This window comes from Lathyrus oleraceus, chromosome 4 (assembly GCF_024323335.1).
Source record: "Lathyrus oleraceus cultivar Zhongwan6 chromosome 4, CAAS_Psat_ZW6_1.0, whole genome shotgun sequence".
Classification (NCBI taxonomy): domain Eukaryota; kingdom Viridiplantae; phylum Streptophyta; class Magnoliopsida; order Fabales; family Fabaceae; genus Lathyrus; species Lathyrus oleraceus.
The window spans coordinates 147,731,744-147,803,832 of NC_066582.1; the positions used below are offsets into that span (position 1 = coordinate 147,731,744).

Here is a 72,089-nt window from a genome sequence, read left to right on the forward strand (position 1 = left end):
TTGGTTCGGATGCTGATGTAAGCCCAGTGATTGGCATTCAGGCTCCATGTTTGCCTGTGTGTTTGTTTGTTTGTTTGGCGTGCGTGAGCCGAACTACGGCAGCTCTGATTCTCGTTCCAGACGAGATACGTAGGCATAGGATGCGACGTCCTATCGAGCTCTCTTTCTCTTAACCCCATCTGTGTTGTCTTCGGTGCGTGTGTGCGTGTGGTGTTTTAGCAACCTTTTCTTTTCTTAGAGCGTGGATCCCGTCGAGTACGACGGACGTGAGGGGTGCTAATACCTTCCCCTTGCGTAACCGACTCCCTTACCCTTTCTCTTTGGTCGCGAGACCATGCTTTTTCCAGGTTTCTCTGAGCGTTTCCTTTCCCTATCTTGGGATAAATAACGCGCAGTGGCGGCTCTGTGTTGTTTTTTGTTTCAGCCCGCCGGTTGTTTTTCGCGGATGCGACAGCCACCTGTATCTTTCCACTTCGAATGCCGCGTTCCACGTGCTCACCTGTTAATATAAGTTCAGTGAAACCCGATGAGGAACTTCTCAATAGATGGCTGTAGAATGGGCCGGTCAGTGTGCTCATGAACATGTCCACTAATTCTCGATCAGTCATGGGGGGTTTGACTCTGCCAGCCAAATCTCTCCATTTTTGAGCATATTCTTTGAAGCCTTCTTTAGATCCCATAGTCATATTCTGTAACTGTAGCCGAGTAGACGCTAGTTCAGAATTATACTGGTAGTGCTTGTAGAAAGCTGTTGCCAAATCAGTCTAGGTGCGGATGTTAGAGCTCTCAAGCAGATAATACAATTCCAACTGTGTGCCAGACAGACTCTCTTGGAAGAAATGGATCCATAGTTTCCTATCAGTGGTATACAACTAAATCTTTCTCACGTAAGCTCTCAGATGCATCTGAGGACAAGATGTCCCATCGTATTTAGTGAACGTGGGGATCTTGAATTTGCGAGGAATGACCACATCAGAGACCAGACCCAAGCCTTCGAAATCCAGACCGGGCACTTTCTGACCCTCCATAGCTAGCATGCGTTCTTCCAGCAACTTATACTTATCATCTTTTGGAGAGTACGATTCATTTTCATAATCTTCATCGTCGTCTTCATGGTCGAAAGGATCAGCATTCTCATCTTCCGAATCATTTTCTGTCTCCTCTTCCTGATCCTTCGGAATTCTAATCTTGATTCCTGTAACCTGTCCTTTAAGCCTTCTTCCCGGGTTAATGTAACTCACAGGTTTCTTGTCTTTCTTCTCGAGCAATAAAGCCTTTAGTTCCTCCTGCCCCTTGGATAAGTTCAAGATCATCTCCTGGAGTTGAGCATTCTGAGCCTGGAGATCTTTGACAGCTTGTTCGAGGTCCATTTTTCTGTTTGGAGGAGAACCGTGAGAACATTGATCACTTTAGAGTACCTGTTATGTCATGCTATGCAATGTATGAAATGTTTTCAAGGACTTTTGGAATTTAACTTTGCGTAAACTACCAAAAAAGGAAACTTTTTTTTTTTTTTACAAAACAGAGCAAAGTTAAATCCCTAAGTCCTCGAAATGGTTAGTACAATGCCATGATGTTATGATGTTAAATAAATAACAAGCACAAATAAGTCACACAACAATCATTCTTAGGTTTTAAGGCTTGCATGAGTTCCATAGGTAAATACCCTCCCCACTGAAGTTTGGTTGGTTCCACCTGTCCTAGAATAGTAACCGGGTTCTAGAAGGATCTCCAATCATTGACCTTCCTTTAAGTCCACTTCAGTGCAACACCAAGTGGTTGACCGAAGCTTCCCTAAAGTCCAATCTCAAAGAGTGTAGTATCGAGTCTCAACCAACCCCAGTCGGAACCGAAGTCAGTTATCTCACTACTTTCGAGGTCCATTTTTCTGTTTGGAGGAGAACCGTGAGAACATTGATCACTTTAGAGTACCTGTTATGTCATGCTATGCAATGTATGAAATGTTTTCAAGGACTTTTGGAATTTAACTTTGCGTAAACTACCAAAAAAGGAAACTTTTTTTTTTTTTTTTTTTTTTTTTTTTTTTTTTTACAAAACAGAGCAAAGTTAAATCCCTAAGTCCTCGAAATGGTTAGTACAATGCCATGATGTTATGATGTTAAATAAATAACAAGCACAAATAAGTCACACAACAATCATTCTTAGGTTTTAAGGCTTGCATGAGTTCCATAGGTAAATACCCTCCCCACTGAAGTTTGGTTGGTTCCACCTGTCCTAGAATAGTAACCGGGTTCTAGAAGGATCTCCAATCATTGACCTTCCTTTAAGTCCACTTCAGTGCAACACCAAGTGGTTGACCGAAGCTTCCCTAAAGTCCAATCTCAAAGAGTGTAGTATCGAGTCTCAACCAACCCCAGTCGGAACCGAAGTCAATTATCTCACTACTTTCTAATGGCTAGGATGAGTCAATTAGGGTTCTAAAGGTCTGGTTAATGCTTCGATGACACCACGCGGAAGTTAAGGAAGACTCATCCTGATATGGCAGTAAAGATTACCGTTGAAGCTAGAATGCCCGCCAGTCAAGCAGAAGTTAAGGAAGACTCATCCTGATATGGCAGTAAAGATAAAAGAAGAAGTGCAAAAGCAGATTGATGATGGTTTCCTTGTTACTGTTGAGTATTCGCAGTGGGTAGACAATATTGTGGTTGTTCTTAAGAAGGATGGAAAAATCCGTATGTGCGTTGATTATAGAGATTTGAATAAAGCCAGTCCGAAAGACGATTTTCCTCTGCCGCACATTGATATGTTGGTAGATGATCAATCACCATTTGCATTAAGTTTTCGTCATTGATATGTTGGCGATCGCGAGTTATCGTCAGGCGACTGGGGTTCAAACTGGAGATTGGGGTTCATTATTTTGGCAAAAAGGAGTGCTGAGGCATTTTCTGGGGTTCAAATGCAGAGATCTGAGGATCGTTTGCGCAGAGAAAATTTTCGGGGTTCAAGAAAATGAAAAATAGAGAAAATTTCGGGGTTCAAGAAAAGCTTAAAAAGGAGAGAGTAATAATCCCGCGTGGATGTGTGGTGTTCAGACCATGGTTATCCCTGCGTTACCATTTATTTTGGTATCCAGGTCGACGTTTTTCGAGTTTGTTTCTTCGCCGATGCTGACAGGCGCTGTTAATTATATCCCATCAGAGTGCAAATTGTTCGTCTGTTCTTGGTATTCAATCACTCTTCATCCTGATCATCCGAAAGCCGAGGCTATTTCGTATCGACAGGTTCACAGTGGATTGAATAGGGGCAGCTGTAACACCTCAAAATTTGCCCTCCTCTCTTGGGACTAGCATTAACATTGTACATATCATTTTAGGTCATTAGGCATTGCATATCATGTGGTTACATTGTGCAAGCTATCTTCCCAAGTCTTGATCAGAAGATGAAGAAGTCAAAGTGCAAGCCTAGGGTTTTATTGACTGATCATGGGCCATCTGAGGATTGGGCTGTGAATTAGGGTTTTGTGATTTTCAAAGGATATTGGTCTTCATCTTGATTGAAGTGATACATCATCATCATCATGGTTGGATTTCATCAAGTGTTGGAGCTTATTCCTTGAGATTAGGGTTTTGACCACTGGTCAACCCTAATCAGTTGCATTGGGCCAATCAGGGGATAATCAGGAGATGGGGTCTATGGTGGATATGGGGTTCATTATGTGGTTATATTGTGCTTATTGAGGCTAGGGTTTCACCCTTGAGCCATTTCAGTTGGAGATTGGGGCTTAATTTGATCTATGCATTGCCAAATTCATCTGTCAGTGGAAAAGTCAACTGTGGTCAACTGTACATGATCTGATGAATTTGGAGGTGGAAATGAGTTGGATACACTTCATTCATGTTGGAACAAGTGTTATTTGACATCTCAAAGCTTAAGAATGGAGAAAATCAAGTCAGGACAAAAACTGCCAAAAATAGAAAGTGACTTGTAATAGAAGTTTCCAAAAATGGAAAGTTTTTGACCTCAAGACCACGTGTCCAAGGAAGCTTCAAATGAAAAATTGTTCAACATGAAAGTTGTAGATCTTGTTCTCACCTTTCCAAAAAGTCCAAGAACTTGAAAATCCCATGTATGGTTGGAAAATTGGGGCTCAGTGAAATTCAAAAATGACCCATAATCAGGAGGCCATAATTTCCACATGGTTTGTCCAAATTGCAAGTTCTTTATATGCACAAACTCCATTTGACATGTACTTTCATGGTGCATAATTGGATTTTCTCAAAAGTGGTCAATGCAAAAAGTCAAATTTCAACTGGACAGTTAAAATGGACCAAGGGCAAAATTGTCCAACTTGTGAAATAATTGGAATTTTTGAGTGGGGATTTTTGCTACGCTTCATGAATGGTATTTGAAACTTGTTGGAATCATCATTACATGCCTAGGCCTTGTGGTTTGGAATTTGACTTGTAAAATGAAATTGCAAAATTGGACACATAACCATTCACATGTGATTTTCCAAAATACACATCCAATGAGAGTGAGACATGTTGCAACAGCTCATGACAGTCATTTAGAGAGTGTATGAGCTGTCCATGAGGTGGCAATGAGCTGGCTTTGGAAAGTACCATTTTGCCCTTACTTGAAAATTAGCCATTTCACTTAATCAATTCAATTTGGCTAATGAGTGTGATTAAGCTTGGATTAAGGTGTCATATAAATTCCTAATCACTTCCAAATCATAACAGAAAAATTCACACATCCCAAAACCAGATCTGAAAACTCTTCATTCTCTCAATTCCCTCAAGAACACAAAACCTTCAAATCCAAAGAACTTCATCAATTCTTGATCAATTCTCGAATTTCTTTTTGTGCTGATCTCTATTCATCTTCTACCTCAACTGTTTTGGAGAAAGAGCATCAAAATCCTCATAATTCGCAGCTGTCCAAAAGTGCATCATCAATGGCAAATCGATTTTTCATGCACTAGAAGTGAAACCAGTTGGATCTAAGCTTTGCATCTCACTTCCACAAGCTCATGTTACAACTGTTTGAAGCTAACACACGCAGAGCTCATCAATTCAACACTGCCATTGCCAGGTTTTGCATTTTTCGAATCTCTAGATATGCTTAATGTTTATATGCGTTTGAAAGTTCATGCTACGTAGAGTTTAGTGATATGATTGGTTTGTGAAATGATGAACTGTAGCGTGCGAAATCTGGATTTGAAATTATGAACCAAAACCCTAACCTCATCGATTTGGAAAATAGAGGAACATTTAGGTTAAAATAGGTTGATATTCGGATTGTGTGTTCTTAGACGAGTTCAACGGTTATCCATTTGTTCATTTTTGTTAAGATTGATGGATCATGTGTTCTTCGTGTGCCTGGGTTGGAGAAGACGAAATTCTGGGAAATTTGAGTGTTAGATCTTTAGTTTCATTTGAAAATTCAAATTTGGCGTTTCCCTCCCCCGCGCCAATTAATTACCAGAATGCCATTACTAATTCATTTTAATTAATTTAATTGTTAAAAAATTCATAACACCTTAGAAAATTCACCAAAAATCATAGAAAATTCAGAAAAATATGAGAATTGTTTCTTTGACTTCCTTGTTGACTGTAGATGTTTTTTGACCTATTGGTCAAAGTTGTGCATGGTGGAAATTGTGTTTGACTTAGGGTTCTTTCACATGTATGTAAATTTGATACACTTTGCCATTTTGTTCATGAAATTTTCATAGTTGCAAATAAATTCTTGAAATTTTTTGTGATGATTGTGGACTGGTTGATGCTTATTTACATGTAAATTTCATGAATTTTTGATTCCTGGTCATTGAGATACAAATTTTTGAACTTAGGTGTGACAATGTGTGTCACACCTCATTATGTCAACTTGCTGGATTTTTTTTAGTGACTTATACTTGTTGGATTAATGTGAAACTTTGCATGATGATTGATTAACATGTTAGGATGCTATGTGATTTTTTGTGGAATTTTATGTGGAATTTTCAAATTGATTGCTATTTTTCATCTCTGTTGGTCAAATGTGCAAGCTTGTGTGACATAGGTTGGTAGATTTAATGTGAAATGCTCATATGGTATTGAATGATCATGAAATTTGGTATGCTTGTAATAGACACATGATAGAACATCCCTGTTTTGGTCCTACTCATTTCTTTATTGTTTTTGTTGAGTTATGAATTTTTGAAGTGGAAGCATATGTTGATGTTGTGATTTGGAGCATGTAATTGTGTCTGTTTTTGTTGATTTTCATTGACATGGTTCCATTTGTCCAATTAAGCTAAAATTTGACATGCTAGACCTTGAACATGTGCTGTTTAGGTATAATTTATTTGGGGATTTTTGGAACTGTTTTGATATGGAATTGAATGCAATAGTTCTGTTTGGATGTTTGGTGCTTCATTTGAACTAGTTTGAATTGTTTTGTGCATGGAATGAATATAATGAATGATATGGACATGGGATTAATTGTGTTGGCTTTTGTTTGACATTAATTTGAGTTTGGTTAGAGATACCTTGCTGTTTAGGAATTTTTCTTACCTTTGGACCCTAGGCTTGGCCTAGTGGTCTAGTTTCTAACATTTGATTGGTTTTTCAGGATGAAAAGGTGCAATGTTTATGGAGAATGATCCAAGTCAATTCAATTGATGTTGTTTGATGTTTGTACACTAACATAACTTTGTTTTGTAGGTTGTGAAGTTTGGGCTTGAGCTCATAGCTTGCCTTTGTTGTGCATTAGTTTGTATAGTCTGACTGATTAATACTTGCTGTTTATTTTGGTATGTCTGAGTACTAACTGTGTTTGACTGTTTCCAGGTACTTTTAGTTGCTCAGTTCCTTGTGAACTTTTGCTTTGCTTTGCTTAAGCAACTTGCATTGAGGTATAACTTCCTAACTTCATGTAGTCTGGAGACCCGGTCTGTTATTTGACCGGGCAAACTGTCTGAAGTCCTCCTTAAGAGGCAATGATTGTGGTTGTTTATTTTTCGTGCCAAGCAAGTGAAAGTCCTTTAAATAAGGCAATTGGTGGAAGGTAGGGGTATGCAGTCTACCCCCCACTATTCTGTGAGTCTTCTCCTTGCTCCCATTACATGGTTGTAGCATTGAGATTACAAGCCCAAGATCCGTGCAGTGCACGTTGTGTCAGAGTCTCTGAGTATAGAAGGGTTCCCCCATTCTGGACCCATGCTCATTTGTCAGAAGCTCTCCCTGGTCAGGGATAAGAGCTGTGAGGTCTGATCCTCACTTCATCCTTTCATCTGCTTCACCTTAGCCTCGTAATGGCAAGGTTAAGAGCAAACACAGCCCGTACAGATGACTTGCTGAGGCAGTCAAACCTATTGTGTGAGCCACTTGTTTGGTTATAGTGCGTGCTATGTGGATATCTGTTTGAGATGCTTGTTCTCATTTGATGTATGCTTGAATTATTTTGTATGCTTGTATGCTTGCTTCTTTCCTGGATAGGAGTAGTTTGCTTATGCAAGTAGGATAGAAAACTGAACTTAGGGTAACGATGCATGACAACACTAGGCTCGAGTCCAGCTCCCTAGTAGTGTGTCTTCCCCTGGTTTCTGGCTAGTAATTCAGTCCCTTTCAGGGGAACTACATCGCCCTGATCCTCGTGCCAGACGAGGTATGTAGGCAGGTGGTCGTGCGAGACCACTCCGGGCAACCTTTTTCTTTTTTGCGTGCGTTTACTTGTTATCTGATTGCGTGTTTTGGCTCGGATGCCGACGTAAGTCCAGTGATTGGCGGTCGGGCTCCACGTTTGCCCTGTTGCGTGTGTTTTGGTTCGGATGCTGACGTAATTCCATCGAGTGGTTGTCGGGCTCCATGTTTGCCACCCTTGCTTGTTTGTGTTGTTTTGTGTTGTTTGGCGTACGTAAGTCGAACTACAGTGGCTCTGATTCTTGTTCCAGACAAGATATGTAGGCATAGGGTGCGATACCCTATCGAGCTCGTTCCTCTTAACCCCACCTGCGTTCCCTGTGTGTGTGTGATGTTTTAGCAACCTTTTCTTTATTTTAGAACGTGGATCCCGTCGAGTACGACGGACGTGAGGGGTGCTAATACCTTCCCCTTGCGTAACCGACTCCCTTACCCTTTCTCTTTGGTCGCAAGACCATTTCCTTTCCAGGTTTCTCTGAGCGTTTCCTTTCCCTATTTAGGGATAAATAACGCGCAGTGGCGGCTCTGTGTGTGTTTTTATTTGAGTCTCGCCGGTTGATTTTTCGCAGGATGCGACAGCTAGTGACTCTGCTGGGGAAAGCGAGATGTAGACCTGTGCTGGTCCATCTTCCCTAAGCGAGTCTCTCCTAGCGTTCTAGGATTAGTTTGGGTTGCTTATTGCATTTATTATTCTAACCAGTGTGTATCTATATTTGCATTAATGTCTGCATGCATCATACTATCATGTTGTTGCCGTCCTCTGTGCAGGTGATTCCTCTGTGTGGGGTGGGTGTTCTGAGTGGGGCTAAAACCCAGGCCCGAGTATACACCTAGGACTAGTGTGGTCTCATGTCGCCTCTTTCATGTTAAGTCAACATGTGCCTGGCGGCGTGATGTACCACAAGCCGGACGAGGCTCATTTGATAGTGCTCTTCTCTGTGGATATTCCGCTTTGTTTGAGTCACTTCATCTGAGCTGTTGACTCTGGTGACCGATCATTTCCTGGATCTTTGGTTTAGACGATCTCAGGAGAGCTACAATGGCACACCCGAAAGGGCAAACCCATTGAGTATCTCTGCCCGATTGTCGAGACTATTATCCGCCTTAGGATGACCTGTTTAGAATTTACCTGTGAGGGGAGGGTGGTTCTTTCAGATGCATGTTCAGATGGTGAGTCAGATGGTGACTTTTTGTTCCGTGGATCAGAGTCATTTTTATAAGTCGGATTTATGGTCATTTATTGCCGTGACGCCGGAGTGCTGTCCGTAATTTATCAGTGGGGATCCGTTTATTTCGGGATTCCCCAGGCCGATTCAGATGGTGGTGGTGTGTCTGCTCAGAGACCAGTGATGAGGATGATGTATCTGTCTTCCGTTTATTTCGGAACCCGTGGGTCAGATTGGTGGTACATTCCTCAGATGGTTATGATCAGTCCAGAGACCAGATTCAGTGCAGAGGATCAGATGGCTTGGAGGATGGCAACGCGTTGCATTCATTCATCAGCATCATTACATTTTGCATTAATTGCATCTAACACATGTTTATCCATATGCAGGGACATTTTCGACTGATATCCTGGTTGAGAGACTTTCTGCTCAGATATGAGGACCGGTCTGAAAGACAACATTGCCTACGGTTTCTTCGATCCAGAGATTGGTGTGCTGAAGGAGATGGTAGCATTGATTACACCCGACCATGTGGGGATGTTCAGAGAGGCATACGGTAGTATCCTGAAGATGGTTTTCAGACTCACTGACAGTGATAAGAGTGCCATTCATACTCTTCTCCAGTTCTATGACCCGGGGCTGAGGTGCTTTGTGTTTCCAGACTATCTGTTGGGACCTCTGATGGAGGATTATGTTAGCATCCTGGGTATTCAGATCCGAGATCAGATTCCTTTTCATGTCACCAGAGCAGAGCCAGATGTCCTTGGGATTTCACGTGCTCTTTATTTGAGTCCGGAAATGGTCAAGGAAGGATTGAAGGAAAAAGGAAAGTCACCCGGTTTTCATTTGAGTTTCTTGGAGGCTAAGACCAAGGAACATGCTGTTATGGGTAACTGGAAGACGGTTTGTGCATTGATTGTTGTGAGCATTTATGGGGTTATTCTGTTTCCTAATCAGAAGAACTTTGTGGACCATAATGCTATCAGGATATTCCTGCAGGGAAACCCTATTCCTACTCTGATCGGAGATGTTTACTACTCAGTGCATAACAGGAATGAGAAGAGACGTGGTGGTTTGATCAGATGCTGTTCTCAGTTGCTCTTTAAGTGGTTCATGGGGTATTTGCCTTCTCGAGGTGCCTTTGCTCAGATTGATCCTTCGGTCAAGTGGTCCTTCAGGTTGATGGGTCTGCGGGCTGATGATATTGCTTGGACTCATAATGGTTTGGCTGGTCGAGACTTTATATGCAGTTGCGGGAGTTTACCTAATGTGCCTTTGGTGGGAGTTCAGGGTTGCATTAATTACAACCCGACGCTTCTAAGGAGACAGATGGGGTTTGCTATAGAAGGTCCTCCTCTTGAGCGAGAGATTCAGGAGTCCCTCTATTTCCCGATCGAGGGTAACCAGACCAAGCTGAGGCAGGTATTGGATGGGTGGCGAGATATTCAGAAGAAGGGTAAGGTTCCTTATGGTAAAGTCAACAGTCGGTATTTTCCACTATTCGAAGATTGGTTGCGGAAAAGAATCGAGGTTACATTTCTACCATTTCCTGGAGGTGATCCTGTGTGTCCTATGATTGAGGGTCCCAGTTCTTCTGTCAGCATGGAAGAATTCCTCGAGATGAAGAGGGCCAGAGATCAGTTACTTGCAGAGAAAGTTGAGTTGGAGAGGAGTGTTGCTTGGTTTCAGGCATCTAATCAAGAGATCAAAGTGAAGATGGAAGATCAAGACAAGCGACATGCCTTGGAAGCCAAACGCTTTGAGATGGATACGGCCTACTATGGGAAGATCAGCCAAGCTTTAGCATCATCCAACAGGGAGCACGACATCACCAAGGAGAAGCTGTTCAGAGCGTCACAGGTCATTGAGGATGAGAAGAGGAGGCAAATCCTTGTCCGAGATCAGAGGGATGCTAGAGCTCGAGTTCTAGCTGCAGAGTGGGAAGCGGAGAAAGCAAAGATCAGGGCTGAGAGAGATCACTACATGGCTGAGAGAGATCACTACTTCAGGCAAATGAAGATTCATCAGAAAGAAGTCGGGAGATTGCAGCAGGAGAACACAGAGCTCAGGTTCGCCGTAGAGTTCGCAAGGATGGAAGATGAGATAGGGCCATCTGTGGGACCCTCATCCAGTTAGATCTTTCATTTGTGTGGATTACCGTCAGGCCTGTTGACGGAATTCACTTGCTTGTATTTCTTTCCCTGATTCTGGAGGATTGTATCTGATTTTATCTGATTTGATGTATGACTATGGCACTGTTTGTGCACTTTTGGCTATGTGATGGTTATTTTTCAGTCAGTGATTGATCTTCAAGCTTTATTTGCTTTACCATATGCACTCGCACAAGCACACACATGGTTGGAGGTATCATGCTAAATCATATCTTCGATCTGCACGATGAAATCAAACGCTAAATATAAGAATCTTGCTGCCGGATTATTATTTGTCTCGATGATGCCAGGATCAAGAGACGAAGTGTCCCTCATGTGGATGGACATTGCATTCATGCATAATAACTTGTTTTTTGTTTTGCAGGTGTCAGTTTCTAACATGTTTTGATTGACGCAGGAAGGATGAATCCGCCCAACGCCGATATCCTCGAATTGAAAGAGATGGTGAGGGATTTGTTCAGTGTTGTGCAAGGGCTTGCCTTGGGGCAGAAAGCCATGACTGAGAGATTGGAAAAGATTGAGAAGTGGCTAATGGTGGAGAAAGTTCTGGGAAAGGCTCCGCCATTCGAAGTAATAAATCCCTCTGTCGCTATACAGAAACCCCCTAGCAGCGGTCAGCTTAAGAAGGAGGTTGAGCCAAATGGTGTGCCGGCGAAGAAGGAACGTGGTAAGGATCGCTATCACCCTTATGCTGCCACTGCAACCATTCCTGTTGGTGGTTCGTCTGCACCACCAAGACATCCGTCACCTCGCCCGGGAGCGCAGAGAGCTGGGGATCAGGTAAGAGGAAAGGGGGTTGATCGTCAATTTGATAGGCCACCCATACCGTATGCTCTTCTGTTGAGGAAGTTGAAAGATCTCGGAATGGTACAATTGAGGACCTTAGCTCCATTAGAACCTGATCAGAGGCCAACTAATTATGATGAAAATGCCAAGTGCGAATTCCATTCGGGGGCGTCTGGGCATAACCTTGAGGGTTGTAGAGCTTTTAAGCATACTGTCCAAGACCTGGTGGATTCCAAGGCCATTAATTTTGCACAATTTCCCAATGTTAATGCTAATCACATGCCCGCGCATGGTGAGGTGGAGATGAATGCAATTTCTGGGGATAGGAAGACGATTGGGTTGGTGAATGGGGATCGGTTAAAAGTGCCGAGGCCTGTGGCCCCAAAACCTCGGAGGAAAGAGGGATCTTTCCCTAGTGTTGATACTTGTTGTATGACTGTCGCCACGGAGGGTTGTGTATTGATGGGGGATATGACCCAGAAGATGAAGGAAATTGACGGTGGAAAATTTGAAACACTGAGTCTGATAGCTGAAACCGTCAAGGTGGAAAATGACATTGGTGTTGGAAAAGAGAAGAAACCGTCCGTGTCTTCTTATAAGCAGGCATTGGAAGTGGTGAGAAATGGAGGGATCCCAGGCTGGGGACAGATCGTAGGCATTGTGGTAAAGGCGGATATGTTTGGGATTGGTTATCGTCCAGGTCAAGACTCGTCTGAGCAGAACAGAGGACGTCGTCCGTCGTTCACCTTTGTCAGTGCCGGAATGCTAGATCCAGGTCACGCCTATGCAGGGGATAAAGAGATCAACAGTGACTGGGGAATTGATCAATGGATAAAATCGTGCGTACCAGGAAGCTGGAAGGCTTAAAAAGATCAGCACTGACACTCGTCCGGAAGAGTAATGATTTCTGTTTCAATTTTATTTGCATGAAAGCCTTGCGTGTTGCCCGACACGTAATGGTTCATTGTAAGGGCCACCTCATGTTCATAATTTGCATTTTCTGCATCATTAATAAATGGATGTTTTTCAGTCAAAAAGCGGTGTTCCCTGTTTTTCATTTATTTTTGCAGTTTAAAAACAAATAAAAATGGCAATGTTTATTTTCATTTTTCTTTTTTTATTTTTCTCGTTCCGAATGCAAAAAATAATTCTCCGGATCTCATTGATAACAATTTGGTTACACCTCATATGGCTTCGACAATCTGATCTATCATGCCGAAGAAGAAGGCGAAGAAGATTGTGATCTGCTGGAATTAGCCAGGTTGTTTAAACAAGAGGAGAAGGTGATTCAGCCGCACGAGGAGCGGGTTGAGGTTGTTATTCCAAGCACCGCCGAGGTCAGAAAGGAAATGAAAATTGGAGCCGCTTCAGAGGCAAGTCGGGAGTAGAATGGTAGCCTTGTTGAAAGAGCATGTGGATGCCTTCACCTGGTCATGTCAGGATATGCCAGGGTCGAATATCGGTATCGTTGTGCACAAGCTACCATGGAGAGAAGACTGTCCTCTGGAGAAGCAGGACGCCGATGCCTGTATCAGAGAGCCATGATGACTTTGTTTCATGATGTGATTCATCATGAAGTTGAATGTTATGCTATGACATGATAGCAAAGTCCCAAACAGAAGAGGGGCATCTGGCAGACCGGGGCAAGTCGTTTGACCAATGGAGATAATTCAAACTGAGGTTGAATTCAGATAAGTGCACTATCAGCGTGGGGTCCAGTAAGATGTTGGGGTTCATTGTAAGGGAGGAATCGAGGTTCATCCTGCTTTAAAAAAAAAAAAATGCCTGAACCGAGAGGAAAGAAAAAAAGAGAGGTTCGTGGTTTCTTAGAAAGATTGAACTACCTGTCATGGTTCACATCTCACCTAACAGCCACGTGGGAACCCATTCAAGAAAAGAAAGATCAAACGGTCAGGTGAAATAATGATTGCCAAGGGGCATTAAAAAATAAAAGGATAAGTTGCAGGAACCTCTGATTCCGATGTCTCCTGTGGAAGGAGCAATTGTCAATCTGTACTTGACGGCCTTCGAGGGGTCTACGAGGTGTATTGGGTCAGCATGACGAGTCTTGTCGAAAAGAGTATGCAATTTACCTTAGCAAAAAGTTTGTCGACTGTGAAATAATACATTCACTGTTCGAGAAAACTTGATGTACTTTGGCATAGGCTGCTCGCCGACTGAGACAGTATGCTGATTCATGCCACTTTGTGGATTTCCAAAAAGGATCCGAGCAAGTATGGGTTTGAGAATCCAGCATTGACCGGACAGGTTGCGAGAGTGCAAAAGAATGTTGACTAATTTGTGATACTCTCAGGAAGCAATCAAGGGGTGTATTGTCTGATTACATCGCCCCGCGACCCGTGGAGGATAATCAACCGATGAAGTTTGAGTTCCCTGATGAGGACATCTCGAGGTGCTCTGATCGAAAGATTGAGAGTGACCGATCCCGGAGGAGGGGCCTGACCCCAAATCCGAACGAATTCTGATGTCTGATGGGGAGGTTAAGGAGAATAAGATTTTGTTGCCCGGATAACGTTTGAATGCACCGACGATGATTGAGTATGAAGCTGGTATCCGGGGTATCGAACCTCGGTGCATCTACTGGGGCAACTCCTTTCGCATTGGTATATGGGATGGAAGCTGTGTTACCCGTTGAGGTTCAGATCCCCTCTTTGAGAGTCCTGAGGGACGTGAAATTGCAAGAGGCTGAATGGGTAAGGACCCGGTATGAAGAGTTGAGCTTGATTGAGGAAAAGAGGCTGGCAGCCATCTGTCATGGGCAGTTGTATCAGCAGAGGATGAAGCGTGCTTTTGACAAAAAGGTGCGACCTCGGGTGTATCACGTAGGTGATATGGTGCTGAAAAGGATCCTTTCTCCTCAAAACGATCGAAGGGGCAAATGGACACCGAATTATGAAGGTCCATTCGTGGTCAAGAAGGTTTTCTCTGGCGGAGCCTTGTTGTTAACGACCATGGATGGCGAGGATTTTCCATCCCCTGTGAATGCGGACGCAGTTAAAAAATACTTCGTATAAATTGACCCGCTGGACGAAAAGAACAAAATAGTCCAGGCAAAAATGGGCATCCCGGCGAACCAAAAACAGAAAGAAATGCTCGGGCAAAAATTAGGGATAAAAATGAAAAATTGTACACCCGCCAGGTCGAAAACCTGAGAAGGCGACTTGGGCAAAAAGGGGTATCCCGGTGGACTGAAAACCCGAAAGGGCGGTCCAGGCAAAAGAGGGATTGAAACGAACAACTGCATCTAGCATGATCATTTGCGCTTTGGTTAAAGCGTCATGGATAATACCCGGTAGGGATCAGTCAGAAGCGTCTTGTTCAGAAGGCAGAAAGCACGGAGAGTCTGAGGACATATGGGGTGTAACCGAGTTGGAACTCGATGAGATCACGGGTTTCACATTGCCACTAGGATAGATTTTTCCTTTTGTGCGCAATTACCTCTTTTCAGGAATTGCTTCCTTTGTATTGCTCAATTTGAGCCACACACTTTTCAATCAATAAAATGCATATTCAGTCAAATAATTTTGTTTTTGTTTTCCTTACCGCTTTGATTGCAAAAACATCCAGATATTTTTGATAAAGAATGTTGCATGTTAAGACATACAGGTACCTTCCAATGCATGTTTATAAGATTGAAAACTTGAAATCTTATTTGGAAGGTTGAGTGACCCAAGTGTTGAAATCTTGACACGCCTGGGGCACGGTTTTATCTGACGGTCTGTTTTGCAGGTACTGTTAGATATTCTTCACTCACTTGCAGGTTGTGATGTGGAAGCTTTGTAACAGATCCCCAGAGAGTTCGCTCAGGGATGGATATATGAAGAATGACGAAGACGTTGAGACGTACGACGATCCTTGATGATAATCAAGAACACTCTTCAAAATCGGAAGATTGGAAAGTCTGTAAAATTCCCCGCAGAGTCTGACCAGAGATGAATGGGTAGAGGGACGATGAAGAGACGTCGAGACGTCCGACGACCTTTGGAATTAATCAAGAAGACTCTTCAAAGTCGGAAAATTGAAAAGTCTGTATAAATTCCCAGGAGTACGCTTTCCGTCGAGCGCGGAGCGATTGGGAATACAAGATGATGGAGCAGAAAAGGTCCAGACGAGTCTGGGAATTCTCAAAAGTGGAAAGCTGATACGAGATTGGAAGGTGGATACCATGGTTCGACGAGTCGATGGGTGTCGTGCCAACTTTTCTCATTTCCCAGCTAAGTCCCCGAACAGAGTCAGAGGGCCAACTCCCCTGCAGATCCAAGGTCTGTGATTTCCCCAGCCGAGTAGGGATGGTTATACCGGCAGGTAAACGGTGTTCCCTCAGCAGCCAGGCCAGAAGGTTACTACTCCCCGAGTGGAGCGGGTTTCAATGAAATATATCTCCAGCAGTGTTCATCCTACCAGTGGATTGGACAAGTTCCCGTAGCGGACGGATGTTTGCATGCTCAGCTGAGTTGATCCTACCTATGGATTGCATGGGTTGTTCCCAGCGGAATAATAGGCATTTCCCTAGCAGGGTCAGGAGGGTTGCCCAGCAGGTGATAGAGTGATGCGTCCCTAGTTGAGTCTGGAGATTGCTATTTTCCCCAGCGGAGTATCTGTGAGCATTTCCCCAGTGAAGTCAGCAGGTATCTGTGAGGGTTTTCCCGAAGCGGAGTCAGGATTGATATCCCCAGCAAGTCAAAGACTGTATCCCCACAGAGTGTTGGTGGTTCCTATCCCCAGCAGTTTCTCGAGTAGGATTGGGTGCAAAGGAGGTTTCCCCAGCAAGGGTTGCCTATTTCCCAGCAGCAGTGCTTATTCCCCAGCAGGGTGGAGATTGGAGAATTGACGAGTTCCTCAGCAGAGTATCTCGTGCTCCCCAGAAGAGTCCCTTGAGGGGGATACTTTTTATGCATTCATCATGTAGAGTAAGCATAGCATATTGCATAGAAAAATAATAAAGCGCGTAGCATTTCCATAATTATGGAGCATTACGCAGAAAAATCAATCATGCATCATATTGCACGCATAAGCTAGTCTCAAGTTGTGGTTACTGTTTGAGAGGTGGTTTGGCCCGAAGAGCAAGGTGTCACTCCGAGGAGTTCAGAATCTTGGGTTAATCAGAGATATTCCCCAGTAGTGCGATACTGGAGGAGATTTTTTTTTCCGTCGGACAAAGATGGAAAGGTTACGCGATCAGCGCGATTCAAGCCATGGCACCGCTTGGGATTTGGTTTTGCCGGACAGTGAAGACGATACTCCGAGGAGTTCAGCATTGTGAGTTTGGAGCAACAGTATTTCCCAGTCATCAGTAAGTGTCTGGTCGAGTTTTCTTTGGTGTCTGTAAACATCATCGTTCGATGTCCAGTCAACGTCAAGTTATTTCCCAGTCATTGTTTAATGTCTGGTCGATCATTGTGTGATGCCTGTAAACATCATTGTTTGATGCCTGTCCACATCATTGTTAGATGTCCTGTCCACACCATTGTTAGATGTCCTGTAAACATCATGGTTTGATGCCTGTAAACATCATTGTCCGATGCCTGTAAACATCGAGTTTTCTCCCAGTCATTGTTTAATGTTTGGTCGAGTTTTCTTTGGTGTCTGTAAACATCATCGTTCGATGTCCAGTAAACGTCGAGTTTTCTCCCAGTCATTGTTTAATGTTTGGTCGAGTTTCTTTGGTGTCAGGTAAACATCATTGTTCGATGTCCAGTAAACGTCGAGTTTCTTCCCAGTCATCAGTCAGTGTCTGGTTGGAAGTGTTACTCTGAGGAGTTTGGTATCATGACGTCAGATCAGCAATGTTCCCCCAATAGTGCGATATTGGAGGAAATGTTTCCGTCGGACAGAGATGGAAATAAAATCAGAAGACGTTACGCGATCAGCGCGATTTTCGGGGTTCAAATGGAGAAAAGAAATGCTGAGGCATGTTCTGGGGTTCAAACGGAGAAAAGGAGATACTGAGGTATTTTCTGGGGTTCAAATGGAGATGGAGTTGAAGATTGTATCCGGGATGAGGTCCTCAGGATTATCTTCTGTTCATGTGTCACCTTAGACTCTGGCTGAGGTCAATGGAGGTCGTTATAGGTGTCTTCTGAGGAAGAGTTACACATGCTACCTTCCTTTTGAGAAGGTTTACCCTCTGACATGTCGCCCTCAGAGTGGTTTGGTGTTATTTCCGACGTTGCCAGCGGAATTATCACGAGAGATTGGAGAAAAGGAAATGTTGAGGCATTTTCTGGGGTTCAAATGGAGAAAAGGAAATACTGAGGTATTTTCTGGGGTTCAAACGGAGAAAGGGAGATGTTGCGGCATTTTCTGGAGAACGGGGTTCATGTTGGCGATCGCGAGTTATCGTCAGGCGACTGGGGTTCAAACTGGAGATTGGGGTTCATTATTTTGGCAAAAAGGAGTGCTGAGGCATTTTCTGGGGTTCAAATGCAGAGATCTGAGGATCGTTTGCGCAGAGAAAATTTTCGGGGTTCAAGAAAATGAAAAATAGAGAAAATTTCGGGGTTCAAGAAAAGCTTAAAAAGGAGAGAGTGATAATCCCGCGTGGATGTGTGGTGTTCAGACCATGGTTATCCCTGCGTTACCATTTATTTTGGTATCCAGGTCGACGTTTTTCGAGTTTGTTTCTTCGCCGATGCTGACAGGCGCTGTTAATTATATCCCATCAGAGTGCAAATTGTTCGTCTGTTCTTGGTATTCAATCACTCTTCATCCTGATCATCCGAAAGCCGAGGCTATTTCGTATCGACAGGTTCACAGTGGATTGAATAGGGGCAGCTGTAACACCTCAAAATTTGCCCTCCTCTCTTGGGACTAGCATTAATATTGTACATATCATTTTAGGTCATTAGGCATTGCATATCATGTGGTTACATTGTGCAAGCTATCTTCCCAAGTCTTGATCAGAAGATGAAGAAGTCAAAGTGCAAGCCTAGGGTTTTATTGACTGATCATGGGCCATCTGAGGATTGGGCTGTGAATTAGGGTTTTGTGATTTTCAAAGGATATTGGTCTTCATCTTGATTGAAGTGATACATCATCATCATCATGGTTGGATTTCATCAAGTGTTGGAGCTTATTCCTTGAGATTAGGGTTTTGACCACTGGTCAACCCTAATCAGTTGCATTGGGCCAATCAGGGGATAATCAGGAGATGGGGTCTATGGTGGATATGGGGTTCATTATGTGGTTATATTGTGCTTATTGAGGCTAGGGTTTCACCCTTGAGCCATTTCAGTTGGAGATTGGGGCTTAATTTGATCTATGCATTGCCAAATTCATCTGTCAGTGGAAAAGTCAATTGTGGTCAACTGTACATGATCTGATGAATTTGGAGGTGGAAATGAGTTGGATACACTTCATTCATGTTGGAACAAGTGTTATTTGACATCTCAAAGCTTAAGAATGGAGAAAATCAAGTCAGGACAAAAACTGCCAAAAATAGAAAGTGACTTGTAATAGAAGTTTCCAAAAATGGAAAGTTTTTGACCTCAAGACCACGTGTCCAAGGAAGCTTCAAATGAAAAATTGTTCAACATGAAAGTTGTAGATCTTGTTCTCACCTTTCCAAAAAGTCCAAGAACTTGAAAATCCCATGTATGGTTGGAAAATTGGGGCTCAGTGAAATTCAAAAATGACCCATAATCAGGAGGCCATAATTTCCACATGGTTTGTCCAAATTGCAAGTTCTTTATATGCACAAACTCCATTTGACATGTACTTTCATGGTGCATAATTGGATTTTCTCAAAAGTGGTCAATGCAAAAAGTCAAATTTCAACTGGACAGTTAAAATGGACCAAGGGCAAAATTGTCCAACTTGTGAAATAATTGGAATTTTTGAGTGGGGATTTTTGCTACGCTTCATGAATGGTATTTGAAACTTGTTGGAATCATCATTACATGCCTAGGCCTTGTGGTTTGGAATTTGACTTGTAAAATGAAATTGCAAAATTGGACACATAACCATTCACATGTGATTTTCCAAAATACACATCCAATGAGAGTGAGACATGTTGCAACAGCTCATGACAGTCATTTAGAGAGTGTATGAGCTGTCCATGAGGTGGCAATGAGCTGGCTTTGGAAAGTACCATTTTGCCCTTACTTGAAAATTAGCCATTTCACTTAATCAATTCAATTTGGCTAATGAGTGTGATTAAGCTTGGATTAAGGTGTCATATAAATTCCTAATCACTTCCAAATCATAACAGAAAAATTCACACATCCCAAAACCAGATCTGAAAACTCTTCATTCTCTCAATTCCCTCAAGAACACAAAACCTTCAAATCCAAAGAACTTCATCAATTCTTGATCAATTCTCGAATTTCTTTTTGTGCTGATCTCTATTCATCTTCTACCTCAACTGTTTTGGAGAAAGAGCATCAAAATCCTCATAATTCGCAGCTGTCCAAAAGTGCATCATCAATGGCAAATCGATTTTTCATGCACTAGAAGTGAAACCAGTTGGATCTAAGCTTTGCATCTCACTTCCACAAGCTCATGTTACAACTGTTTGAAGCTAACACACGCAGAGCTCATCAATTCAACACTGCCATTGCCAGGTTTTGCATTTTTCGAATCTCTAGATATGCTTAATGTTTATATGCGTTTGAAAGTTCATGCTACGTAGAGTTTAGCGATATGATTGGTTTGTGAAATGATGAACTGTAGCGTGCGAAATCTGGATTTGAAATTATGAACCAAAACCCTAACCTCATCGATTTGGAAAATAGAGGAACATTTAGGTTAAAATAGGTTGATATTCGGATTGTGTGTTCTTAGACGAGTTCAACGGTTATCCATTTGTTCATTTTTGTTAAGATTGATGGATCATGTGTTCTTCGTGTGCCTGGGTTGGAGAAGACGAAATTCTGGGAAATTTGAGTGTTAGATCTTTAGTTTCATTTGAAAATTCAAATTTGGCGTTTCCCTCCCCCGCGCCAATTAATTACCAGAATGCCATTACTAATTCATTTTAATTAATTTAATTGTTAAAAAATTCATAACACCTTAGAAAATTCACCAAAAATTATAGAAAATTTAGAAAAATATGAGAATTGTTTCTTTGACTTCCTTGTTGACTGTAGATGTTTTTTGACCTATTGGTCAAAGTTGTGCATGGTGGAAATTGTGTTTGACTTAGGGTTCTTTCACATGTATGTAAATTTGATACACTTTGCCATTTTGTTCATGAAATTTTCATAGTTGCAAATAAATTCTTGAAATTTTTTGTGATGATTGTGGACTGGTTGATGCTTATTTACATGTAAATTTCATGAATTTTTGATTCCTGGTCATTGAGATACAAATTTTTGAACTTAGGTGTGACAATGTGTGTCACACCTCATTATGTCAACTTGCTGGATTTTTTTTAGTGACTTATACTTGTTGGATTAATGTGAAACTTTGCATGATGATTGATTAACATGTTAGGATGCTATGTGATTTTTTGTGGAATTTTATGTGGCATTTTCAAATTGATTGCTATTTTTCATCTCTGTTGGTCAAATGTGCAAGCTTGTGTGACATAGGTTGGTAGATTTAATGTGAAATGCTCATATGGTATTGAATGATCATGAAATTTGGTATGCTTGTAATAGACACATGATAGAACATCCCTGTTTTGGTCCTACTCATTTCTTTATTGTTTTCGTTGAGTTATGAATTTTTGAAGTGGAAGCATGTGTTGATGTTGTGATTTGGAGCATGTAATTGTGTCTGTTTTTGTTGATTTTCATTGACATGGTTCCATTTGTCCAATTAAGCTAAAATTTGACATGCTAGACCTTGAACATGTGCTGTTTAGGTATAATTTATTTGGGGATTTTTGGAACTGTTTTGATATGGAATTGAATGCAATAGTTCTGTTTGGATGTTTGGTGCTTCATTTGAACTAGTTTGAATTGTTTTGTGCATGGAATGAATATAATGAATGATATGGACATGGGATTAATTGTGTTGGCTTTTGTTTGACATTAATTTGAGTTTGGTTAGAGATACCTTGCTGTTTAGGAATTTTTCTTACCTTTGGACCCTAGGCTTGGCCTAGTGGTCTAGTTTCTAACATTTGATTGGTTTTTCAGGATGAAAAGGTGCAATGTTTATGGAGAATGATCCAAGTCAATTCAATTGATGTTGTTTGATGTTTGTACACTAACATAACTTTGTTTTGTAGGTTGTGAAGTTTGGGCTTGAGCTCATAGCTTGCCTTTGTTGTGCATTAGTTTGTATAGTCTGACTGATTAATACTTGCTGTTTATTTTGGTATGTCTGAGTACTAACTGTGTTTGACTGTTTCCAGGTACTTTTAGTTGCTCAGTTCCTTGTGAACTTTTGCTTTGCTTTGCTTAAGCAACTTGCATTGAGGTATAACTTCCTAACTTCATGTAGTCTGGAGACCCGGTCTGTTATTTGACCGGGCAAACTGTCTGAAGTCCTCCTTAAGAGGCAATGATTGTGGTTGTTTATTTTTCGTGCCAAGCAAGTGAAAGTCCTTTAAATAAGGCAATTGGTGGAAGGTAGGGGTATGCAGTCTACCCCCCACTATTCTGTGAGTCTTCTCCTTGCTCCCATTACATGGTTGTAGCATTGAGATTACAAGCCCAAGATCCGTGCAGTGCACGTTGTGTCAGAGTCTCTGAGTATAGAAGGGTTCCCCCATTCTGGACCCATGCTCATTTGTCAGAAGCTCTCCCTGGTCAGGGATAAGAGCTGTGAGGTCTGATCCTCACTTCATCCTTTCATCTGCTTCACCTTAGCCTCGTAATGGCAAGGTTAAGAGCAAACACAGCCCGTACAGATGACTTGCTGAGGCAGTCAAACCTATTGTGTGAGCCACTTGTTTGGTTATAGTGCGTGCTATGTGGATATCTGTTTGAGATGCTTGTTCTCATTTGATGTATGCTTGAATTATTTTGTATGCTTGTATGCTTGCTTCTTTCCTGGATAGGAGTAGTTTGCTTATGCAAGTAGGATAGAAAACTGAACTTAGGGTAACGATGCATGACAACACTAGGCTCGAGTCCAGCTCCCTAGTAGTGTGTCTTCCCCTGGTTTCTGGCTAGTAATTCAGTCCCTTTCAGGGGAACTACATCGCCCTGATCCTCGTGCCAGACGAGGTATGTAGGCAGGTGGTCGTGCGAGACCACTCCGGGCAACCTTTTTCTTTTTTGCGTGCGTTTACTTGTTATCTGATTGCGTGTTTTGGCTCGGATGCCGACGTAAGTCCAGTGATTGGCGGTCGGGCTCCACGTTTGCCCTGTTGCGTGTGTTTTGGTTCGGATGCTGACGTAATTCCATCGAGTGGTTGTCGGGCTCCATGTTTGCCACCCTTGCTTGTTTGTGTTGTTTTGTGTTGTTTGGCGTGCGTAAGCCGAACTACAGTGGCTCTGATTCTTGTTCCAGACAAGATATGTAGGCATAGGGTGCGATACCCTATCGAGCTCGTTCCTCTTAACCCCACCTGCGTTCCCTGTGTGTGTGTGATGTTTTAGCAACCTTTTCTTTATTTTAGAACGTGGATCCCGTCGAGTACGACGGACGTGAGGGGTGCTAATACCTTCCCCTTGCGTAACCGACTCCCTTACCCTTTCTCTTTGGTCGCAAGACCATTTCCTTTCCAGGTTTCTCTGAGCGTTTCCTTTCCCTATTTAGGGATAAATAACGCGCAGTGGCGGCTCTGTGTGTGTTTTTATTTGAGTCTCGCCGGTTGATTTTTCGCAGGATGCGACATACTTTCTGGTATCTTGTAAGGAGTTATGTTAGTACTGATGTTGGAACCTGTGGAAGATTCTGTGATTTCCCTGAATGGTCCCTTGAAGTAGGTGGATGGACTATTCATGACAGGAACTGTGTGTACCTGTCTCTGAAGGTTGGCAATTGGCCTTTGTGTGGGACAGATGTGCTAGTATTGAATCATATTCAAACTTGGTATGTTCTTGGAGGCTGATCTGGTGAAGTGTGTGTTCATAGGTTGAGTTGTATTATGATTTCCGCTGCATAATACCTGGAAAAACTCAAACCCTGATGTAGTTTCCCCTCATGTGGATGAAAGGCTGCTGTATTCAAGATTTCATCATAATCTACTGAAGATGTCAAAGATACTTGAGTCCCCTCAAGTCCATTCATCATGACGTTCTCACTTCAGGATGGTAAGAATCACCTGATCACTGATTCTTTTACTCTCTTGGGTAGTGTATATGAAGACCTTAAAGACTTTCAAGAAGGGTTTGTTCCAAGGAGGTGGAACTAATGTTCTATGTGATGTTAGAACATGTTGTTCAACAAGTATGCAGCTACTGGTTGAAGAGCAGATGTTTTTAGGTGTCAAACAAAGGGATACTTTTGTTTGGAACCTACTCTTGACCTGGAAGAGGAGACATCTGTGTGTGCTAAGTTGACAAGGGTAGGGTCAACTGTGTGTGTGCTCAAGAAGGTCACTTTTAGAAGTCTGATCTCTAGAAGTGGAGTTGGTTGAGATGTGACATTGTGCAACTTCCTGCTGTTTGTCTTACTTTTATATATTGATCAGGGTTGGATAGTTGTTCCCTGAAGTACTATGTTGTGTTGGAAGACAAGTCCCCTGGATGTTAGAAGTCAATAATGGGGTAACCTGATTGCTATTTCATTTAAGAGAATTGGGACCATGAATCTAGTTATTCAAACACCACGCTCAGAAGTGACAGTTCTTTCAAGGAGTGAGAATATGAAGATTCAGAGGTATAACTCATAGAGTTAGTTGCCACTGGTAGGGATGGTGTATGTCGTGTTGAGACATTTGTGTACACTGCATGGATATTGGTGTGGAGTTCCCATGATTGTTAATTTGAGGGGGAGTTTTGGTTAACCTCCTCACGTTTGGTCAGCCTAGGGTCTGGGTGGCTGTTGACCTGTGTCACATGAGGTTTGGTTGTTGTGTGCCACATTTGCAAGGAAGGATTCATCTCTCTCATTCCTAAGGGTGAATCTAATATGGAAAGATTCTCAAAACTATTGAGGTGCTTGCAAGCAAAAGATGTTGACACAAGAAGAGTATTTTCATAGTATTCTTATGGTGGAAGTATCTGAAAGGAAAATTGGGAAAGGATTTAAGATCAATGTCTACTTGTGCCAAGTACAAGTATTTAATTGATTATCCTTGGAGCTCAAGATAACTGATGTTTTTAAAGATGTTGGAACATCTCGTCTTCAAGACCCTGTGCAGAATCACAGGAAGGATAGTACATTGGTTGATGATCTATCACTTTGGTGGCAGCAAAAAGCATATGATCTCTGAAAAGGTTTCCTAGCAAGAAACATGTTCAGCCTTGGTATGTACAAGAAGAAGAAAACATCATAGTCCTGATGGTGGTTACTTGGATCAGTTTACTTCTGATCTAGGTAAGGAAGTGCATTGGCTAATGCACACTGTGGAGTTAAGAATAAGTGGCAGCATTCTTATCATCATGGAAACAGCCTTGCTTTAGGAAGTGGAATCCTTGGTATAGCTGAAGGGATAGTTTCTAACTGGTCCTTCTGAAGACTCATGCATCAGAGTGTCTGATGTCTTTGGAGAAGAAGCAGGGATTCATCAAGGTGTGAGCTTGGATGACTTAACTGCAAACTTGTAGGATGGAGGTTGTTTACTCAAACTTGGTTCCACAATCAAGTCTATGAGAATGTTGAACTCTGGTTCTGTGAAGGGAGGAAGTTCTTTCAAGTGGCAGAAGAAGGAGCTGAATTCAACAGCTAGATGTTAAAACACAATGTTGTGACATTTGGTTCAACATCAGAATCTTAGTTGGTGAAGTGGCACATCAACTTAAGATAGAAGGGTCTACAGAGTTGTAGATTGGGTACTTCAAAAAGATCGTTCTCATTGCAGTACTATGGAGTTGCTGGATGGAGAGGATGTTACATGTTCATGTCTTAGAGAATCTAAGTATTGTTTAACATGTAGCTTGAAGTTCAAGTCTCACTTGGAAGGCCAGAATATCTTTGGGAGAAGTCTGATAAACGTGGAGAGGTCAAAAAGTGGCATTTGGTCTATCTCAGAAGTGAGTTCGAAGAATCAAGATAATCAACTTATGGCAGCTGATTATTCTTGAGGAAGGTCTGAGACAAGTTACTTTTGAGCAGAAAAGTAGTAAGTTGAAGACAAAAGGAGGTGTTTTCTATTCATCTCTTGGAGCTTGTGGTAGGAGTTCTGAGCTATCTATGGAAGATTATCTCTTGTAATGGGATGAGAATGTATATGTCCCAATTTGTGTCTGGTTTCTTTTGGATCAAGCTAGTGACTCAGTGATATCTGAAGATTATCAGATGGTGTTGTTAGTTATGTTGTGAAGGATGTCCTAACTTATGTTAGAACATTTTGTGAAGTGGTTTTCTGTTCTGGTTAAAAGAAAGATTGACACAGAGTGTGGATGTGTTCAGCCAAGAGGGTTGAACAGAGGGTGTGCTCTTGAAGACATGAAGATGCGTCTTATGTTTTCCATTCATCAAGTGGTCTGGGTTCTCTTTGAATCAGGAAGTATGTGAAGGTCCAACTTTGGGGTGTTGGATATGTTCATGTGTGATCTCCAAGTTTCAAGAGGAGAGTTGGTTGTTCATGACAGGGGGAGTTCTGTCTTTGCACTGCAAGTAATCATCAAGCTTGTGGTCTATGTATTCTCAGATAACAAGGTATGGCACCTTGTTAGTTAGTGGGATGATGTGGTGTGTGTCAAGGCTGAGTGAGCAGAAGAATGTCTGACCGGATGTCATGACATTGCCTTGGACAATTTGTGTGTCTTACTAGTTGCATCCATAACTAGTAATTATGTTGTTTGTTGCACAGATTTAGGGGGAGGAGAAGTACCCTTATGCATGTGTGTATTACTAGTAGCCATAGCTAGTAATTGTTTTGCTTCTGCTGCTGATTAAACTACTGTTATGTTGTTTAAACTGCTGGTAGTTTTCCTTGTGAACAAAAAGGACAGAGTGTTCACAAGATGTCATATGTGATGTCTTATGTACCTGCTGAAAGTTATATAAGGAAATGTGGATGTGTGGTGCTAGATGTCAAGCTACCACTGGAGGTGAGAAAGTGGTTTTAGGAAATGGTGATAGGGGGAATACATGAAGAATGCAGACAAAAGCAGTGTCGAATGTTAAGACATCGCTTGCAACGTGTCTGACAACATTTATGGAATAGTCTACACGCATTGGAACTGTTGTTTTTGAAAAGAAACGGTCAAGAGCTATAAAAGGTATTCAAAGATAGTCTGGGATATTGGTGGTGATTCTCTGACTGATTCTCAACAAATATTTATGGATCTTGACCAAGTATTTACTCCTACCGTTATTTCCTAAGCATGGTCTGACCTATTTAAAGGATGTATCAGCACTCCTCTTCTCACAAGAGCGACATTCCATTCCCTCTAAACCATGGGGTTTGTTAAGATTTGGGCATACTGCGCCTGGATCTGGTTTTGTGAAGGTTTCATTTATAAATGTTTAGCTAAAAAGGGGGAGAGAAACATTGTCCTGAGGATGTACCAGAAGCAAGCAAAATGTGGTATCAAGGAGAAGTTGGGTTCAGGCACAAAAGTCACTAACTGAGTATATCACTTGTGACTTGTAATCTGAGTTAAGAGGACAATTGTGTCTTGTGATCTGAGTTACATTATCTATGTACTCAACATTACATATTCTTCAGGAAGCTCTAGTGTTGAGGGGAAGGGTTGTGATGCAGCTGATTCCTATACAACTTCTTCTTCATGTACACCAAAGTGGGTGATGGTGATTGTGCTGAAAATGACAAAGAGGAAGTGCAAACCCATATTGGGATGTGGTGTCTAGTGTAATGGTTATTTGTTTTAGCTAAAATTTGCCAAAGGGGGAGATTGTTAGTACCTTAGGATTGCCATTAATTTTGTAAAACAAATAATGTAATCACCTCTGTTGTTTTAATATGTTGGGTTGAAGAAGTTCAACATCTGGACCAACATGTCATATAAGATGTCACGACATCGTGACTGTGACATCACGCATGTGTATAAAACTGAATTAGTTAATTCTGGTATGTGTTAACTGATTTAATATTCTGGGATTAGTCAGAATCCTAGGTGGCATTAATTTGTGGAGATCTTGAAGACTCAATCAGAATATTTGGTGAATATACAGTTTCTAAATATGGAGATATTTTAGGAAATAAAAGATTGAAGACCTTGATTGTAGCAGAAGTTTACTACCAGCTTTGTAACAGCAAAGAAGAAGTTTGCTGCGATTTTTGAAGGCCTAAATCCAGTTGGGTGGTTAGGTTATAAATAGCAGATTGTAACCTAGGTTTTGTAAGCCTCAAATAATGTAAAATTAGGGGTGTGTGTGAGGTAAACCTCCCAACCTGTGGGAAGGTTACCAGGTGTTTCTCAGTGCTCAAAAGCATGAGATTATTTGTAACTCAAAGCCTGTAGGTAAGAGTTGTTATGATCTTGAACGAAGTTATGAAGCAAGTTCAAGTTGTTTAGCATTACATTGTAATTGTAGTGATAGGAATGGAAACTGGAGGTTTCTATCTAGGAGTTCCTAGGTATAGATTACATTGGGTAGGGATTAAGTGAAGAGTTGTAAACGGGGGAGTTTAACTCTGAATTAATACTGCTGATAGTGAATCTTCTTCCTGGCTTGGTATGCCCCCAGAGTAGGTAATGTTGTACCGAACTGGGCTAACAATTACTTGTGTTTTTACCTTCTGCAGTTTATAATCATGTCTGTTATAACTCAGTATGTGTTTCAGTCTGTTTATCAAGGAAATAACAAACCTGGCACATAGCTTACTGTCTGAATGCCAAACAGAATGTTATGACATTCATCATTGACAGCTGGTACAGAAGTATAGACTGGTTGGTCTTTTACAGTACAGCAAACTGTAATGCTGGAACAGGTGATGTTCAAATCAATGTTGAGACATCATGCTGATAACTGAGCAGGCTCAATAAAAGTAAGTGCTATGTTTGATCTCTGCTGTGTCTTTATACCAGATGGACAGAACTGGGTGTTCTTCCATTCTATGGTGATATAGTAGCAGATGTCGTGGCATCTGAGAAGGTGTGCATATGAGTACTGGGTTTTAAATTATATAATTGTCTTGCTGTATTAGTAACAATGTTGGATCAGATGTCATGACTTGGAATAGAACATCTGAACTCTGACTACACCAGAATTTCAAGCTCTAATCTCAAATGAACCTCGTTGGAAGCCCAAACCGGCTATGCTCTTGTTGTCGGAGACCTCTACCATTTGTCCCCACTGATTAGACTTGCCATCTTCAACAATCTTCTACGCTTCTTTATATGAGGACATAGGTGCCCCAACTCTCTTTTCCTCAGCAATAGACAAGGCTAGGAACGGAGTTCCAATCTCATACTCAGCTTCTACATAAGAGAAAGATGACAGGTAGCTTACCAACAAAGCCTTTTCCCCACCAAGACTGACCAGTTTACCATTCTTGACAAACTTCAATTTCTGAGGCAACGTCGAAGTAACGGCTCCTGCCTCATGAATCCATGGCCTTCCCAACAAGCAGCTATAGGCCGGGTGGATATCCATTACTTGAAAAGTAATTTGGAAATCACTCGGACCTATCTTCACTGGAAGGTTCATTTCACCGATCACAATTTTGCAAGAACCATCAAATGCTTTGACGATCACGCCATTATATCTCATCGGAGCTCCTTGATATGACAGCCTAGAAAGAGTTGACTCTGGAAGTATGTTCAATGAAGACCCGATGTAAACCAACACATTTGACAGAGCGTCATCTTTGCAATTTATCGAAATGTGCAGAGCCAAGTTATGATTTCTTCCCTCCTCGGGGAGTTCTTCATAATAGAAACTGAGATTGTTGCAGGAAGTGATGTTAGCTACAATATGATCAAACTGATCCACCGTAACATCGTGTTCCACGTATGCTTTCTCTAGAACTTTCTGTAGTGCTTCTCTGTGCGCTTCTGAGTTCATTAGCAGAGACAACACTAAAATTTTGGAGGGAGTTTGGAGCAACTGCTCCACCACATTGAACTCGCTCTTCTTAATCAATCTGAGCACCTCATCATCATTGTTAGGCTTCAAGCCGCTGGATTCACCAGACTGACACCTTGGAGTGCTAACAAAATCTACCACATGCACTTCAACCTTCTTGCTAACATCCATATCTTCCCTATTCTTTGGGAACACCAGCCCAAAGATACGACCACTACGGGTCACCTTAGTAACATCAGCTATGCTCACAACAGAAATAGTCGTAGGTAAAGGAACCTCTTGACTATTCTCTAGCATGGTAGTATTGTACTGATATGGGACAGCCTTATCAGATGCATATGAGACGGGGCCCGCTAACCGTATAACCAACGACGATACCAATATGTTGTTAATGTTGTTACTGCTGCTGCTGTCATACTGAATCACTATTCTCTCGGGAGTTTTGAACACATGGACTATAACATTCACATCGTCACCTAAGTGACGGGATTGGAAGATTTGAATCATGCCTTCATCCATCAACCGCTGGATGTCCCTCTTCACAATAACACAACCTCTAGGTTTGACACTGCAAATCGCACAACCATCATGGTCATGCTCACAATCGCTAACCAAACAGATATCCTTGTGCATCCTCACCAATGACCTTCTTATGAAGCGTGCATCGTATATTTTGAATTCCTCGGGACAACCGTCCACCATATTAACAGATGAATTTCCGTGGGCAGGCAATGGGTTAGCTTTGACATTAGGTGCACGGTCCTCAAAGGACACCATTCCACTTTTAACCAACTTTTGGACTTCATATTTTAGAGGGTAACAATTATCAATATCATGACCGGGAGCTCCTTGGTGAAAGGCACAGCGGAGTTCCGGTTTGTACCACCATGGAAGTGGTTCAGATATCCTTGTGCATCCTCACCAATGACCTTCTTATGAAGCGTGAATCCTATATTTTGAATTCCCCCAACTGTCCACCATATTAACAGATGAATTTCCATGGGCAGGCAGTGGGTTAGCTTTGACATTAGGCGCACGGTCCTCAACCATTCCACTTTTAACCAGCTTTTGGACTTCATATTTTAGGGGGTAACAATTCTCAATATCATGACCGGGAGCTCCTTGGTGAAAGGCACAGCGGAGTTCCGATTTGTACCACCATGGAAGTGGTTCATGGATCTGAGGTGGATTTCTCGGTTGCAGAAGGTTCTTGAGAACCAACGATGTATATAATTCTGCATATGTCATAGGAATTGGGTCAAAAGAGACCTTTTTCCTCTCAAAGTTTGGTTGTTGTTGTTGATGACGATTGTTATTGTTGTTGTTGTAGGCGTCTGTTCGTTGTTGTGGCGGTTGTTGACGTTGTTGTTGTTGAATTGGTATTGACTGATTGTTTGCAAATACCGGAATGAAGGATGATACTTGATGATCATGTTGACGGGGTAGTTTATTTCTTTTGACATGAGGCCTCATCTGCCTCCCCGCAGACACTGCATTAGCTTCGCTCTCCTTCTTCTTACCAAAATTATTACCATATCTCTTGCTGGACGACGCTTCCTCCTTAGATAACTGTCCCTCTCGGACACCTTCTTCTAGCCTCATCCCCATATTTACCATATCGGTAAAATCACTAGGGGCACTGGCAATCATTCGCTCATAGTAAAATGAGCTCAGGGTCTTGAGGAAGATCTTGGTCATCTCCTTTTCTTCCAAAGGAAGGGTAATCTGAGCGGCAAGCTCTCTCCATCTTTGAGCATACTCCTTGAACGTCTCCTTGTCCTTTTGAGACAACGACCTCAACTGGTCTCTATATGAAACCATATCCACATTATACTTGTACTGCTTCACAAATGCTTCGCCCAAATCATTAAACATACGGATGCTCGCACTATCAAAGCCCATGTACCACCTCAAAGCGGCACGCGTCAAGCTGTCTTGAAAATAATGGATCAATAACTGATCATTATCAGTTTGCGTCGACATCTTTCTGGCGTACATCACAAGATAACTGAGTGGACAAGTATTCCCCTTGTACTTTTCAAAGTCGGGCACTTTGAACTTCACCGGGATTTTCACATTTGGAACCAAACAAAGCTCCGCAACACTCTTACCAAACAAATCTTTACCCCTCAAAGTTTTCAACTCCTTTCGCAGCTCAAGGAATTGATCTTTCATTTCGTCCATCTTCTCATACACATCAGGGCCCTCATACGGCTCAGAATGATAGATGGTGTCTTCCACACGGGGTAGAGTATGCACAACTGGTGGTGGCACAGACATGACCGGGCTAGATGCCGACATGGAAGCAAAAGTAGGCGTGAAACCCTCGGGCACAAAATTGGGCGGCATTCCCCACGGGAATCCGGCAGGCATGTTAGGCGCAAAATGAGTAGCAGTAGCAGGAATGGTATAGGTAGACACCTCTGAAATAACAGTACTCTGAAGATGAGGAGTTGCAGACGTTGGAGAAGATTGGATTTGAGTAGCTAGGACTGACTTCATCATGGCAGTCAGGTGGGAGATCTCGTCCTTCAAGTCTTTGTTCTCTTGCTCTAGATGTTCCATGATCCTTGAGTGATTGGCACAGGTATTATATCGATGAGTTAGCTTGGCTGAATCACAGAAGAAATACCAATAAGACATCTGGCAAAAGAGAAATCTGCTATGCAAATGATGCATGAAATGCAATGCTTGATTGTTTTTATTTTTCAAGGAACTTACTATTTTATTTGCAGATATATAATAATAACAATTGTAACAATTTAATTGACCATAAAAAATCTCTTTTATTTATATAATTGGAAGGATTACACTGAGTACAATTTCAGAAACCAAATGAAAATACAAGAGAAAAGGAGACTAATCATCCTAAGGATCCCTAACAACAATGTCAGAGGATCTAGTTGTTGGCCCGTACTTCCTTCGAATGCGTCGAATCTCAGCCTCAAAAGAAGTCTTCATCTAAGTCTTCTCAAGGACAAGCTGATCAACAATCTTCTTCCAAGCAATGGAAGGCTAAGGCATACTAGAGGAAGATAAAACCTCCGGTTCTCTATGTCTCTTTGTTACTCGGTCTTCAAGTAGCTCAATAAGTGCATCTTTGTCCTTAGACTCAAGCTGCAACTCCTCATGCTTTTTACTCAAAGCATGGAATCGCTCTTCCCACATATATTTCTCTTGCTTCATTTTGGTGAGTGCGTCTTCTAACTTCTCTACATCTTGGTTAGGGAGAGTTAATGGCTCAACCACAACAATAGACATAGGTCTTTCACATGCATAAGGCATCTTCAATTCCAAAGCTATCTTCTTCACCCAAAGAGTGTAAGCTTCCAAAGCTACACAGTTACGCGGGCCAAGCTCAGATCTTCCTTTCCTATGCACATTATGCTAAGCATGCACAATCTTCTGCTTCAAATGTTGGGGATCTTTACCCTATTGGTAGAAAATACCTTCTAACAAAGTTTTATTAGGTTTGTCTCTCAAGGGGAACCCAAGTTGACGATGAGCCAAAGCAGGGTTGTAGTTAATTTCTCCTTGTGTACCAATGAGAGGCACGTTAGAGAATTCACCACAACAATCAATAATATCCAAACTACTTAATGAAGGATCATACCAAACTATATCATCATTAGTGAGAGACATAAGTCTCTGAGACCACCGTAGACATTGTTTGTTCTCCACAAAAGCAGGCGTCTGAGGCAAGTGCGAAATAAACCACTTGTACAGAAGAGGAACACAACAGACGCTCGTTCCACCACCTTTAGAATTTCTCAAATGCAAATAGAAATACATATCACCTAAAAAAGTAGGCACATGATTCCCAATCAAGGAAACTCTAATGGTGTTAACATCAATAAAACAGTCAATGTTAGGGAACAAAACCAAACCATAGATGAGAAATACAAAGATGGCTTCAAAAGCATCCATACTCCCGGCTTGAGCAAAGGTAGTAGCTTCCTTGATGAGGAACTCAGAAGTCAACCCAAATAGTCCTCCTTTATTCATCCAATGAGCCTCTATCTCAGACTTCTTCAAGTGAAGAACTTCAGCAATAAAATGAGATCTGGGAATCTCTTCCAATCCATTAAAGGTCACTTTGTCAGAAACAGGTATTCCCAAGAGATGGGCATACTCCTCCAACATAGGCATAGGCTGATAATCACGAAAAGTGAAGCAACGGTAGAAAGGGCCATAGAACTGAACCAAGACACTCAAGAGTCCTTCAACCACATCAGTAGATAACACAGATAGAAGCTTCCTATGACTTTGTTTAAAGTCCAAGGGATCTAATACAAAATATGATAGCTTCCTTAACTCTTTCAAGTCGGGACATCTGAAACTGTACTTCTTAGTGTTCCTTCGTCCACAATCCATGGTCTGAAAATATTTGCAAATAAGACCTCAGTTCCTTGAATTTTTTTTCGTGTGATGAATGTTATGATGCGCATGAATGCATGAACGCAACAATCACAAATAAGGGATCACACACAAGGCAAACAAATAAAGGTCAAGGGATGAATCAAGTCATTGTCAAGATCAATCATCCATTTTGGTGGATTATGGTTTACACCTTATCAACACCCAAGTTCCATTTATATTGACAAGACTTGATTGGATAAACCAAGAATCAAGGGTTTGTTGTGAGTTACGAGCATGAAGTCTGGGTAAGGACCATCCCAAAGGAGTGAACTAAGGATAAAACCTGTAGATCATGTTCTAAAAAGATCCCAGAGTCTTAATTCCATCAATCAAATATTACAGGTTAGGATGACTGACTCATCAACCCATAATATTCTCAAGAGAAACTAGTCTGAGTGTAGTATCGTGTAACAAATGTTATCAAGTCTACACTTGAACAGTCTCCACACTACGTCCTAAATAGGCCAAGATGGGTTAAATGTTCTACGGTCCTCAGCTTCTCGGACCCCAAATCAGAGATAGTAATGCCTAGCCATAAATAACTTGTGTGACATTCATAACTCCAAAAGGGTCTCCATCGAGTAGATGGGTCTCAAGCCAACTTGTTAAGGACTACTCCGCACAAGTTGAACATGACTATACCATCCTCCTATCTTAATTGCACTCAAGTTCGGGTTAGAACTTATCTCACCACTCAGAGATCACCAAGCACACAAGCAGATTATATCATACAAACAAATATACATACATCAAATATACAATTATATACATACAAAAAAGTAGGCTAAACCCACTAGAGACTACTCCCCAGCAGAGTCGCCATTTCATTTCTGTAGCGGTAAATTCATGACCATCAAGCTATGGATAAGCTAGACGTAAATAAAACCAGAGTCGCCACCGCGCTTTTACTGTTTCCGAGGGAAAAAGGGAAAAGTACGAACAAAACCCAAAAGATAAGAAGTTTTCAAATCAAAACTAATAAAATGCCAGAGATTACAGGTAATGGGGTTGGTTACACAGAGGGAAGGTGTTAGCACCCAAAGTGTCCTAGGTACTCCTAGGGAGCCATTTCTTACGTGCATATGTGTTTGTGTATAAATTATGTTTGCAATAAATAGAATGGGGAGATGAGAAAAGAATTCATTAGTTATATTTTTGTTTTACAATACCTTCGGACTTGTGCCTACATACCAACATAAAATGAGGGATCAAAACCTTGTAGTTCATGGTATCAATTTCAAAGTGAGTGCATTGCTTTTAACAAAATTTGAAGTTTAACAAAGGCAAAAAAGGCCTAAAATAGTTTGAATGGATGTTAGTTCTTTTTTACTTTTAAAGTTTTAAGTCAAGTATAGTTAAGTTTATTTACAAGTTTGATTAAGAAAATAAGTTTGAAAATGCAATGGCATAGGGCCAAAGTTTCTAGTTTGAAATATGGTCTAAGTTTGAAAACACAAGCAAAGAAGATTTTAAAAGGAGGGAGAGATTTTGAAATTAAAGAAGTGGGGAAGAGATGAAGAGACTAATCCTAAGCACAAATTCAAAAGTTGAGAGTTGAAAAGATCTGACCAATGGGCTGTAAACCAATAGACAAGAATGTCATATAAAAATCCAAATTTACCTTGGACTTTAGAAACAAGCAATATAAATACAAAAATAGCAAGATGAAGAGCAAGGCATCAAATAAAGATATCCACATCCAAGCTTATCAACTCCATAATCTTCTTTAAATTTTCCATGTATCAGATGGCTTCAAAGATGGCATAAGACACAGGTTTATAATAACAGCTTCAATATGATCATGTTGCAGATGAACTCAAATGGTTCTTCAACATTGTATCAGATGAATGTTCACTTCACAAGCACTTGGTTTCATGAAAGTTGGCATTGGCCAAGTCCTTTGCATAGGGAGTGTTGCCTAGATTCTAAGTCCAATAGTCTCAGATCAAACCAACAGTCCACATAAAATGTTTTTTTTAGGGTTTTTGTTCTTATTATGTACATTAAGATCAAAAGACCACACAAACAAACAAGTATATACAAACACAATATCACAAAATATGGCCCAAGTGGGCAAAGTGAAAATGGCATTAAAGTAAACAAATTGAATGGTATGAATAATGGCAAATGAATAAAGGCTTAAAATTTAAAGTGCATAAAAATAAATGACTTGAAACTAAACGTTAGTTGTTAGTTGATTAGAAGTTAGTATTGATTTTGCTTTGTTTTGTTTAAGTTATTTTTTGGAGAACACTCAACCCACTTATCACAAGCATGGATCCTTTTTGTGTCACAAATTTACCGCTATGTTAAGTAATCGTAATTGGACTTATGTAGAAGTCACAAGTATTTGAGGTCGGGCAATAGAATTTTGGTGTTAATGCATGTTAGAGACATAGTATAATTGACTATGCTCATGAAACATACCACACACAAAAAGAATATGCAAAATGGTGGATCTAATCTCATCCATACTCATGTTGATTTTGTAATCAACTAGCCTTAGGATATAGAGATATCATAGGTCCATGACATGAATGAATAAAGAATGTGAATGAGATGAAGAGGGAGGGGGAATGGAATCAACACAAATTGGTCAAAGGAGGACTTTTACCAAATTAAGATCATTCATTCATTTTGGGAGATGAAATGTACATTTCATCAATCCCCTAAATCTAATGATCTTAACCTAACAAAGTCAAATCAATCTTGACCAAGGCCCATAAACACAAGTCAAACTCAACAAGTCAATTAAAATGGCTTTACACAATTTATTTGGCATTTAATCAATTAAAAACAATTCAAATATGCATTAAATTAAATTATGTCTGGTCAATTTCCTAAAACCTCATCAAAACACCAAAGAAATGGCCATGAGATTTATCATAGGTCAAACAAGGTCAAAGGACCTTGGAGAAAAAAATTCATAATTTTTGAAAACTTAAAACTATTTCTAAACAATTAAAAATATTCACAAAAATCAATTAAATCATGAAAAATATTAATAATGATCCAAAAAATAATTTTAATTCAGAAAATGAAAGAGGATTTTATTTAAATTTTTTTGGTGAAACTCTCAAATTTTTTGAATCAATATTAAAATTAATATGAATTAATGAAAATAACACATTTAAAATGAAATTCAAATAACCAGAAAAAATGTGGACCACTTGATCTCCCTCATTAATTGAGGTGGCAGATCAAGTGGCCACGAGCGCGCGTTCCATGGTGGACTTGAGTCAGCGCGCCACAAAACAAGTAATCAAAACCAACGTTCGTGATTAAAACAATTTGAAGAGATGAAAATTTCTGGAAAATACCTTCAATGCAGGTCAGAACTCACTTGCTTTTGCTTTGATTCGTGCTTGATCTTACACAGGAAGCTTGCCGAAGTAGATTAAAGTCATCTAAAGGCTTTGGATCCCCGGAGTTTTGAATCTCAAAACAGTGAGATTCAAACTCAATTTTTAAAGAAAATTCTCACGATTATACTTTCAAATGGTAGGGTTTGGGGTCTTGGAGCAAAGCTGGCGCGAAGGGATCCTCAATTCTGAACCTAGAGGCTTCTATTTATAGCTGAATCACATGTTATTTGCACCTTCAAATTGAATTTCCAAATTTGGCAATGGATGATGCATGCTTGCATGGGCGTGTACAAGCCCATTAAGTCACTTCTTTAGGTCCATAATCAAGTGTGAATGAGTTTAAAATCAACTTGGAATGCAAGGCAATTGTACACAGCTGTTTGAAGTTTTGATTTTGCCAAATGATGATGCCATGTTCAAGCCATGCGCAGACCATTCAAATCTTGTCCAAAATGGATGAAATTTAACTTTTTGGAAAGGTTAGATCAATAGGAACAACTCTTATGTTGAACAATTTTCCATTTTAAGCTTGTATCATGGTGAATTTTGAGGTGGAAGTTTGGAAATTTTAACATATCAAAGAATTTTTCAAGTGTCAAGTCATATGTTCACTTATTCCACCTTAGCTAACTTTTTGTGTGAGCTTCAAATGAGAAAAGTGTCATCATAAAAGTTATATATATTTCAATGTATTTCAAAATGGTCATAAATTTGACCTCATTTGGATTTAATATGAATGAGTTATGCATTTTTGAAGTTGAGGGAAATCACTTGTTCAATGGTATTAGTCCAAAATGACCTATAATGTATCCTCATATCACATGCTCATAAAAGTTGAATTAGCTCTTCCTACAAACATAAAAGTTGAATTCGATATCTTGAATTTGATTGTGAAAATTGTAAATCTTTCATCTCATAAAAATTGAGCAAGTTATGGCCTTGGGAAGTTGACCTCCAAATTATGGTTTAGACAAAATAACCTATAATCTTTCAACATAAAAAATGGCTTTCCAAGCAAAACTAGATCTAGACCTAAACATGAAAGTTGTTTGGAATGTCATTTAGAGTAACTGTTCTCTTGGAAGTATTTTGATATGATAAAAATTGTAGGAGATAGGGTCTAGGGGACCCCAGTTTTGATCAGATGAAATCCTCTGGTCAACCACCATCAACCAACTTGCTAGATTGCAATTCTCTTGACTTTTGGGACTCATGAGAGATCATATATGCATAATATAATGAAATTTGAAGTATCCTTTGAAGTATTTGATCAAATGTTGAAGAAGATTGAGTGAAGAAGTTACACAAGATACCTAGATGAACTAGGGTTTCCAAGGCAAACCAATTCCAAACTCTTGATGCTTTCTTGACCAAAATAACATGTAAAGATCATAGGGACTCATATATGATGTCTAAATCCATTTTAGACCAATTCTTGATTGAGCTCTTAGTCATGAGGGTCTTAAACCCTAGATATGAGCTTGATGGATCAAAGGTGATCATGTGCCTTACCTACAAAAAAGTTAGACAAATGCAAAGACATATTTTTGGTATTTTAGTTAGTAAAGATGATAAATTAAAAAGTATGATACAATCAAATGGTGCTTGGTGATATATCCCAATGCAAACCCAATGAGTGAGGGGTAAGGAGGATGCCAAGGTATGATCCCAATGCTAATGCATATGATGAGATAGCATGAGGGATCTTAGGGTCAAAATTGGGGTCCTACAAAGTCTCCAATGAAGATGATTTTAATGAAGACAAACCATAATATGGAGACAATTATCAATGCTAAAGAATAGAAGATGATACTCAAATGACTCAATGATAGATGATTGAATAGGGTGGTAAATATGGTCATTCATATGAATATATAATCTTAAGTTATCAAATTCATCTAATTCAATTCATAACATCATATTAAGACTTATGACTTATCATTTGATACTTATAAAATATTTTAAAATCTAAAAAAAAAACACTTCCCAAACAAGATAATCGATTGCATGGGATCATCAATCGATTATTATCAAGTGAATTTTCAAAAAAAAATTAAGTATGACAATCGATTGCATGGGATGCAATCGATTGTCACTGGTTTTAAATTCAAATTTTTGAAATGTTACAAATGTGAAATTGATTGCCCATCCCTCTCAATTGATTGACACCTCCAATTGTCAAAAAAAATATTGTTTCGTACTACATCTTTTCACAACACCCTTTTATGCATATTTTCCAATTAAAATCACACCTTATCATATTTTTTAAAGAGCTATGTCTTGCTTCAAAATGTGTATGTTTCCATATAAATAGCAATTATTTTCTCTGATTAAAATACACCTCTTTCAAAATTCTTTCCTAAGTATTTCACTGCATTTGTCAATTTTCATTTTTCAAGAACTGTACATTATTTTTCATATTCAAATAAAGTGATAGTTCTTGAGCACTCAAAGTTATATAGTGTAATCTACCGTATTTGAAATGGAAAAAGTTATACTGTTGGAATTTATATTATCCTACTGTGCCAAAACTTATAATTATCAAATATCAGTAAAGTCAAATACATGTGTTTGTAACTTGTTGTCTAGGATTGTTGGAAATAAGAAGTTTGGAAAAAGAAAGTGTGTTTCTTTTTCTATGTTGTAAAATCACAAGGTGGTTTGCATTGGTGATTAAGTCAGAAGCTTGTGTAAAGAAGTTAGGATTAGGCTTGTGCAAAGTTCTAACTGTATTGAAATATCTTATAGTGTGTAAGGGGACTAAACGTACTCTCAAAGTGTGAGGGGAACTAGTATAATTTTTGATGTTCTTTACTTTTTGCACTTTATTGCTTTCATCACCTGACCATAAACAAAAAAAAATAAAGAAACACTTAAGTCATAAAACCAGAAAATACCCAATTCACCCCCGTCTTTTAGGTGCACTTTGTACTTACAATTGACATCAAAACACGTTATAAGTAACATATTCCTAAAGATCCATATATGGCTTCTGCAAATACGGTTTTTAGATACAATGGTAGAAACAACAAGCATCCATTGTTTTGTGGTGAATACTTTAATTTCTAGAAAATACGCATGAAAGCACATCTATAAGCACGAGGAGAACAAATTTGGGATACCGTAAAAAGTAGTTCGTTTGTTCCTACAAGTCTTGTCAACAGTGTTGGGACATCAAAGATAAAAAGTTCATGGGATGAAGTTGATAAGAAAAAGGTCATCTACAACAAGAAAGCAATCAACTCACTACAAATGGCTCTAAGCATGGATGAATTATTTTGTAACTCTCAATGCACAACAACGAAAGAAATATAGGATACATTAGTAGTCACTCATGAAGGAACCGCTGAAGTAACATTTCATCAAACTTCTTTGATTCACGATTTGTGAGATTCTAGTTGAAACATGGCATGTCTAGGATCACACCCCTTAATTTTAAGTTATTTGATGAGTTCATTCATTCAACATCATTTCATTGTTTATTCAACTTAAGTTGATTTAAAATTTCATGCCATTTAATATCCCCACACATGATCAAATCTCATACTATTATCATCATTATCATAAACTATTGTCAATTTCATTTTAAGATGTAGTGAGATTAGGACCATTTTGGATGATTTTTTCCCTAAAATAAGATGAATCAATTTAAGTAGGATTTTTGAATGGCATTGTTTAACACACAGTTCATCATCATCATCACATGCCAATTTCAATTTTACCAAAACAAGTAAGGCCAGGGAAATTCAAGGTAGAATTGAATTTGAATTCTATGCAAAGTTGGAAATAATTGTCATTTTAAATCTTCATTTCATTCTTCAATTTGGTTACAAAGAGTTTTATAAGTTTTATAATCATAATTGTGCACTTTTTCAAGTTATTTTCAAAGGGACATATTTGCATACACATTGCATCTAAAAAAACCATGTTACAAAAAAGAGAGTTTTTACATAATTTTATAGTGATTGTTTTACATTTTAAACATGAGCATATCACTAAAACCTAATTCTAATCTTCTCCAAATCTCATTTGATTTCCCTTTTGTTTTTTTTATTATCAAGCAAGTTATTCCCCACCTTTGATTCACCGTTCAAGCCTTCAAATCATCACCAAATGCTCCAACAAGCCACCTTTAGACCCATCATTCTTACATATTAAGTCCTTTCTTGGCCAACCTTTATTTTATGTCAAAACACAAAACTATTGTGTCAAAACAAAAAAAAAAGGACAAAGCAATTCAAATGTGATTCAATCTACATAATTTTACTGCAGTAGAATTTTTTTAACTAAAGCAATTCAATATTGTCAAACTTTCACTATGGTAAAATTGAACACAAAGCAACCAAAGCACAAAAATATTGCATTAGTTTTAACCATAATAAAAAGAGTAGTAGAAAAAGGACAAGTGAACAAATTTCAAATTCAAGAAAAAAACACTCTCCATAATACACGGTTTACACTCCACTCCCTCATTTCATTCCCATATTTCACTACCTCTTCACTCCCACTCAAGGACTGATTCTACAACTAATCACTATAGTATATTTTTTCTTTGATCTTATCCTTATTTTCTCCTTTAATTCTCACTATAAGAGTCAGTCAACATACAACAGAAAAAAGACACAAAGAAACCCTAGCATAAAGATAAACACACATTGCAGAACATAAAAAAAACTCTACTACCCAAATAAAATATACACATACAAAAATGCTATCATTCATACAATACTGAAAAGCCTTAAACAACACAACAACACCTGAGCAGCATCACCCACAAGAAACAGAGAAAGGAGGAATAAGAGAGATTATAAAAAAGCAGTATGAGAAAAGATAAATGGAATCAGAGCATGCTTGGAGCAAGTCATCACCACGTCAAAAAATACTGCCACCGCACCGGAAATCATATATCATCATTTTTTTATATGTTCTTTGTTTTCTCCATTTTCCTTCTGAATTGCCTATGTATCAGCATGAATGCTTGAAAACCACTTGTTTGTTGTGACTTTGAAAGTTTTTTTAGGTTGTTAGGTTTTCGGTTTAGTGATTTCACGATTTGTTTTTGTTGTTTGTTCCTTGATTTTTTTGTCTGTGGATTGAGATTGAGAGATAAATTTGGACGAGAGTTGTTATTGTTCATTTTTTTTTATTCTGTTTGGTTTGAAGAAATTGGAAAATATGGTTTAGGATTTTGAAACCATTTTCATGGAGTTTCAAGAGGAAGAGAATGATTGGAGCGATAAAGAAGAGAGAGAGAGTTCTTGATGAAAATGAGTGCTTGGACCAGGTTTTGGTTTTTATACTTAGGATTTAGTTTCGGGTCAGATCCAACCCGAATACCCTTACCCAAATGGCCCATTCCCTTTTTTTGTTAGTTTTTTTTATGGTTCTTGAGCTTTTCTTGATCAAACATCCCATACGGGGCGCACCTCCCCCCATTTAAGCCCATTATCATTTGTTTTCTCCTTTGTTTTATTATTACTCACCTTTTTTATTATTATTATTTAAATAAAAACAAATATGATAATTGTTTTTCTTAAATAATAAAAATAGATAGTAAACTTTATTTTAATAATTTTCATTTGATATTTATTTTCCTTATCTTTATCTTTTTATTTATTTATTTAAGTGGATGCTTAGATTTATTTTTCTCTTATAAAAAAAATATATAAAAAATCATCAAATAAAAAAAATATTTTTAATTAAATCTTTATATTTTTTTGTTTATGGTTAATATTTATTTTATTTGTTTGTTCTATATTTATTTTATTTGTTTTGGTTTTTTAGTTCTATTTTAGTATTATTTGTTTTATTTATCTTATTCCCTGAATAACAAATGTACATTCATCACTTGTTTGTAATTTCTATTTATTTTCTTACTTTTTATTTCCATTATCTAGATAAAATAAATTAATAAAAAATGAATGACAAAAAGAATAAAATCAACATTTTCCAAAGAAATAAAACACTTGGCCAATACCAAGCTTCATTTTCAAGAAAAAACTTGGTCAACACCAAGTTACCATCATTTTAACTTCTAAACATTTCAGCATCAACCATTTTCAAACAATTTAATATTTTCATCACAAATAAAAATGCTTGATTCAACGTCAAACTCTTTTCTCAAACAAAATCCAAAAACAAAAGTGACTAACTTAAACAACTTTGACCTTTTTCATAACATAAAATGGAAGAAAAAAACTATCGAGGTGTAAAGTCCGGTCATAGTCCCGAGTATTAGACTCAAGTTATAAAAACTTACAAGTCATAAATACTTTACTTCCAACCCAAAAAAATCCAACACATCCAAACCATTTTGCCTCTTGGCACAACCTTCAAACTCTTTTTAAAAAAACGAAAGATATTTTCGTCTCAAGACAATGCAAAACAACGCCTCGCCCATATATGTGTAAGTAAGATAAGTGACATTTTTCCCGTTAATATTGATATGTAAAAATTCATTCAATGTGATGCAAATGTATGCTCCTCTAAATTGTTTTAGGTAAGTAATATTTTCCATCGATTGTGACAAAGTAGCTTTCGCGAAAATCAACCAACCAACCAACATTTTCTACCTAGAACTATGTAGCCTTGAGTTATCCATTGCATTCGGAGATACGTAGGAGTGAGATCCAAAGTCTCGTCAGGCACCCTAGTAAAAAAATAAACCTTTTTGTCTTATTCTTTTTGCCCTTTTAATAACTTGAAAAGCAACATTTGAAAGCTAACAATAATGCATGTAACTAACTAAATGGTTTTTGTTGAGTACAACGAACGTGAGGGGTGCTAATACCTTCCCTTTGTGCAATTGACTCCGAAACCCGATTTGGTTGTGACGGCCATTTCATAGTCGTTCTTTTAGGGGTTTTATCGATATTTTATCTTTCCCTTTTTTTGGGGAATAAATAAAGTTCGGAGGAAACTTTGTTAGTCCAATTCCACGAGCGTGTGATGCACCTCGCGATGTCGTATTCTTTTTTCGAGGTATGACAGTTGGTGACTCTTTTTGGAACCCTGGTTCCCTCGAGAGAGTCAAGCCTAGTTTAGTTTGTTACGTGCTTTATGTTTGCTTTACTTGTTTGGCTTTCTCCTTATCTTATGCTTTTGTTATTTCATTTGTGTTATATTGTTATCTATACTTATTATATGGATCTATTATGTTGTGGTATTGGATTGGATAATCTGATTGTAAACACCTTGTGAGAAAGACTCTATAACCGAGTCTAGAGTACAAACATGAGATAGGACGATGGTTGCGTAGTGTGGGTCCACAAGATATATTTATCGTTAGGGTCGGCATGAAAACCTCACTTAGAGTAGATCCTTTTAAGAGTATTGTCGCTCGACAAGTTGTCATAAGCTTCAATGTTTTCATTAGGGTCCATGACTCTAAGGACCCTTTGTAGAACATTGAACCCATTTGGCCTACTAGGAATGATGGTTGTGTAGTATGGGTCTGCGAAATGTATTTCTCGTGGGGTCAATACATAAACCTGACTCAAAAGAGATTCCCTTTAAGGAACTGACGCCCAACAAGTAAATTGTCGTAAACTAAAATCATTCTTGGTGAATCCATGACTCTAGGAACCTTTGCAAATCCTAGATGATACCTGATGAGAATCCCTTTTGTGAAAAGCAATCAGATTCATCCGTACCTCGGACCTTTGAACCCATATACCTAAAAAAATAAAAAAATAAAAAATGCATTGCATTCATCCATATACATTGTATCTGCATAGGAAAAAAAACAAAGCTCTTAGTTATCTCACATTTATTTTAGGAATTTGAGATCCTTACAAGCCTTTTGAAAATTACTTCGAAAAGAATAAGCATTTTGATGTTCAGGTACAAAGACCCTAAGATTGAAAGCTTATAAGAGTTAAGCTCCAAATTGACTACAATCAATCGTAATGAGTTCAGAAAGGACCATGGGGAGATCTTGAATCTTTTAGCTGAAAAATAAAAAAATAAAAAAATAAAAAATGCATTGCATTCATCCATATACATTGTATCTGCATAGGAAAAAAAACAAAGCTCTTAGTTATCTCACATTTATTTTAGGAATTTGAGATCCTTACAAGCCTTTTGAAAATTACTTCGAAAAGAATAAGCATTTTGATGTTCAGGTACAAAGACCCTAAGATTGAAAGCTTATAAGAGTTAAGCTCCAAATTGACTACAATCAATCGTAATGAGTTCAGAAAGGACCATGGGGAGATCTTGAATCTTTTAGCTGAAAAATAAAAAAATAAAAAAATAAAAAATGCATTGCATTCATCCATATACATTGTATCTGCATAGGAAAAAAAACAAAGCTCTTAGTTATCTCACATTTATTTTAGGAATTTGAGATCCTTACAAGCCTTTTGAAAATTACTTCGAAAAGAATAAGCATTTTGATGTTCAGGTACAAAGACCCTAAGATTGAAAGCTTATAAGAGTTAAGCTCCAAATTGACTACAATCAATCGTAATGAGTTCAGAAAGGACCATGGGGAGATCTTGAATCTTTTAGCTGAAAAGGTGGACTTTGGGGATATTACCACTTTGGCTCAATATTATGATCTACATTGTGCTATTTTACCTTCTCCGACTTCCAATTGGCTCCCACCCTGGAAGGATTCAAGAGAATCTTAGGACGAGCATTGAGGGATCATGATCATTTTCCTAAGCTTGATAAAGATATTACTTCGGAGAAAATAACTTTGGCTCTGAGTATTGATGTCCAAGATGTGTTAGCCAATTGGGACACGCATGGAAATTTTAAAGGGTTTACCAAGAAATTTCTAGAAGGTCAGCCCTAAAGTTTGTGAAGGCAAAAAATTGGAAAGCGTTCTACACCGTCCTAGCTCTCTTGATCCATGGGATTTTACTTTTCCCAAATAGAAAATTTTGTGGACCATGTAGCTGTGGAAGTTTTCCTCTTGGGTAACCCGATGCCTTTTCTTTTGGCTGATATTTACCATGCTCTCCATGCTCGCCACGAGAAATAGGTGGAACCCTATTGTGTTATGCTTCGCTCCTTTATACTTGGTTCATGTCACACATGCCGACAGAAGGTCCTTTTGTTTCCAAAGAGGTCAAGTGGCCTCAGAGACTAGCCTCTCTTACTGTAAATACTACAAAATGTTAAATCTTTAGAGCCATTCATACTACATGAATTTGAGGCCAACAACCCCATCCTGAAGAAAGTCAAGAGGTCTTGGGTGAAAGTCAGATGGAAAGGTAAGGAGTTGGGGAAGAGGAACGTAATTTCCATAGAACCTTACACCCGATGGGTTGTGGAAAGAGTTCAAGTGATCTACATGTCTTTCATCTTTGATTCCTTGATTTTTCCTCAAGTTCCTGAGCCTGAGCCTATCTTACCTGAAGAGGTTGAAGAGCTCAAAGCTAAGATCCGGTGACTTGAATTGGAGAACTCCAAGTTATAACTCAAGCTTGGCCAGGCCACAAAGGAGAACAAAGACCTAAAATAAGAGAGTCAATAAAATGAGAAGAAGCTCATAACTAGCAACAAAAGGACTAGAGAATTTGAAAGTAAGAAGGAATGGATTGGTGATGTCCTCCATGGTGTTAAGTCTGCATTTAAGACCATAAATCAAGAGTTGGACGAAACCGAGTACACCATTTACGAGCTGAAGAAGACGATGGATAAGTCTACCCAGATGCAGAGAGAAGATAGATTTGACTTTGAGGCCCAAATTTGTGATCCTAGGGCTGCCCTTAAAAGGTACAAGGATGATTTATTCTATGAGCGTATGCAGAAGGAAGAAGTTGAGCGAGCTTTTGTCCATCAAAAGTAATAATTAGATCAAGCTCGTGAAAGGATCGAGACCCTTGAAAATAAAGTTCAATATGCAACTTACCTACTCTTGTTGAATGCGTGCATGTATTGGAATGACCTATATAGAGGGGCTGCGACAACCATAGCTGAAGATCAACATATCATCAAGGATCTTCAAGAGCTCTATCTTGAGTGGAAGGGTGTAACGGTAAATTCATGACCATCAAGCTATGGATAAGCTAGACATCAATAAAACCAGAGTCGCCACCGTGCTTTTATTGTTTCCAAGGGAAAAGGGAAAAGTACAAACAAAACCCAAAAGATAAGAAGTTTTCAAATCAAAACTAATAAAATGCCAGAGATTACAGGTAAGGGGGTTGGTTACACAAAGGGAAGGTATTAGCACCCAAAGTGTCCTAGGTACTCCTATGGAGCCCTTTTTGTGTGCATATGTATTTTTTTATAAAATGATGTTTGGAATAAATATAGTGGAGGGATGAGAGAAGAATTCATTAATTATATTTTTGTGTTTGACAAGACCTTCAAACTTGTGCCTATGTACCAACATAAAATGAGGGATCAAAACCTTGTAGTTCGTGGTATAACTTTCAAAGTGAATGAGTTGCTTTTAACAAAAATTTAAGTTTAACAAAGGCACCAAAGGCCTAAAAAGGTTTGAATGAGTGTTAGTTCTTTTTGTCTTTTTTTTTTGAAATTTTAAGTCAAGTATGGTTAAGTTCATTTACAAGTTTGATTAAGAAAATAAGTTTGAAAATGCAATGGCATAAGGCCAAAGTTTCTAATTTGCAATAAAGTCTAAGTTTAGAAAATTCAAGCAAATAAGATTTTAAAAGGAGGGAGATATTTTGAAATTAAAGAAATGGGGAAGAGATGAAGAGACTAATCCTAAGCAAAAATTTAAAAGTTAAGAGTTGAAAAGATCTGACCAATGAGCTGCAATCCAATAGGCAAGAATGTCATATAGAAACCCAAATTTCCCTTGGACTTTAGAATCAAGTAACATCAATACACAAATAGCAAGGTGAATAGCAAGGCATCAAATAAAGATAGCCACATCCAAGCTTAGCAACTCCATGATCTTCTTCATCATTCCTCATGTATCAGATGACTTCAAAGATATGCATTAGACACAGGTTCAAAATAAAAACTTCAATATGATCATGTTGCATATGAACTCAAATGGATCTTCAATACTTGCTTCATATGAAAGTTCACTTAACAAGCACTTAGTTTTCATGAAAGTTGGCATTGGCCAAGTCCTTTGCATAGGGAGTGTTGCCTAATTCTAAGTCCAATGTCTCAGATCAAATCTAATAGTACACAGAAATGTCTTTTAAGGTTTTTGTTGTTATTATGTACATTAAGGTCAAAAGACCACCCAAAATAAACAAGTATATACAAACACAATATATTCACAAAATATGGCTCAAATGAGCAAAGTAAAAATGGCATTAAGGTAAACAAATTGAATGGTATGAATAATGGCAAATGAAATAAGACTTAAAATTAAACTGTATAAAAAGTAAATGGATTGAAATTAAATGTTAGTTGTTAGTTGATTAGAAGTTAGTATTGCTTTTGCTTTTGTTTTGTTTAAATCATTCTTTGGAGAATACTCAACCCACTTATCACAAGCATGGATTCTTGAACCAAGACATCTTCCAAAGGAAGGAAAAAAGGCCAAGTTTCCACACAATACCATGAAAGAGGGGATTCTTACAATCTCACTTACTTGAATGCTATGCCTTTTTTGTGTCAACAATTTAGCGCTATGTTAAGCAATCGTAATTGGACTTATATAGAAGTCACGACTATTTAAGGTCGGGCAATAGAAATTTTAGTGTTAATGCATGTTAGAGACATGTTATTATGAACCATGCTCCTAAAACATACCACACTTCAAAAGAAAATGCAAAAGGGTGGACCTAATCTCATCCACACTCATGTTGATTTTTCAATCAACTAGCCTTAGGATATGGAGATATCATAGGTCTATGACATGAATGAAAAGAGAATGGGCTCAAGATGAAGGGGGAGGGGAAATGGAATCAACACAAATTGGTCAAAGGAGGACTTTTATCAAATTAAAATCATTCATTTATTTTGGGAGATGAAATGTACATTTCATCAATCCCCTAAATCCAATGATTTTAACTCAACAAAGTCAAGTCAACCTTGACCAAGCTCCAACAACACAAGTCAAACTCAACAAGTCAACATCAAATGCTCAACACAATTTATTTTGCAATTAAACAATTAAAATTAATTAAATAATGCATTAATTTAAATCATGGTTTATCAAATTCCTAAAACCTCATCAAAACACCAAATAAATGGCCATGAGATTTATCATAGGTCAAACAAGGTCAAAGGACCTTGGAGAAAAAAATTCATAATTTTTGGAAACTTACAAGTATTTTTAAACAATTAAAAATATTCACAACATCAATTAAATCATGAAAAATATTAATAATGATCCAAAAAATAATTTTAATTCAGAAAATGGAAGAGGAATTTATTTAGAAATTTTTGGTGAAACTCTTATATTTTTTGGATTAATATTAAAAGTAATATGAATTAATGAAAATAAAACAAATAAAATGAAAATCAGAAAATGAGAAAAAACATGGACCATTTGATCTCCCTCATTAATTGAGGTGGCAGATCAAGTGGCTGCTAGCGCGCTTTCCACCATAGTCACGAGTCAATGTGTAACACAAGTGGTAATCCAAACCAACGCACGAGATTAGATCATTTCAAATGGATCATGTGGCTCTGATGACTGCCAACTCACCACCAGAGCCAAAGCTCCGGTCTCTTTCTCCGGTGAGCTTCACCGGACTAGTTCAGTCACAACCATCACCAAAATTAAAAATAAGGACATAAATTTAAAGTAAAAATGCCATTGGGCTCGAATTTGGCCTCAATTTATCCTAACTCCAAGTATATTGAGAGATACAAGAAGTTGAAATTTGAGGTGCACGATCTGAGTTGCTTCGATTTGACCTCAAAGAAACTCAATCTTGTTGCCAATATTGGTAGGACTTCAGACAACCAAAGATCCAAGAGAATTATGAAGAATTGAGTGAGAATCGAAGAGATGAAATTTTCTGGAAAATACCTTCAAAGCAGGTCTGAATTCGATTGATCTTGCTCTTGCTTGTGCTTGATCTTGCTCAGGACACTTGGAGGAGTAGAATTGAATGATCAAAAGGTTCAGGATCCTTAGAGATTTGAATCTCAAAACAGTGAGATTCAAACTCAATTTCCAATGGAAATTCTCAAGATTATCCTCTGAAATGGAAGGGTTTGAAGGTTTTGAAGCAAAGCTGACGTGCAGGGTCCCTAATTCTGAGCATAGAGGGCTCTATTTATAGCCAAATGGTTTGATATTTACACACTTGAAATGGAATTCAAAAATAGCAATGTGTAATGCATGAGTGCATGGGCGTGTACAGGCCCATGAAATCACTTCTTCTGATCCATAATTGAGTACAAGCAATGCTGAGATCATGTTGGAATGCTAGGCAATGATGCATGGAAGTTTCAAGTTCAATTTGTGCCAAAGGATCCTTCATGTTCAAGCCATGCGCAGCCCATTGAAATCTTGTCCAAAATGAATGAAATTGGACTTTTTGGAAAGGTTAGATCAAGAGGAACAATGTTCATGTTAGACACTTTTTCATTTGAATCTTGTATCATGATGAATTTTGAGGTGAAAGTTGGGAAAATCAAACATGTCAAAAAAAATTCTAAGTGTCAAGCCATATGCTCACTTATTCCACCTTGGCTAACTTTTTATGTGAGTTTCAAATGAGAAATGTTCCTTCATAAACGTTGTATATATCTCAAGTTCCTTCAAAATGGTCACCAATTTGACCTTATTTGGATTTAATATGAAGGATTTATGCATTTTCGAAGTTGAGGAAAATCACTTGTTCAATGGCATTAGTCCAAAATGACCTATAATGTACCCTCATATCACATGCACATAAAAGTTGAATTAGATCTTCCTCCAAACATCAAATTTTAATTTGACATCTTGAATTTGACTGTGAAACTTGGAAATATTTCATATCATAAAAATTGAGCAAGTTATGGTCTTGGGAAGTTGACCTCCAAATTAGGGTTTAGACAAAATGACCTATAATCTTTCACCATAAAAAATGACTTTCCAAGCAAAACTAGCTTTAGACCTCAACATGAAAGTTGTTTGGAATATCATTTAGAGTAACATTACTCTTGGAATCATTTTCATATGATAAATATTGTAGGAGATAGGGTCTAGGGAACCCCAGTTTTGATCAGATGAATTCCTCTGGTCAACCACCATCAACCAACTTGATAGCTCGCAATTATCTTAACTTTTGGGACTCATGGGAGATCACATATGCATAAGTTAATGAAATCTGAAGTATACCTTGAAATACTTGATCAATTGTTAAAGAAGCTTGGCGAAGAAGTTATACAAGATACCCAAATGAATTAGGATTTCCAAGGCAAACCAACTCCAAACTCTTGATGATTTCTTGATCAAAATAACATGTAAAGCTCATGGGGATCCATATATGATGTCTAGAGCCATAGTAAACTAATTCTTGATTGATCTCCTTGCATTGAGGGTTTTAAACCCTAGATATGAGCTTGATGAATCAAAGGTGAGCACATGCCCTACCTACAAAAGAGTTAGTGTATACAAAGACATATTTTTGGTATTTTGGTTAGTAAAGATGATAAGATACAAAGTATGATACAATCATATGATGCTTGGTGATCTATCCCAATGCAAACCCAATAAATAAGGGGTAAAGAGGATGCCAAAATATGATCCTAATGTAAATGCATATGATAAGATAGCATGAGGGGTCTTAGGGTCAAAATTGGGGTCTTACAAAGGGCAAGTTTTTAAACATGTCCAGATTTTCCAATTCCATCATTCAAGAATTGCCAGAGAAGCTCAAAGAAGCATATTGGTGCATGTGTCTTGAGAACACACCACATCAAGTCTTTAATTTTATTAAATTTTGTAAAAATATGTTGAGAGGGATCACTATCGATCATGCAACGATTCGTATGGCTCAGATGTAGCTTTAAGGACTCTTTTGTACTTGAATTAAATCAAATGAATGAAAAGTCATCTTTATCAGTTTCATTTATTATGTTTGCTTCTTTATTTTAAATGCTTGCAAATTAAATGTTTTAACATTGCTAAAATAAATGACAAGATAACGAATGGTTTTGCACATAAAAATTGCATTCATATATTATTCAAATAAAAACTCATTTTGTTTTCTCTCATCGGTTCCATACTGAGTCCCCAACACTGGTCCTTTAACCGAGCCTGCGCTCGCCAAAGAATGGAGAATTAACAGCAAGAAAACGCAAGGTTAAGGTCAGAGCTTGATGACCTAAGAGGAAATGTGAGCCAGATAATGAAGATGATCCAAGTTCTAACAACAAAGATGGGTCCTTCACAAGTAACAATCATTTCGGAGATTTATGGTGCAACCTTTGATCCCCAAACTTCAAGAATTGTGCCTTCCACATGGCCACCATTTGGGTTACCAACCAACTTTCCCCTACCATTTGAGGTAACTCCAGGCATTGTGAAGTCTACTTAACATATGATACCTTTACCACTCACCACCGAAGCATATCCAATTATCCACACAGTTGCGCAACCAATTATCAGCATAATTAAACCACTGCAGTTTGAGGACCCTTGTTATGTATACCGTGATTCTGAATCTTCAAATGGAAAGGATGAAAGGCATAAGGAAATTAAAGGCTTGAAAGAGAGTTACTAGGTTCTTGAGAAAAGATTGAGAGACATTAAAGGAGACAAGGTCTTTGGTTTTTCCGCCAAGGAAATATGCTTAGTGTCAGGTCTGGTGATCCCTGAAAAGTTCAATACCCCAAATTTTGACAAGTACAAGGGACACTATGCCCCAAAAGCCATCTAATTATGTACTATCGAAAGATGATAGCACATGTCGAGAATGATAAGTTAATTATACATTTTTTTAGGATAGGTTAAGTGGTGCTTCCTTTAAATGGTTTTTGAGCCTCGATCAAACCTGTATCTAATGATTTCAAGATATGTCTAATGCCTTTATCAAACATTATAAGTACAATATGGATATGGCATCACATAGAAGGCAATTGTTAAATATGACCCAGAAAGACAATGAGTCTTTCAAAGAGTATGCACAACGATTGAGGGAGGTAGCCTCTAAAGTTAAACCATCTCTTTCCGAGAGAGAACTAGCTAATTTGGTCATGGACACCGTGCAACATGTCTTTTATGACAAGATGGTGGGTAATGTATCTGCAAATTTCTTTGATCTGGTTATTGCGGGTATAATAATTGAGCATGGTATGAATAATGGAAAGATGGTAATTATTGTTGAAACCTCCAACAACAATGTCAAGAAATTTCCCGGAGGTTTCTAAAAGAAGAAGGAAGGTGAAATGAATGTTGTATATGCTAACTAGAGAAGAAATCATCCAGGGAGAAAGCAGCAACAATTATTTTATCAACAATCAACCTACCCCACGCAACACGTTCAACCATATGTGGTATCCATTACACCGGCCTTTAATCAACAATCAACACCTACCTATCAACCTGCCCAACTCGCGCCTGCTTATCGGCCATCTCTTGTGGAACCTACCTACCAACAATAAAGGGCATAAACTCCTCGACAATAAAAGGTGCCTAACCATAATAGAGGTCATAGGAATAAAGGTACTTTTGATCCAATTCCAATGACGTATAACGAGTTATATCTTTCCTTGCTGCAAAAAGGTTTGGTGGTCCCGAGATCTCTATATCCTTTTCCTGAGCCATACCTTCGTGGTATAACCCTAATATTAATTGTATTTTCCATGAGGGAGGTATGGAGCATGGCCCAGAAAGTTGTTTCACTTTGAAGCATATAGTGCAAGAGTTTATAACCAACAAATTTTAACCTTTAGGGACGTAGGGCCCAGTGTGAAGAATAATCATATTCTCTTGCATTGTGTTGTTGATATTGTTGAAGAAGTATATGATGGTTGTATGATTGAAGATGTAGAATATATCAAGACCCCATTGCTAGTATTCCATACACGATTGGTGGAAGCTAGCTTGATTAATTCTCACCATGTCAATTATGAAGAATATGCTTTTCATCCAAGAGGATGTAAAGTGGTGCAAAATGATAGTCAAAACATGATGAACCAAGGTGTCCTGCTAGTTAATAGCCTTGAGAAAAAAGAGGAAGTAATGATAATTGAACCTTGCTTGAATTTACCATACCCTGTCGAAATACCTTATCAAATGGTAGATATTGCTCAGCCAAATAACCATGTATCACCCATAGTCATCTGTATGCCTACTCCTTTCCCCTATGAAAGCACCAAGGTTGTACCTTGGAAGTATGAAATAACTACTGTTGATAGGGCAACCCCTTTCTCACTTGTTTATGGCATGGAAGATGTGCTCCCAGTAGAGGTTGAGATCCCATCATTGTGTGTCTTGATGGAAGCCAAGTTGACAGAGGCTGAATGGTGTTAGACCAGGTATGACCAGCTAAATTTGATTGAAGAGAAAAGGTTGACTGCCATGTGTCATGGTCAGTTGTATCAGTAGAGAATGAAGAAGGCATTTGATAAGAAGGTCAAGCCTCGTGTATTCAGAGAAGGTGACCTTGTGCTCAAGAGGATCCTATCTTTTAAACCAGATGCTAGGGGCAAATGGATTCCTAATTATGAAGGCCCATATGTTGTTAAGAGAGCCTTTTTAGACGGTGCTTTGATTCTTACAACTATGAATGGTGAAAAGTTCACTCGTCCTGTGAATTCCGATGCAGTCAAGAAATACTTCGCCTAAAAACAAAAGAACAGCTCGCTAAGTTGAAAACCCGAAAGGGTGGCTTAGGCAAAAATGAGCGTCTCGGTGGATTGAAAACCCGAAAAGGCGATCGAGGCAAAAATTAGAGACATGAAATAGAAGAATTTATCTCGATAGATTGAGTACCCCACCTTGGGGAAATTTATGCAAAAATTAGGGATTATGGCAAGTAACTGCATCTTGTTGATATTCATTTTTGAGACGTTTTTTAGCAAGACATTTAATTCTGATTCATCATTCTCAATTGAAGCCAAGAGCACAGTGGATATTGAAGTCGGTGAAAGGATTAATGATCATTGTATTCAATATAGCCCTTTTCCACATAAATTACCATTTTTCAACTTTTGTAAAGATCTATGGAGTCTTGTCATTTACAGACTACCATTCTATTAAATAAAGTTGAGCTTTTTATCCAATTGTTTCTACTCTTATTTATCTTTCAGCCAAATAGAATTAAATTTTATGATGATCATTTTGAAATTGAATTTAAAAAATCAAAATCATTTTTTCTCAACGGCAGGAATATCAACCGCAGTCTGAAAACAAGTAAGTCTTAGAAGTGCAAAACATTATTGGTCTTTCCCCAAGCAGTTGGTTTCAACAATTCAGTCTCCCCAGCCGAGTTTTGAGATCGCCTCCCTAGCTGAGTTGTAGGCGCGTATTCTCAACGGTTTGCATAGATTCAGTACAATTTTTTTTGTCTCCCCTCAGGTCGCCAACGGGGTTATCCCTGATCCCTATTAGCACTGATTATCGAGTAGTATTTTGTGGTCTTCTGCGAGGTTGTCTCCCATTTGATATGATGATTGACCTAAAATTCCCTGCAGAGTTGATAATGCAAATCCTTTGAGATGGATGATTTTATGTCCATCCCCCAACTCTTTTTCTCCAGTTGATGCCTTCATCCTGTCGAGATTAGCCGAGTGTTATATCGATGATTCATACCGTTGACATTTGTATCCTTCGTGATTGTTTTGTTAGCATAATCATATATATATATATATATATATATATATATATATATATATATATATATATATATATATATATATATATATATATATATATATATATATATATATATATATGTATGTATGTATTTTGTGGTCTTCTGCGAGGTTGTCTCCCATTTGATATGATGATTGACCTAAAATTCCCTGCAGAGTTGATAATGCAAATCCTTTGAGATGGATGATTTTATGTCCATCCCTCAACTCTTTTTCTCCAGTCGATGCCTTCATCCTGTCGAGATTAGCCGAGTGTTATATCGATGATTCATACCGTTGACATTTGTATCCTTCGTGATTGTTTTGTTAGCATAATCATCATATATATACATACACACACACACACACACACACACACACACACACACACACACACACACACACACACACACACATATATATATATATATATATATATATATATATATATATATATATATATATATATATATATATATATATATATATATATACACATTCATATATTTCATTATTACATCATTGCACTTTTTTATTCATCATTTTTCTGGTCCTCTACTACAGTGATATTATTTCCCCACATAGATTTGGTGCGTCTGTCCTCCCTCAATTGTAGGGTGTCATCCCCTTAAGTAGAAAGAATTTAACCTTTCTCATTCCCCACTGAGTTATTTCCTTGTGGATGATTATTATTTCAGTTTCCTCCCCAGTCGATTATTTGGATGGAACCACTCCCCTTGAGTTATATCCTCACCGGGTCGAGTCCTTATTTGACTGTCTCTTTCTAGCCCTTACCTAGATTGATGCTTTTGGTCCCCTGAGAGTCTATTATCCAGGAACTGGTAATGTTCTCAATTTGCGAGTACCTTACTTTTACCCAATACCCGGTAATAGTAATCTACTTCCTCTTGTTTTTCCCAGTGGATTCATTTTACGTTTCCCCGGGTAGTCTATCCCTGATATGTTCATCTTAACCGATGACAGATATTCTTTCCTTTTGAGTCTATCCTTGATATGTTCATCTTAACCGGTGACAGATATTCTCTTTGCGGTTTTCTACCCAGTAAAAAGGTAGTCGTAATTCCTATTTTATTCCTCAGAGGGTTAATCCTTGATATGTTCATCTTAACCGATGACGAGTTTCCTCCTCTTTACGGTCTTCTACCCAATAACCGGTAGTTGTAAATCCTATTTTCTCCCCTCGGAGTCTATCCTTGATATGTTCATCCTAACCGATGACGGATATTCTCTTTTCGGTATTCTATCCAGTAACTGATAGATATAATTACTACTTTTTCCCGACAGTCTATCCTTGATATGTTCATCTTAACCGATGATGGATATTCTTTCCCTTTGAGTCTATCCTTGATATGTTCACTTTAACTAGTGACGAATATTCTCTTTCTTTGGTCTTCTTCCCAGTAACTAGTAGTTGTAAATCCTATTTGGCTTTTCTCCAACAGTTTATTCTTACCTAGTAACTGGTAATGAATACACCTCCTGATGCCCTCAACGAGTCATCCTTGATATGTTTACTCTAACCGGTGACGAATGTCCTCTCTGTCAGATTATGTTATCCTCCTACCCAATAACCGGTAATGGATAATATATTTCTGTTACTCCTGCATTAAAGTTTATTTCTTCCCTAGTTGAGTTTGAGTGCGTATTTCCCCAGTGAAATCGCCGTCCCCTGTTTGGATCGAGTATTTTAGTTTTGTCCTGATTTACCAGTTTCCCCTGCAGATTTTCCCCTTTATCCCCGACTGAGTCTTTTCATGGATTTTTTTTCATGGAATCCCTCATGTTCCCCCCGACAATTTTAAGTCGTAGCCTGACCTACGCACAACTTTTTATCCCAGAGTCTCTGTCTCCCCAGTGAGTTTCCCTCGTTTCAGTCTCTCCGGATTCTTTTCCTTTGTGGCAACATCTTCCCCACAGAGATTATTTTTAACATTTCATATCATATGCATCATAAGGTCTCTTAGGGACCAAAGTTCACTTATATGTTGTTATTTAAGTCCATTCTACTGAGTCGATACGAAAACTTTAACCTTCACATCCTCGGCTATAATTTCCTTAAATATGGGCAGTTGTAAGATCCCAATTTTGACCCTAAGATCCCTCATGCTATCTCATCATATACATTAGCATTGGGATCACACATTGGCATCCTCCTTACCCCTCATCCATTGGTTTGCATTGGAATAGATCACCAAGCACATTTGATTGTATCATACTTCATTTTTCTTTATTCACTAACCAAAATACCAAAAATATGTCAATGTATAGTTTGTTACTTTTGTAGGTAGTATGTGTGTTCACCCACGCTCCAACAAGCTCATATCTAGGGTTTAAGACCCTCATGCAAGGAGCACAATCAAGAATTGGTTTACATTGATTTTAAGCATCATATATGAATCCCCATGGTCTTCACATGATATTTTTATCAAGAAATCATCAAGAGTTTTGAGTTTGTTTGCCTTGGAAACCCTAATCCATCTGGGTATCTTGTGTGACTTCTTCAACAAGTTTATTCAACAATTGATCAAATATTCTAAGGGATAATTCACATTACATCATATTATGCATATATGATCCTCCATGAGTCCCAAAAATCAAGAGAATGTCAAGCTAGCAAGATGGTTCATGGTGGTTGATCAGAGAAAGTCAACTAGTCAAAACTTGGGTTCCCAAGACCCTATATCCTACAATTTTTTTCATATGAAAATTATTCCAAGAGAAACATTACTCATAATTACATTACAAACAACTTTCAAGTTGAAGTCTAGAGCTAGTTTTTCTTGGAAAGTCATTTTTTATGGTGGAAGATTATAAGTCATTTTGTCTGAACCCTAGTTTGGAGGTCAACTTCCCAAGATCATAACTTACTCAATTTTTATGATATGAAATCCATTCAAATTTCATGATCAAATTCACGATCTCTACTTAAACTTTTATATTTATAGGAAGTTCAAATTCAAGTTGCAAATGCATGTGCCAAGAGGAAACATTATAGATCATTTTGGACCAATACCATTGAACAAGTGATTTTCCTCAACTTCTAAAATGCATAACTCCTTTATGACAAATCTAAATGAGGTCCAATTTGTGACAAATTTTAAGAGGTTTGAAATAGATACAACTTTGATGAAGGAACGTTTCTCATTTGAAGTCCATAAAAAAAGTTATTCAAGCTGGAAGAAGTAAACATTTGACTTGGGACTTAGAAAATTTTCAAATATGTTTGATTTCCCAAAATTCCACCTTAAAATTCATCATGATTAAAGCTTCAAACTAAAAAGTGTTCAACATGAAAGTTGTTCCCCTTGATCTCACCTTTCCAAAAAGTCCAAGATCATCTCATTTGGCCAAAGTATGAAGGACTTGTACATGGGTGTAAGTTGAAGGATCATTTGGATGTTTTCCACTTCCACTTTCCATACACAATTGCATGGCCTTATAACATGGTTAAAACATGATTCACACTCAATTATGGATCAGATTACATCACTTGATGGGCCTAGCACATGCCCATGCAAGCATGCAAAGAGAATTTTCAAATTTTGCCAAAATTGGAAGTGTGTGGAAATCAATCTCATGGTCTATAAATAAGACCCCCATTGCTCAGAATTAGGGACCTCAAGCCCAAGCTTTGAACCTGCAACCCCAAACCCTTACCGTTGAAGGATAAGCTTGAAGAGTTTCTTTGAAAATCGAGTTTCAAATCTCCAACTATTTTGAGATTGAAACTCCAAGAGTCCATAGCTTTCATTGATCCTAATTACCTCTAACAAGCATCTGAAGCAAGGCCAAGCATAATTGAAAACAAGATCGTGCCAATCTGAAGCTCCATTGAAGGTGAATTTTCAGAATTTTCATCTCTTTGATTCTCCCTCAATTCTTCACCATTCTTGTTGATTTTTGGTTGTCTGAAATCCTATCAATATAGGCAAGAAGATTGAGTTGCTTTGAGGATAAATTGAAGCAACTCAATTCATGATCCTCAAAATTCAAATCCTTGTATCTTTTTATATACTTGGAATTGGAGAAAATTGAGGCCAAATTCGTGCTCCTGAGCATTTTTCCTTCAAATTAGTGTATTCACTTTTCATTTTCCATTGAGTTGAGCTTGGGCCAGACCGGTGGTGCTCGCCGAAGAAGATGACCGGAGCTAGGGCTCCGGTGGTGCGCTAGAACAATCCAGGCCATCTGATTTGATTCTCACATTTTAATCTCATCCATCCAATTTGATTATCACGCGTGTGGCACAGTTGACTGAGACATTGGTGGAAAGCGCGTGTTTGGCCATCAGATTTGCCACCTCAATTAATGAGGGAGATCTAATGGCACTTGTTTTTTTTATTTATATTTTATTTTCTATTTTTTCATTTAATCCTTTTATTTTAATTAATTCATATCAATTTCATTTTTAATCCAAAAAATATGGGACTTTCACCAAAAAAATTCAAATATTTTCCTCTTTCATTTTCTGAATTAAAATTATTTCTTGGATTAATTTTGATATTTTTTATGATTTAATTGTTTTTGTGCATATTTTTTAATTGTTTAAAAATACTTCTGACTTTTCAAAAATTATGAATTTTTTTGTCTAAGGTCCTTTGACCTTGTTTGACCTAGGATAAATCTCTTGGCCATTTATTTGGTGTGTTGAAGAGGTTTTAGGTTTATGATCAAACATAATTCAATTTAAGTGCATTTTATTTGATTTTTTAATTGATTAATCGTGTAGAAATTATATTGAGCTATTTTTTATTGACTTGTGAAGTTTGAATATGTGTTTGGGCCTTGGTCAAGGTTGATTTAACTTTTGTTGGATTAAAATCATTTGATTTAGAGGATTGATGAAATATATATTTCATCTCCCAAAATGAATGAATGATTTTAATTTGATAAAATTTCTCCCATGACCAATTTGTGTTTCTCTCATCTCCCATCTCTCTTCATCTTCAATCTCACTTTTCCCCATCCATTCCATTGACCATTGAAGTCTCAATATCCTAAGGCTAATTGGTTTATCAATAACTTTGTGTTAGATGAACCTATACAAGTATGGATGAGATTAGATCCATCCTTTGATCATTTTCTGTGTGGTATGTTTTAGGAGTATGGTTCATTATACCATATCTCTAATATGCATTAACACCAAGATTTTTATTGCCCGATCTTAGATAGTTGTGACTTCTACATAAGTCCAATTACGATTACTTAACATAGCGTTAAATTTTGACCCAAAGGCATAGCATTCTAATAAGTGAGATTGTAAGTCTCCCCCTTTCATGGTATTGTATGGAAACTTGACCTTTTTTCCTTCCTTTGGAAGAGGTCTTGGTTCAAGGATCCATGTTTGTGAATAGAGGGTTGAGTGTTCTCCAAAGAATGACTTAATCAATTGAAAAACAAAACTCCACTAACATCTAATCAACTAACATTTGACTAACCTTTATGATTATTGCTTTTAATTTCAAGTTATTTACTTTATGCAATTTAAATTCAAGTCATTTACCATTTCATTTGCCATTTACATATAATTTAACTTGTTTATGTTTATGCCATTTTCACTTTGCTCACTTGAGCCACATATTGTGAGTGTATATATTTGTTTGTGTATTTTGTTTGTGTTTGTGTTCTTAGGACCTTAAAATACTTAATAAACAACAAAAATCATAAAAAAATGTTTGTGTGGACTGTTGGGTTGATTTGAGCTTTGGACTTAGAATTAGGCAACACTCCCTATGCAAAAGGACTTGGCCAATGCCAACATTTCTGAAACCAAGTTATTGTGATTTGAGCTTTCATTTGATGAAAGTATTGGGATCCACATGAATTCATTTGCTACATGGTCTTGATGCAAATATTACTTTGAACCTGTGTCTAATGCCTTATTCTGAGCCAATCAAGGAGTATGTCATCTGATACACGGGAAGATTAAGAAGAAGACTAGGAAGTTGTTTGCTTGGATGTGGCTATCTTTATTTGATGTCTTGCTCTTTACATTGCTACTTACTTATTGATATTGCTTGATTTAAAGTCCAAAGAAAAAATGGGTTTCTATATGACATTCTTGTCTATTGGATTGCATCCCATTGGTATGATCTTTTCAACTCTTAACTTTTAAATTTTTGCTTAGGATTAGTCTCTTCATCTCTTCCCATTCTCTTAAATTTCAAAATCTCTCCCCCTTTTCAAAATCTTCTTTGCTTGTGATTTTCAAACTTGGACTCTTTTGTAAATTAGAAACTTTGGCATTATGCCATTGTATTTAAAAAAAACTCTTTTCTTAAATCAAACTTGTAAATGAATCTAATCATATTGACTTGAAAATTTTAAAAGACAAAAAGAACTAAGACTCATTCAAACTCTTTTGGGCCCTTGTGCCTCTTTTAAATTCAAATTTTGATTTATATCAATTCACTCACTTTGAAATTGATACCACGAACTATGAGGTTTTGATCCCTCATTTTTATGTTGGTACGTAGGCACAAGTCCGAAGGTCTTGTCAAACACAAAAATATAATTAATGAATTCTTTTCTCATTCTCACACTCTATTTATTGCAAACATCTTTTATGCCAAAACACATACACACATAAAAAAGGGCTCCCTAGGAGTACCTAGGACACTTTGGGTGCTAACACATTCCCTTTGTGTAACCAACCCCCTTACCTATAATCTCTGGCATTTTATTAGTTTTGATTTGAAAACTTCTTATCTTTGGGTTTTGTTCGTACTTTTCCCTTTTCCTTTGGAAACAATAAAAGCGCGGTGGCGACTCTGGTTTTATTAACGTTAAGTTTATCCATAGCTTAATGGTCATGAATTTACCGCTACAGAAATCATATATGGCTGTGACAAAGTATTTGTTACCTCCAATAGAATCCACTTGGATATGACCACACACATCAAAGTATATAACTTTAAGGATTGCCTTCGACTTGCTTCTTGCATCCTTACTGAAATTGTTCTTGTGCTGCTTCGCCTGCACATATTCCTCGTACACTTCATTTAGAATGTCAATTTCTGATAACCCTGAAACCATATTTCTTCTCTTCAGATCTCTGATGTCTTTGAAGTTGAGATGGCCATGTCTATAGTGTTATATCCATTCATCCTTACTAGCTGCAGTTGCGAGGAACTTGTGCTTTATCACATTAAGTTCAGTCCTTAAGATTATATTCTGAGACATAGGTGTCTTCAAGATTAACTATCCATCTGATTCGAGAACTCTTATCATCTTGTCTTCAATCGACACTCTGTAGTTCTTTTTAACCAACTGTCATATGCTGAGCAAATTACTTTTCATGTCTGGTATGTACAATACATTGGAAATTACTGACCTATTGACATCTTTCCTCATAATCAGAACATCATCAATACCTTCATCTACTATAGTATTATCATTTTCAAATTTTACCATGTTCTTCATTGAGGGTTTGATGTTGACAAACCAATATTTCCAATCAGTCATGTGTGATGAGCATCCTAAGTTCAAGTACCATTAGTCCCAGAATCTTTCTTCATCCCTTGTTGTGACCATCATCAACATCTCTTCTTATTCACACTTTGCAAACTTTGCATCATTATCTTGATTCTTTTGTTTTTCAGGATAATAACTAGAGTAGTGACCATACTTCTGACAGTTGAAACATTGAATGTGACTTTTGTCAGGTTTTCGACCATCACCTCTTCCTCTACCTGCAACACCATCTCTTTGGTTGATTTGGTATGAGGGATTTCTTTGATTCGATCATCCTCTTTCTTATTGATTTCGACCATTCGAATTATTGTAGGCTCCTCTACCTTTATTGTCGAACCACTTCCCTTTGCCTTTCTTTTCTCTTGCTGATTGTGCCTGCAAAGCCACATCACTTTTCGACTTGCCTGCAGCTCTTTCAACCATTCTTTATTCATGAGATTCAAGCGTCCCTTGAAGTTCTTCCTGTGTCAATGTTGACAAATCTTTCAACTATTCTATGGCTATTATCCTGTGGTCTAACTTTGGAGCCAACGACCTCAAGATCTTTGAAACAACTGATCTTGATATCAACATTTCTCCACATACCTTGATTTGATTCACCAGTTTTGTAACCCTAGTGGAAATATCAGTTATATTTTCATTGTCTTCCATCTGAAGCAATTCATGCGTTCTTTTGTGGGTTTGTAACCTCACTTTTTTCACCTTTTATGCGCCTCCAAACAATTTTTCAAGAATTTCACATGCTTCTTTCGTAAATTCAACATCACTAACCTTTTCAAAATTGTCTGCATCAACGCATTGATGGATCATAAAGAGAACTTTATAACTTTTCTTCTTCAATTCTTTGTGTGCAGCCTTTTCTTCATCCGTCGCATTTGCTGCAAGTGGTGTCACTCTCTCCTTCACGAGATCCCAAAGATCTTGATAGCAAAAGACCACTTTTATCTGCTTGCACTAATTCTCGTAGTTCTGATTCTTCAGAATTAGGAGACTTGCCGAAAAATGTCCGTTCGGATGATTCATCACCATCGTGTTTTACTTTCCATGAATCACTCAGTCAATACTATAGATATCAGATGTTGGAAATTCATCAATTTTCCTTCGAGAAATTCACCAAAACCTATGGTGAATTCTGAATCGAATCTTGATGAACAAGAATCAATCTTTCTTATTGATTACTCCTCTTGTTCTTCACTCTTCACTCGAGTGAATCAACCAACCTTGGTTGCAATATTTTGCTGCATAATGGTAATGAAAAGAAACAAAATTGAATTGGGAAGAAAGAGAGCTTAGGGTTTTCGAATAAGAAAGAAGAAAAGGAATTTATGCAGAGCGAAGTAACTTTATGCTCTCAAACTGAGATTTTATCCAAATGTGCAACTACACTTTTGTTGTGTTATATTATAATAATAAGGGTTACTCCCTATTTATAAATTTTGGGCTTGCTTACTCCTCAAGCAAAACTCAAATACCTAATCCTGCTAACACTGCAAAATTAGACTTAAATAAAAAATCTATGTCGAGACTAACTCCCCTACACTTCGACACCTAAGTATTTCGACAACAGCATGATTTAACGTCATGAATTACATTCTCACCAAATTGAAGTTTTTCTTATTATTTAATTATGGAAATAAATTAATAAGTTTCTACATTTTAAACATGAATTAAAACTTTTCAGACATGAAAGTTTATTAGTGGTGGCTATTTAAGATGCTTAGCACCATATTTATATCTCCCATCCTTTGGTTTAGTTGTTAGTTTTTGGTACGTGAGATTTTAATGTGATTGGGTGCATATCTTCTAAATGACATGATTGGTTTTTCGTTGTATTCTTTTTATATGTAATTTTGCAGCTAGTTTGAAGTTGCTTTTATGTGACTTTAGTGCTTCTATATTTCTTTTCTCATTGTTGTTCATTTATATGAGTTAGATGTTTATCTACTGTTGTTTTTTTCAATCTCCCTTTATTTTTTTTACTTCTCTCTTTTTAATTCATCGTTTTATAATTCATCATTTTATGCAATTTTAGTTCAATGTTTCAATGTTTCAGGGAGGGAGGTTTTGCTTGTGATGACTCAATTATGTCTAAGTTGTCCAGCATAAAAAAAGAAGAAAAAAAGACTGAAATTGTTCATAGGGTAAATTTTTGCAATTACGGTATTTTGTTCCTAGCATTTTATGTTTATTATATTATAATTGAGCCCCTTGCAGTAAACTTGCATGTACACCTCTTCTAAATTGAGTTTTGCATACATAAAATAGTTTTATGTAACTTTAATCAGATTATGTGATTTTTGAGTATATGACTCGAGTCATGGCAATTTTATTTTTTAAAAAATTAATTTAGGGATACGTGACTCGAGTCAAGGTTTTGTGTGACTCGATTCATGGATATAGTTTTTTTCAAATCATTTTGGTTTTAGATATGTGATTCGATTCATAATTCCATTTGTATCAAGTCGTGAACAATAATATTATTACAAAGATTTTTTAATTCATATTTTGATTAAAAGAAAACCATGAATCAATTCAAATGACTTATTTTAAAATCATATTTCATTTCGATATGCATGAACCAATTCATGTAATCATGTGATTTGATTCACGTGATTTGTGAAAAGAAAATTTTACTTCGTACCCCTACATTTAGCCTCATACCCCTACAATTCTTTAAAAATTCCAACTCTACCCTTAACTGATTTTAACCAATTTACCATTTCATTTTTACCATTCAGTTGAAACTTTCAAAAATTACACATTTCACCCTTGCGCCGAAACTCCTGGAAAAAGACTTCCAGTATGTATTTTTTCCAAACCGGAAGACTTCACAAAAGACATCCGGAACACACAAAGTAATGAACCGGAAGTCTTCACGAAAGAGTTCCGGTTCTTTAAGAAAAAAGTCACGTTCTGGAACACTTCTTGAAAGAGTTCCGGTAAACAAAGTGACACATACCGGAACTCTTTGAAGAAGTCTTCCGGTTTGTGTATTATGTGTTCCGGAACTCTTTCAAGAAGTGTTCCGGTTTGCTTTTTTTTTTATAATTTTTTTTTATAATTTTTTTATTGTGCAGGAATGGAAAATCTTCCCCAAATATGTGTAGATACTTCTGATGCGTTTATAACGACTGGAAGATTTGGTACACGAGAAGAGGTGATCAGATGGATTAAAGAGGTTGGAATCGATAATAAAGTAACTGTTATTATCAGTCGTTCAGATACTGAAACAGGGAAGAGAGGGAGAAGTAACAAATTAATATTTGGTTGTGATAATGGTGGGAAACACAAGAGTACTGATAGTGGTACCCAAAGTGCATCCAAGAAATGTGGATGCCCATTTAAAATCAGGTTGACTCCGACGAAAGATGGGTCTGGTTGGAAGATTGATGTAAAATGTGGGTTACATAATCATGGTTTACCTGATAGATTAGAAGGTCATTCCTTTATTGGTAGGTTGACCACATATGAGAAGCAACATGTCGTTGATTTGACAAAGAGACATGTACCACCTAGACACATATTGCTTTCCTTACAAGACCGAGATCCTGAGAATGTCACTCGGATTACGCAAGTATACAAGCATAAGAGTGTGATACAAAAAGAGATAAGAGGTCCTAGAAGTGAGATACAACATCTGTTTAAGCTTATTGAGGATGCAGGCTATGTCTATTGGAGTAGAAAAAAGGATGACTCGGAAGTTGTGAGAGAGATATTTTGGGCCCATCCTGATTCAGTTAAGTTGTTGAATATTTTTCCGATTGTGTTAGTTATGGATAGCACCTAGAAGACAAACAAATATAGACAACCTTTGTTTGAAATTGTTGGCATGACATCAACCAAGTTGACTTTTGCTGTTGCATTTGCGTATATGGAGTCTGAGCAGACAGAGAATTTTTGTTGGGTATTGGAGAAACTAAAAGAGTTGTTTCTGAAGAAAGACTTGTGTCCACAAGTGATTTTGACAGATAGAGATCTTGCTTTAATGAAAGCAATTGAAATTGTGTTTCCCAGGTCGATTAATTTGCTATGTAGATTTCACATTAACAAAAACGTTGGTGCCAAATGCAAACAACATGTAGTGAATGACCTGCAAAAGACGATAGACACATTATGGATGGAAGTTGTTTGGGCTAGTGATGAGGTTGAGTATGGTCAACGGTTGCATCAACTTGAGCAAGCATGTGTTGATTATAGTGGATTTATGAATTATGTGAAAGACACATGGTTGACTCCACATAGGCATAGATTTGTTGGAGTATGGATTAATCGAGTGCTACATTTGGGTAACACGACGACTAATCGATACGTCTTATAATTTTTTATGTGTTATTTTTATATGTGATATTTTTTCTATGTATTTTTTATGTGTTATTTTCAATATTTTTAGGGTTGAATCTGCTCATTGGAAATTAAAGCAGATGTTAGGAAACAGTATAGGTGACATGGTCAAATGTTGGGAAGCTATGAATAACAACTTGAGGTTACAACTGGGAAACATTAGAGCTTCTTTTCAAAAGAGTTTTTACGAAGTTGAGCACGCGCACATAAGTCCCTTTTATGGTTATTTGCGTGGTTCCGTATCTCAAGCTGCTTTGAGACGTATTGCTGAAGAGTTATTGAGAGTTGATTATGTTGGAACTAACAGACAAATATGTGGTTGTACTCTTAGAACATCTTATGGGTTACCTTGTGCTTGTGAGTTAGGAAGATACACATTAGGTGATATACCGATACCCATAGATGATGTTCATGTTCATTGAAGGAAACTAACTATGGAAGTTGAGTTAGAGGTAGGTGCAAATGATGGATTAGAGGCAGGTGTCAGCTCGTCCAAAATAGGTCGTAAATCATCAACCTTCAGGACTCTTTGCCTATACGACCATCTCATCGCTCGAGGAAGACCACAATTATCAGCTGGTTTCCAATTCTCCCCTCTTTTTCCAACAGTTGGAAAGTACTCGTGAATCCAGCACTGTTACAAAATACAAACATAATAAATAAAATAAATTAAGCTAACATATTTTATAAAATGAATCCAACACTTAATAAACAAAATTAAATTATATACCTGTATGAGAGTAGGATATCCACCGAGCTGTTTGCAACTAAACATGGACGCATCTCCAAGATATCTGTATAGGGTAACTAGTGCAGCTGCTCCCCAACTATATCCTGAACATCTATCTAAGTCCCTAAACAGTAGGAGGTATCGTGCCTTTACAAGTGTAAAGGTCTTATCGGCAAAAATGATAGAACCCACCAACATCAACAGATATGCTCTGGTCGCATATGCCCAGCTGGAAGCAGCTCTATGCTGTACGAATAAATCGTATAACCACTTCAACTTATAATACGAACCCCTGCAACTACGAACATGTGATTGTGCCTCACCCTGTGACACTCCTAAATAGTCAACAACAAGTTCAACAACTACCTCTTCCGTGACATCCTGAGGACTCCAGAAGATACCCCTGATGGGCAAGTGAAACAGACATGAGACATCATCCAAAGTAATGCTCATTTCACCAAACGGCATGTGAAATGAAGATGTCTATAGATGTCATCTTTCCGCAAATGCAGAGACAAGATTTGTGTCTATCTAGTTCAGACTAGTTCTCTGAAGTGAAGATAAACCAGATCTAGATACCCAACTCTCCATCTGTGGTGGAAGAGCCAATGGAACCCTAGATGTCAGCTTCAGTCCATGTCCAGCAACCTTTAACTCTTTCTTTGGACCTCTTTCCTAAAAACAATTAAAACACATATTAGGAAACACAATATAAAATATTCAACTATTATTCATTTTCAAATATATCCCGTTTATTTACCTTACCAAACCATAAATGTCGAGCAACATGATGTTCATACTTCACCAAAAGAGATGTATCGTACGACCCTCCTGGATATCCAACCGGCTCAGCTGCAGATGAAGATGCGTCCCAGCCTAAAGTGCGGTCTGGAATCCTACCATCTACACCTCGTCTTCGAACCACTACAAAAAAATATTATAAAAAAGTTATTAAAAATTTAAAATAAAATAAAAAACGTGTCGGAACACTTCAAAGAAAAGTTCCGGTGTGGAAAAATAAAAGGTTGACTACCGGAACACTTCTTAAAAGAGTTCCGGTTTAGTTCATCCAAATCGGAAGTCTTTAAGAAAGAGTTTTGGTATACAATCAACCAAACCAGAAGACTTTCTAAAAGACTTCCGGTTCAATGCCCCCAAAAGGCAACAAACCGAAAGACTTTAGATAAATGTTCTGGTATACACTATGTGAACCGGAAGACTTACTCTTAGTGTTCCGATTTACAATGTCAAAAAATGCAAAAATATGTATTCCGGAAGTCTTCAAACGCAAATGGGAAAAAATTTCATTTCTGAAAAATATACCCTATTTATACGAGGGTATTTTGGTCCAAAAAAATTATATATAGGGATGTGGGTACAATTGTAGGGGTACGAGATAAAGTTTTCTGGTGGAAACTATACAAATAAAATAAAATTATAAATTATACTTGCAAACATAATAATTAATCGATGGTCATAATTTTTCAACCATCAACAAATTTATATCTAATTATTCTATAAATATTACACCTCTTCACGAGAAAGATTAAAAAAAAGTTTAAAAAAAAAGCAACTAACAAAAAATAAAAGACAATCCAAAATATCAAAGAAAAAATAGATATTATCGATAAATTCTACTTTCAAATACTTTCATAAGAAAGCAAGCCACTTGTAACTCAAATGAATATTCAAAATTCTCTTTTTCAACAATTATGAAGGATTTAATTATTTAATAGATACAAAATTATAGCATTAGATGAAATGTGGGTATCTAATATAGGATTCACGAGATTGCCGCCAAAGAGAGTACAAGAGAATTAATACTCTCATTCTCATCTAAGATTTTTAGACCGGGTTAATTGTCTTATATGACAATATTTAATAGTTAAATGGTCGAAATTATAGTTGACATGTAATTGATTCCAGTATTGGCACATTCTTTAGTTGTAATTTCTCCCAAAAGTGGCGTATCCTTAGTTGTAATCTTGCCCATTACCGGTATTTCTCCGATTTGTACCTGCTCTCTTCCAACACTATGTTTCAAAAGGTCACAGTTCAATTCAGATTAGAGAACAATTTCTTTTCTCAACTGCCTTTGAAAAAACATTGCTCCCATAATTGACACAATGACACTCACCCAAGCCATGATTACCAAAATTTGCCTAACATGTACTGTCAAGAGCACTCACTCGCCAATCTACGACAAATTAAGAATTAGTGTGAGCTTGCAATGATTTGCTTGGTGGGATAGGTGAAATCACTGCACAACCATGGCTTCTGATTGCTTTGAGCACAATGCATGATACTTGGTGTCAGAGAAACAACAAGTAATCAGATTCATCAACACTTAAAAACGACTCAATCTCCATGAAACATTGTGTACAAGTTGACCGACCGTCAATGGGAAAATGACACGGGTAAACTTCCATGATTTTCGTTAGAATCTCCTTTAAGTATATCTGGTACTGATAATATAATTGAAAAGCTGAAAAACTCAAAAAATTCATAATAGAACGGCAAAGTCATTCTACACGACTGACTGGTCTACTAATGAAATAAAATTAATTCTATTTTAGTGATAAACATATTACACTTTAGATTTATAAAAAAATGGCAAAGATGATCTGCCAAAAAGAAATCCGATATTGACATAGGAATCCAGGGCACCACCTACCTATAATAATTTTCAACAAAAACTAAAAAGTGTATTCATACATCTGTCAATATTAATGAAGATACAATGACAACATATGCCAGGAAAAAGAAAAGGGCGATCTGTACGAAAAACTTTGGATTTTCCCTCATGTTAGGTGATGTCACCGCCCTGAAAATCAGAGAATGAATCATCATATTATAAAATCATTAAACAATCCATGGCAGTAATTTAATTGTTGTGATTACACTTTGTAGACTAGCAGAGTGATTACCTAGCAATTCGCTGAGAGAAACGAGGAAAGGGTAAACTTTGTATGAACACAATGCCCGGTCCAGTTAGAAGAGCTGTTACCGCATTGTCGCCCTGTAATTTCAAGATGTATAAAACTTTGTATAAAACTCTTGTGAAAGTTAAGATGCATTTTGACAGGAATCCAATATCAGGGGAGAAATGGTGGTTCCATTCGTACAATACTATGCGGTGTACAAAAAGGCTACTGATGCTTTATCATAAATAATTTCTATTAGTAATCCATTTAAATCTAAATCCTTCTTAATAGTTTGACCTATAATTTTCTTCATTCTCCCTCTATCTCTTATCTTTTAGAGAATCT

The 72,089-nt window shown here is 38.0% G+C and overlaps 1 protein-coding gene across 1 annotated transcript in view; it reads right to left on the reverse strand.

The window, feature by feature from the left end:
* Positions 1-71,360: 71,360 nt before the first annotated feature.
* The window catches only part of LOC127074193 (uncharacterized), a 4,966-nt gene continuing 4,237 nt past the window's right edge, over positions 71,361-72,089 (reverse strand). Inside the window, exons 9-10 of the mRNA XM_051015498.1 lie at positions 71,748-71,839; positions 71,361-71,644 (exon numbers count right to left, since the gene is read on the reverse strand). Coding sequence (XP_050871455.1) covers positions 71,530-71,644; positions 71,748-71,839 — 207 coding nt within the window. The 3' untranslated portion in view covers positions 71,361-71,529. The remainder of the gene's footprint in view (positions 71,645-71,747; positions 71,840-72,089) is intronic.